The 71764-nt window shown below is 44.5% G+C and overlaps 2 protein-coding genes and 1 pseudogene across 3 annotated transcripts; 2 read left to right on the top strand and 1 right to left on the bottom strand.

Annotated features, from left to right (window-relative positions):
* Nucleotides 1-4815: 4815 nt before the first annotated feature.
* Nucleotides 4816-5757, top strand: LOC112816226 (olfactory receptor 1D2-like; annotated as a pseudogene).
* An 18444-nt stretch (nt 5758-24201) lies between these two features.
* Nucleotides 24202-41777, top strand: ZNF354A (zinc finger protein 354A). Of its 2 annotated transcripts, XM_025862656.2 has the most exons (5): nt 24202-24407; nt 25464-25549; nt 29737-29863; nt 30605-30700; nt 39630-41777. In XM_025862656.2, exons 2-5 carry the CDS (start codon nt 25517-25519, stop codon nt 41186-41188), a joined length of 1815 nt encoding a protein of 604 aa, XP_025718441.1. In that variant the 5' UTR covers nt 24202-24407; nt 25464-25516; the 3' UTR covers nt 41189-41777. The 2 variants fall into 2 exon arrangements, with proteins under 2 accessions (XP_025718441.1, XP_025718440.1); XM_025862655.2 differs by lacking the exon at nt 24202-24407 and having other exon boundaries at nt 25011-25549.
* Nucleotides 41778-49000: 7223 nt separating this feature from the next.
* LOC112816235 (large ribosomal subunit protein mL45) lies at nt 49001-50319 on the bottom strand. Its single transcript, XM_025862657.2, has one exon. The coding sequence runs from the start codon at nt 50312-50314 to the stop codon at nt 49394-49396; it is 921 nt and encodes a 306-aa protein (XP_025718442.1). The 5' UTR covers nt 50315-50319; the 3' UTR covers nt 49001-49393.
* Nucleotides 50320-71764: the final 21445 nt, after the last annotated feature.

The raw sequence follows: 71764 nt of genomic DNA, 5'->3' as shown, positions 1-71764 counted from the left end.
ACATGACATGAGGCCAGGGTTGATTTTATATGGTATTCCAACCATTTACACATGGTAAGCTGTGCTCTCTCCCCAACTAGGGTGAAAGCAGCGTGAACACAGGCCTACCCCATCCCTCTTCCCTCTCCTGTAGAATTGAAACAGTTCCTATCATACAGCAGGTGTCCAATAAATATGGACTAGATAAATCCTATAACCAGAGAAGGAATGTTGGCAATTAGACCAAGAACATCATTTTACAACTGGTACAGGTAAGGCTGGAGACATGTGGGACACAAGAGTTCCAGGCTCTGCTCCAATATGGACCCTGGTACCTTCCTCAGCACAGTCCCAGATATAATCATGATGACTGCCAAGATCATCCCTGGCATCCAACCATTCCACCACCCCAAAGACAACATGGAGATTATGAACCCTAATCCCCAAACGCTCAGAAGCAGCATGACACAGGCTACTTCCCAAACTCTGTTTTCTGGCATTTTCCACCCCATCACATCATGGATAGTTCTCCAACATCTCATGCCATTCTAACCAATCGCCCAAATATATATTCAGAATAATCAGAGGATAAGATGGGTCTGCTCCAGATTAGGACTTAGATCTGTCAACTCTCTCTCAGTCCTTTGATGAAGGCAAAATAGGGCAGAGAGTACTGAGGAAGGACATGGCCAGCCCTCTTCAGGGAATGTGCGTCTATGGACGCTCACATTCCAGCTGGGGCTTGAGCTAACCTGGAAGATTCCCAAAAGGAAAATCTCTTACATCCCTGACCTACAATATGAATGCAATCCCCTTTCTTTCCACTTGAGCCCCTGGGGTAGGTGATTTGTTTGTGATCTGCAGAACATGGACAAATTCCCTGTGGATTGCCTATAATCAGGAGCTTCGTGCATTCACTTTGGTGGGGAACATAAAATCCCTACACATCTATAGAAGGGACAGTGTTCCAGCCCAGAGGATAAGAGAACAGACTGTGCTTCTCCAGACCCCAGGTATTGTCCCCACACCCCAGAGCAGTGAGATCTGAGTAGGTTGCTACCCATAAATCCATAAGCATACTTCCCAACCTTGCTTATCTTTAGCTCTAATCATCCATGGGGTAATCGCACTTACCATCTGACCCACCTACCCTATAGGGCTGCAGAAAGGCAAGTCAGGTCATGTATAGGGAAAGTCTTTATACATTTGAATCAACATAACTTTTTTTTAAGATTTCATTTATTTATTTATTTGAGAGAGAGAGAGCAGAGGGAGGAGCAGAGGAAGAGAAACAAGCAGACTCCCCACTGAGTGCGGAGCCCAACACGGGGCTCTATCCCACAGCTCTGAGATCATGACTTGAGCTGAAATCAAGAGTGGGATACTTAACCAACTGAGTCACCCAGGCACCCCTGAATCAACATAACTCTTTTAAATATTGTCGAATCATGGCCTGAGAATGCTATCAATTAACCCCCTTAGAAACTACAAAGTGCAAAATTTAGTCACACCAGTAACTCATACAGTGGATCTATGTCCAACTTGCTCAAGCAACTGTGGGTCCCAGGTTCCCAAACCAGGACCTCACCTTCTGCACAATGGCATGATTGTTTGCTTCAAACAACACCCCACAGTCCCACAAATAAGACCTTGAGATCACCCTAAATTCCTAATTTATAGACATTTTTAACCAAAGTGTTCAAAGAGAAGCAGGCTGCTCTGGGAAGGAGCGGGTGCCCACCACCGAGGGAGAGCACATGGTGGGAGCACTGTCACTTCCAGAGGTGCTCCAAGCAAGTTTCTCCTGTAGGTAGGAGGCTGCATCAGTCCATTCCACCTGCCACAGCCCTGCCACCCTTGCTCTGCTCCAGGTGGGGCAGTCATGAAATCTGCCACCAGCCCCGGAGGAGAGAAGTAAAGGCCAGAGCTGCAATCTATGGAAGGAATTAAGATCAGCACAGGCAGCCAGGTGAGACCAGGGGAAGCTGGAATGGAGAAGAAGCTCAGACACAGACACCCTGGATGTGAGGTTAGCAGATTCACATGGGGTGTCACATGACCTTTTATCTAACGGCTCCTCTAAGTGCAGGGAGGACCTGGCTTCCGGGTTTCCTTCTGTCAGCATTCTGCAGGACATCTGATACGGTCCTGAGGAGAGGGTGTAGCAGCTTGATTGAGAACTGCCGCCCGCTGACATCCACGTGACACAGAAGGACTGTGCCAGGGACTTTCAGTCACCTTCTCCCTTGTCCACACAGGCCATCCCCATTGTACAGAGGAGGAAAAGGAGAACAAGCAATTAAATCCACTTCAAGACGAAAGGTGAGCCAGAGCATCAGTGTCACCTGTCTTGCCCGGTGAGCAGCAGAGAATTCTAGAGAATGGGACATGGACCTGCATGGTGCAAAGTCCTACACAAACATAATGGATTTTTGATGTTTCCACTTAAGGCTCCTGAAGCAAACACCAGGCAATGTGGAATTTTAAAGAAAATATTGAAAAGGCTGTCTTTATTGTCTTACGTTTCCCAGTGTTCTCCCCCACAGACCGGGGGAAAACATTTTCCTTTTTCCCTTCTGCCTCACCATGAGTTTCCAACACATCTCAGTTCTACTCCCCATTGGCTTTAAACATATCAATTTGAGTTTAGTAAGTGCTTTCTGGTTGGCAGTAATGTTCCTAGAATATAGGGTCTGTTCCCTTCCCTGGTGGCCCCACAAGGACAAGATGAGTGCTCCACACACACCTGACTGATGATGGCGTGAGCAGATGGATGAAAGTCTCCCCATTTCATCCATTTCGGCCATTTTGTTTTACTTCAAGTTATATGAAAGTAACTGCAGATGTCCCTTAAGAATTCAGACTTCCATGGTACAGATCAAATCCCACCATACAAAGCATGATTACAACACAAATTCCCTATAGAACATGATGGGACCAAAGAACTACCTGGTGATCCATTCGTTGCCAGAAATTTCTATTATACAAAAATTCAGCTACAGCCTTAATATTGTTCATAATGAGGCAAAAATTAGTCTTGAGAAATCATATCTAGGGGCGCCTGGGTGGCTCAGTCGTTAAGCATCTGCCTTCGGCTCAGGTCATGATCCCAGGGTCCTGGGATGGAGCCCCGCATCGGGTTCCCTGCTCCGCGGGAAGCCTGCTTCTCCCTCTCCCACTCCGCCTGCTTGTGTTCCCTCTCTCGCTGTGTCTCTCTCTGTCAAATAAGTAAATAAAATCTTAAAAAAAAAGAAATCATATCTAATATTAAGGTTTTGGCAAAGAAATCATTCAAAGCCAATGGATAAATAGATTACTCTGACTTATCTACTACATGAAGTGTGAAGTAGAGGACCAGGAGGAATGGGAGGGAGGGAAGGAGAGAGGGAGAAGCAGGCTCCCTGCTGAGCAGAGAGCCCGACACGGGGCTCGATCCCAGGGCCCTGAGATCATGACCTGAGCTGAAGGCAGATGCTTAACCGACTGAGCCACCCAGGCGCCCTGTAATCCTTGATTTTTAAAATGTCAGCAAATAGGAAATATCTTGTAGAACATTAAGGGTCTAAACCAAGTAAATACACCAGCAGGCAGTGTCTGGATTGTTCCTCTGGTCTAGAGTAGTCACATGTCCTGGATCACATAGACCAAATTCATAATTCCTCCTCATTCATATATTCGAGGAAATTCCTGTTGGCACAGAACCTTTGGCTTGCCTATGACTGCACCCTGCCTGCCTTCCACTCCGCTCTTAGATACACCTGCAGGGGCACCTGGGTGGCTCAGTCAGTTAAGCCTCTGCCTTTGGCTCAGGTCATGATCCCAGAGTCCTGAGATTCAGTTCTGCGTTGGGCTCCCTGCTCAGTGGGGAAGTCTGCTTCTCCCTCTTGTGCACGCACTCTCTCTTAAATAAATAAAGCTTTAAAAAAAAGAAAAGAAAGAAACACCCGCTATTTTCTTTGCTTAAATGCATTCATTAATCACAACAAAACATTTCTCATTAGCCTGGTGTCCACATATTTTCTACGGGTCGATTTTGGTGTGCAATACATTTGTGAAAGTTCATTCTTCTATTTGATGGCTTTGTTGAGCACTGACCATGTGCTGCGGATTGTTCCGGGCACTGGGCACACGACAAGGAACGGCGTGGACACAACCCTGTTCTCAGGAGGGCATGGCCTCATGGGGAAAACCCACCATAAACTAGTTAACAAATGACGTAACCTCCCACAGAGTTTCAAAGGTGACAAATCAGCCATGAGAAGGTCCGGGTGCAGAGAAATGCTAGGACAAGAAGAGCCTGTGCAAAGGCCCTGTTCTGAGGCAGGAAGGGCATGCAGTCAGATAAGTAGGCAGGAACCAGGGCAGGAAGTCCTTTCTAGAGAGGACATGCTGGCTGGGTTGAGGTCAAAGATTCAGTGACACTACCCTGAGTACGCAGCACCAGAGGGACGGGGCAGGTCCTCTGTGATGGGATGGGGGAGGCATAGGCTCTGGATTCAAAGTGGGTTCAAAGTCTCCTTTGCCACTTCCTACCCATGTGGTCCTGAGCAAGCTACATACTCTGAGTCTCAGCTATTTCATCTGGAAAGCGGGAATCATAAGAGTACCTATTTTGCGGGGATTAAGAGAGATCGTGCACGTAAACTCCTTAGCACAGTGGGACATAATAAACACTTGATAAAAAGCAGCAATTACTATGGGTACAAGATTCTGGTCATGTATCCGATCACAAATGACCTTTGATCTGATTTTTCACATACAGCAAGACCAGGCTCTGCTGGGATTTTGTCCTCCCCCTTGTGTGTGCAGCCTGTCATCTCCCTGAGCCACGGTGGGATGTCCAGGGGGAAGGAGAACGGGACAGAAGTCACCGAGTTCCTCCTGCTTGGCATCACCAGTGACCCGGAGCAGCGGCGAGTGGTTTTCTGGCCCCTCCTGTGTATGTACCTGGTCACTGTGGCCGGGAACACACTCATCATCCTCGTCATCGGCTCCGATCCCCGCCTGCACACCCCCATGTACTTCTTCCTTACCAAACTCTCCTTTGTTGACATCTGCTTCACCACCAACCTGATCCCCAAGCTGTTGGTCAGCCACGTAGCAGGAATGTGGACTATCTCTTACCCCCACTGCCTGACCCAAATGTACTTCCTCATCTCCTTTGCCAACCTGGACACCTTTTTGCTGGCGGCCATGGCACTGGACCGTTACGTGGCCATCTGCCACCCCCTGCAGTACCACACCATCATCACCCGCCAGCTCTGTAGGGGACTGACCACATTCACATGGACGTGCTCAGGCCTCATCTCTCTGGTCCACACATTCCTCATGAACAGACTGACGTTCTGCTCCTCCGCCCGGGAGAGCGCACACTTCTACTGCGACGCCTACCTGCTGATGAAGATTGCCTGCTGAAACACATGGGTCAATCAGCCTGTGTTCCTGGGCGCCGTGGTCCTGTCTGTGGCCCCCTGTGTGCTCATTGTGGTCTCCTACATCTGCATAGCTGCAGCTGTCCCTCCAGATCCCCTCCACCCCAGGAAGGCACAAGGCATTTTCCACGTGCAGCTCCCACCTGTCTGGGGTCACCCTGTTCTATGGAACTGTCCTGGGGGTATACATACGACCCCCAACTCCTTCTCAGCCTAGGACACAGTAGCAACCATCATGTACATAGTGGTGACCCCCATGCTAAACCCCTTCATCTACAACCTGAGGAACCAGGAAATGAAGAAGGCTGTAAGAAGACTCTTCAGCAGGGGCTCCAAATCCTCTTAGCAGTGGTGAGTGCCGGGCTGATACCTGGAGAGGTCCAGGATGTCAGGAAATGGAAGACAATTCTGCCATCGCCTCAACAACACCCACTTCCGCACACTGACAGGTTATTTTCTGAGAAGAAGCCTGAAATTAGAGAAATTTTTAATGTATTCTATCTCTGAGAAACTCGGGCTCCTTCTAGCTGTCTCCTCTAATGATAGGGTGGGGCTATCAACCCCACGCTTCTAAGGTGGCTGCTGGGGCTCCATCCATCTCTTCCTGTCCCCGGCAGGCAGGATGAAAATAGCAGGGCCAAAAGACTTGCCACTTGCAAGGGCTCTCTCAGAAGCCCCAACAGCTGCTTCTTGTTCATTTCTCAAAGGTGTCCCCCTAAGTGCAAGGCAGGCTGGGAAATGTAGCTACTATTTTTTGCTGCTGCTATTGTTTTGGTTAGGCTTAGACATGCCACCATCTTATATGAACCCAAGAGCAAGCAGTATGTAGCTTGCTCAGGACCACATGGGTAGGAAGTGGCAAAGGAGACTTTGAACCCACTTTGAATCCAGAGCCTGTGCCTCCCCCATCCCACTACAGAGGACCCACGCCGTCCCTCTGGTGCTGGGTACTGAGGGCAGTACTCTTAGAAAGGAAGAGAGGATGAATAATGAACAGACAACAGGCAGGTGTGCAATGATACTCAAGACTTATTTTGCCACATTTTATAGATATGAAGCCACATAGTTATTTTAGGAAAATGAACGTGTGTTTTATACATTGATCCCCTCTGGATGGGGACTGTGTGTCAGGAGAAACACCTGATATGCTCCCACACTGCTGAGGCTATGACATTAGCAGAAGGATCCCAAAATTCTCCTGCACGTCAGAGGTCCCCCTGTGGGGAGCACAGCAGTATGAGTGAAAGCAAAAGGAGAGTTCATGGCATTCAGTTATTGTGAAACTTTAATTTTTCCCAAGGAGATGGTTTGTATTTCATCTTGAATGCTTTTTGCACTGTGGAAAATTAATATTGGAAGTGTAAAAATTTATAAAAGGAAACTTCATTTAAAATGGAGGGGGGGTGCATCTGGGTGGCTCAGTCGGTTAAGCAGCTGACTCTAAATCTCAGCTCAGGTCTTGATCTCAGGATTATGGGTTCAAGCCCCAGGCTGGGCTGCACACTGGGCACCGAGCCTACTTAAAAGAAAAGGGGCGGGGGGGGGGGGGGAGTCAGGAGGCCAGCAGGGGGAGCTCTCACACCCTACACTCCTGGTCAATTGCAGCCCCTAGTACTTTAGCTACCACTTTCCCACCAGTAGGAGGAAGAAAGGTTTTCCTCCTCCCCCAGCAACAGCCCAGCCAATGAGAGACTGTCACAGCCCAGCCAATGAGAAACGACCATACTTCCAACTCCCAATTTAACCCAATGGACTTTGTGTTTACAACAGCCCCTTCCAACGCCCCCTTTGCTCTATAAAACAGCATTCTTCCCCTTTGTTCCCCAGACTTGCCTATGGTTTTGCTGTAACTTGCGTGTCCCAGGTTGCAATTCTCTACTCTGTTAAACCCATTTTTGTTGGGAAAATAACCAGTTTTATTTTTTAAAGTTAACAGGAGAAAGTTCATATTGTTCAGACTTTGCACAATATTATATTGATATAGATGTGTGTGGTAAAATAAAGCATGAAATATTTTAAATAAATCAGACAATAAAGCTTTAGAATCCAGTATCAACAGATGGGTTTTTTTTAAAGATTTTTAAGATTTTACTTATTTCTTTATTTGAGAGAGAGAGAGACATTGAAAGAGAGAGACAGTGGGTCCACGGAGAGGATCAAGCAGACTCCGTGCTGAGCAGGGAGCCATACGCTGCTGGATCCCACCACCCAGAGATAATGACCTGAGCTGAAATTGACAGTCTGCCACTTAACAGGCTGAGCCACCCGGGTGCCCCCACAACAGATAGGTTTTATTAAAAGGCCAAAGCCTAGAACATGTTTCTAGGCTCAACGTACAAATTATTGAGTGACCTGACTGCGTGAGACTTTTTTTTTTAAAGATTTTATTCATTTGAGAGAGAGTGAGAGAGAGAGAGAGCACATGAGAAGGGGGAGGGTCAGAGGGAGAAGCAGACTCCTTGCCGAGCAGGGAGCCCAATGCAGGACTCAAACCCGGGACTCCAGGATCATGACCTGAGCCGAAGGCAGTCTCTTAACCAACTGAACCACCCAGGTGCCCCATGCATGAGACTTTTTTACAGAAAAATTAATAGAATAAAAGCCTACCACAGAAGTGAAAAGATGAATGACAAGAAAGAACATGTTCAAGTTCCATGACAGAAGATTATCACACCTACACACACATGCATGCACACACATACACACACAAGAAATAAAAATGGCAGAGGACAGCAACAGTAATAATAAAATATGGTCTTCTTCCATAGTCTTGGCCTCTGTTGAGAAGGCTGATCCATACTAATCTCCTTATCAAAAATGGCCACACCTAGTGTTCTCACCCAAACAGGCTTTCTCGTTTGTTTCAATATGGATGGGCCAAGAGTCCTCCAAACCTTCAAATTCCCTCCCTTTTTGCTTAACAATGACATCTTTACACGATACAACTATTCTGCTTACAAGGCAAAATACACTAATCCCTTCTCCAGAAAATGAGGTAAACTCCTCCGGTAGTGTTTTCTCTTGACATCCCACAGTTTAAATACTATGATTTAAAATTAATAAATAATGACACAAAGTCAATACATCTTATGTTACATGATAAGAGAATAAGGCAATTAAGAGAACACAGATATTTCCTTAAAATACGTGTATATATACAAACCTATTCGTAACAAAATAAGAAGGAAATACTCATGAGGAGTATAGAGGTTGTGCTTACTAGAAAGATTCCCTTTCACCACTATCCTTCAGGGACGTCCCAGAGAGAGGCTGTAGTCTGCAGCCGTCCACTTACAGGTGGTGGCAGCCAATTGCACAGAATCATCTGTAAAGTGGGCCAGAATGTGAAAATTGACTGATGTAGGAAAGACTTAGGGTTCGAAGCCAATGGCCAAGAAAGAATTCCTGAGATGTCTTTGGTGGGACAGGACCTGTGGGCAGAAGGAGCTGCACTGGGGTCATGAGGAGTGGGCCATTATATACTTTCAAGTTGGGAGAGGGTTAGAGATAGCACAAGTCCCTCTAAGGAATTTTGGAAGCAAGGTTTCCAGGATCTTGCTAGCTATTGTTGGGAAAAGGCCATTTATTACCATCTAATAAAACCTTAGTTATGAGACCCTTCAGATATATGGGTCTCATATATCTGAGGGGCCATATGCTTGGGGGATGACTGCCAACACGGATTATTGCCAACACGTATCTTGGGGGTTTAGAGATAAAGGAAATTTCTAATTTTTATATGTTAAAGTAGACTCACGGGGTGCTGGGGGTTGGGCTCAGATTGCCTTTTGCCCTTAGCAAAGTATTAACATCAAGGCAGTTGAGTCCCTAGAGGAAATGTCACTCTGCCTGTTTCAAGGACTTGTAGATAGTAAGGAAATTTAATAATTTCTCTTCTGCCTTTGTTTCCCACATCATTTACTACATTACAAAGATGACAATCTAATTAGCAGAAGGAAGAAGAGGAGGGTGCCTGGGTGGCTCAATTGTTAAGCATCTGCCTTCAGCTCAGGTCATGATCCCAGGGTCCTCAGATCGAGCCCCCACATCCCTGCTCGGCGGGAAGCCTGCTTCTCCCTCTCCCTCTGCTTGTGTTCCCTCTCTCGCTGTGTCTTTCTCTGTCAAATAAATAAAATCTTAAAAAAAAAAAAAAGGAAGACAAGATTAACAGAGATTCTTATCAAAATTGGCAATCAAAATTTAAGTAAAAAGTGTTTATTTTTATCTCATAACAAAATTCTGAATGGACTGAAAACCACAGAGTGAGAAATAAAACCAAAGAAGTCCTAGAACACAATATAAGTGAAGATCTTCAGGGAAGGCCATTTTAAGCATGTCACCAAATCTGAAAGCATGAAAGAAAGGATTTGATCTAATGACATAAACAGTTAAAAATGAAATGTTTACAAAATGTTACAAACTGAAATTCTGTCCGCATCAAAAGATAATCCCGGAGCGCCTGGAGGGCTCAGTAGGACTCTTGATTTCAGCTCAGGTCATGACCTCAGGGTCGTGAGGTTGAGCCCCACATCTGCTTGTCCCTCTCCCTCTGCTCCTCCCTCCATTTGTTCTCTCTCTCTCTTTAAAATAAATAAATTTTTTAAAAAAGGCTCTAAAAATAATAATTCCATTGCCCCCTTAGCCCAGCCCCTAGTAACCATAATTCTACTTTGTCTCTATACATTTGATTATTCTAGGAAACTCATATAAGGGGGAATGATACCATATTTGTCCTTTTGTGTCTGGCTTATTTCACAAAGCATGACATCTTCGGGTTCATCCACATTATGGCATGTATCAAAATTCCATTGTTTTCAAGGCAGAATCATATCCCATTGTACGTATATTCCACATCTTGTTTATCCATTCATCGGTCTTTGGACGTCTGAATTGTCTCCACCTTTTGGCTATTGTGAATAATGCTGCTCTGAAGTCCGGTATCGTTTCTAGTCCCTACTTTCAATTCTTTGGGGGTACATACCAAGAAGTGAAATTGCTGGACCATCCAATAATTCTGCTTAATTTTTTGAGGAACCCCCAAACTTTTCCACAGTAGCTGCACCATTTTACATTCCCACCAGCAGTGCACACAGGCTCCAGTTTCTCCCCATACTGGCTAACACTTATATCTCTGCCATTGGATTTTGTCAGTGGCCAGTGGTGGGACCTGGTCTGTTTGGGAGTCCGGAAGCCAGGTGCTCTTGCACTCCTGCGCTCTGGTTACAGTAGTATCTCACTGTGGGTTTGGGTTTTTTGGGGTTTTTCATCTGTTTGTTTTTGCCCAAAAGAATTTCATATATTTTTCCTTTTAAGATAAAATGATGAATACAGCTTACAACATCTGACCAAGTTCAGACTATAAAAGGAGGTAGTTCTGGTCATCCTTCAGTGCGAATGGGAGCACTTAATGGGAAATCCCTAGAAACTGGTTTGGCATCAAGCTAAAACCGATGCCAAATTAATTGATGTGTATATTCAATATTCATTTAACGAATGTTAACTGAGCACTGACTATGTGCCAGGCACTGTGCTGGACACTGAACCTACTTTCTTTTTCCTTCTCTGATAATTTTATTTATTGCCCAAAATTCTCAACAATGAATTTAAAATGGAAAGCATTGATGACTAAGAGGTGACTGCAAAAAGAATCAGACTTTTTTTTTCTTTCTGGAGTAGAATTCGGTGATTCATCACCTACGTACAACACCCAGTGCTCATCTCACCGTAGTTTCTTTTTTTTTTAAGATTTTATTTATTTATTTGACAGAGAGACAGTGAGAGAGGGAACACAAGCAGGGAGAGTGGGAGAGAGAGAAGCAGGCTTCCCGAGGAACAGGGATCCCGACGTGGAGCTCGATCCTGGGACCTGGGATCATGACCTGAGCTGAAGGCAGATGCTTAACGACTGAGCCACCCAGGCACCCCCTCACTATAGTTTTGATTCAAATTTCCCTAATGATTGGTGGTATTGATCATCTTTTCATGTGCTCATTAGCCATTTGTACACCTTCTCCAGAGAAGTCCTCTGCAATTTTTGAAGTGGGATGTTTGTTGTTGTTGGGTTGTAGAGTTTTTATATATTTTGGATATTAAATCCCTTATCAGATATGTCATTTTAAATATTTTCTCCCATTCTGTGGGTTGTCTTTTTGTTCTCTCGACAGTATCCTTGGAAGCACAAAAGTTTAATTTTGAATAAGTCCAATTTATTTTTTTCCCTTCCCTGCCTGTGCTTTGGTATATCTAGGAAATCACTTCCAAATCCAAAGTTGTGAAGTTTTCCTCTATATTTCACTCTAATAACTTTATAATTTTAGCTCTTATGTTTAGGTCTTTGATCCATTTTGAGTTAACTTTTAGATATGGTGTGAGGTAAGGGTCCCACCTCATTCTTTTACAGGTGGATATCTAGTGTCTCAGCACCTTCTGATGAAAATATTATCTTTTCTCCATTGATCTTGACACTGCTATGGAAAATCATTTGACCATATATGTGAGGGTTTATGTCTGGACTCTATTTCATTGTACAATACCACTGTCTTTATGACACTAAAACACTGTTTTGATTACTGTAGCTTCGCAGTTAGTTTTTAAATCAGGAAGTATGAGCTTGCCAAATGTGTTCTTTTTGAAGACATTTTGGCTATTTGAGGTCCCTTGATATGAATTTTAGGATAGACTCTTCTATTTCTGGAAAAAAAAAAAAAGCAGCCATTGGATGTTGATTGAATTGCACTGAATCTGTGGATCACTTGTGTAGTATTGATATCTTAACTATATTAAGTCTTCTGTCCACACACGAGATGCCTTTACATTTATTTATATCTTGTCTAGTTACCTTCACCAATGTTTTATATTTTCCCATGTACAAATCTTCCACCTCCCTGGATAAGTTTGTTTCTAAGTATTTTATTTTTTTGATGATACTTTGAGTTTTTTATTTTGTTTTTGGATTGTTCATTGTTAGTAAATAGAAACTCAATTGATCTTTATATGTTGATTTTTTATCCTGCAACATTGCTGAATTTTTATTAGTTCTAATAGCTTTGGTGGAATCCTCAGGGCTTTCTATATAGAAGATTGTCTCATCCATAAACAAAGAAAATTTTACTTCTTCCTTTCCAATTTGGATGTTATTTCTTTTTCTTGCTTAATTGCTCTGGCTAGGACTTCCAGTACTATATTGAATAAAAGTGGCAAAAAATGGGCATCTTTGTCTTGTTCCTGATCATAGGAGAAAAGCTTTCAGTTTTTCACCATTGAGCATGATATTATTTGTGTTTTTTTCACAGATGTCATTTCATTAATCACATTTTCTTCTATTCCTACTTTGTTCACTCTTTTTTCCCTATCATGAAAGGGTGTTGAATTTTGTCAAATGCATTTTCTTTATCAACTGTGATAGTCATGTGGTTTATTACATTGGTTGATTATCATATGATGAACCATCCTGAAATGAATACTGCTTGGCTATGGTATCTAATCCTTTCAATATGCTGCTGAATTTGGTCTCTTATTTTATTGAGGTTTTGCACCTATTCTTATAAGGAATATTGGTCTGTAGTTTTCTTATACTGTTTTTGGTTTTGCTGTCAGAGCAGTGCTAGCCTTACAAAGTGAGCTTGGAAGTACTTCATCCTTTTCATTTTTTTAAAAGGCTTTGAGAAGGATTGGTGTTCATTTCTTTTTAATTGTTGGTTATATTCTCTGGTGAGGCCACTTGGTCAGGGTTTTACTTTCTTAGAAAGTTTTGGTTACAGGGGCGCCTGGGTGGCTCAGTCAGTTAAGCGGCTGCCTTCGGCTCAGGTTATGATCCTGGGGTCCTGGGATCGAGCCCCATGTCTGGCTCCCTGCTCAGCGGAGAGCCTGCTTCTCCCTCTCCCTCTGCCTGCCACTCTGTGTACTTGTGCCCTCTCTCTCTCTCTCTGTCAAATGAATAAGTAAAATCTTAAAAAAAAAAGTTTTGGTTACTGATTTTATCTCCTTATTACAAGTCTGTTAAGATTGATTCTTTTATGATTCAGTCTTGGTAGGTGTTATCTTTCCAGGGATTAGCCATGTTCATTAGGTTATCTAATTTATTGGTGAACAATTATTTACAGTCTTGTATTATAATCCTTATTAGTAAAATCAGTAGTAATGTCCCCTTTTTTTAACTTTTCTCCTCCATTTTCATTTCTGATTTTAGTATTTGAGTCTCCTTTCTTTCTTTCTTAGTCAACCTAACTAAAGATTGTTCAATTGTATTGCTCTTTTCAAAGAATAAATTTTTGACTACATTGATTTTCTCTATTGTTTGTCTACTCTCTATTTTATTTATGTCCAATCTCATCTTCATTATTTCTTTTCTTCTGCTAGCTTTGGGTTTAAATTGTTCTGCTTTCCTTAAAGTATAAGGTTGTTGTTTTAAGGTCTTTCTTCTTCCATTTTCTTCTTTTTTTTTTCATTTTTATTTTTAAAATTTTATAAATTTTTTTAGAGAGCAAGCTTGCAAGTGGGAGTGGGGGGTGGGGGAGAGTGGAATGGAGAGAATCTTAAGCAGGATCCACACCCAGCACAGAGTCTCATGCAGGACTCGACCTCACAACCCTGAGATCATGACCTGAGCCAAAATCAATTCGGACACAACTGACTGAGCCACCCAGGTGCCCCTTTTCCTTCTTTTTTAAGGTAAGCGTTTATAGCTATCAATTTCCCTGTTAGTACAGCATTTCTTGTAGAGCAGATGTAGTTATAATAAACATCCCTAGCTTTTGTTTATCTGGGACTATCTTAATCTCTCCCTCATTTTTGAAGGACTGTTTTGCTGCACATAAAAATCTCAGCTGACAGGTTTTTTTTTTCTTTCAGCACTTTAAATATCTTCTGAACTCCAAAATTTCTATTGAGGAATTAGTTGATAATCCTATCACAAATCTCTTGTATTTGTTGAATCACCCCTTCTTTCTTGCTGCCTTTCAAAATTCTCTCTTCATCCTTGGCTTTCAATAGATTAATTATAGTGGGTCTCAATTCAGATCTTTTGTGAGTCTGTCCTACATGGAGTTTGCTGAGTTCCATGGATTTGCAAATTCGTGTCTTAAACCAAATTTGGGGAGTTTTCAGCCATTATTTCTTCAAATAATCTGCCTCTTTCTCTCTTTTCCTTCTGAGACTCCCATAATGAATATATTGACTCACTTGCTAGTAATCTCAAATGTTCTATCTTCACATTTGCCAATTCTTTCTTCTGTTTGCTGAAATCTGAAGTTGAAATCCTCTACAGCATGTTAAATTCAGTTACTTTCTTTTTAAGCTCCAGAATTTGTTTGGTTCCTTTTTATAATTGCTATCTTTTTGTTGATATTATCATTTTTTCCCTAGATCATTTTTCTTATTTCCTTTAGTTCTTTGTCCATATTTTCCTTTAGTTCTTTGAGCATATTTAAGACAATTTTCTAAAAAGTTTTTGCCTGCCTGATGTCTGTGTTTCTCCAAGAAGTTTCTGCAGCCTTAGGTACTGGTCAAGTTGTTATACCAAAATACCATAGACTGGGTGGCTTAAATAACAAACATGTATTTCTCAAGGTTGGGAAGTCCAAGTTCAATGTTCCAGCAAATTCAGTTACTGGTGAGGGCTCTCTCTGTGGCTTGCCAATACTACCTTCTTGCTATGTCCTCATATGATGGAGAGAAAGCTCTGATCTCTCTTCTCTTCTTGTAAGGATACCAGTCCCATCTTGGGAGTCCCACTTTCATGGCCTCATCTAAACTTAATTATTGCCCAAAGGCCCCACCTCCAACACCTTTATATTGGGGATTTGAATTCATATATGAATGGGGGGGGGACATATTCAGTCTCATAACACTGCCCATTCATTTTCTTCCTTGAATGGGCCATATTTTCTTGTTTCTTTCTATGTCTTGTGATTTTGTTGTTGTTGCTATTGAAAATTGGGCACTTGAAAAAAGTCCCATGGACATAGTTTCTGGATCTGCATGAAAAGAGCATGGAATTTGCCATTCCATCCTAACAACAAGTATAAAGCTGAACAGACAGAAAAATCCACAATTCTTCTAGATCTGTAAGACAGGTGAGAACATAAGGCAAACCATTACCCCCAAGACTGGATAAACCAGCAGGCGATTACAGAAAATAACTTATTGGAGCAGAGACTTGACAGAGTAATTGACAATTACTGCAGGTGTGAACAACTCTGAGAGTTAAAAACTCCAGGGGACCTCATCATAAGAGGGGTGCCAAAATTTTGTGAGATTTATTTTCAGGAGCTCAGTGAGGTTTCCTCCATAAATACTGGAGGAAAATCTCCTCATGTTTCCAGGAAGGAGAGAGGAAAAGGAGCCATCTTGAAATACAAGATAGCCTTCTGTTCTTAACAAGGCCTACCCTCAGAAGAAACTAGTTAACCAGAGCCTAAACTACTAGAGTATTATCAAAGCCTAACTGTTCTGGGAGAAGAGGAATAGTCAACTCTATTCAGCCCTACCCTTCCACATGGGAGAAGAAATACCCAATATAGCACACCCTCACCACCCAACCCACTGATGAACTTAGAAAAAAAAGATTTTAAAACACTAATAAAGTTCAGTCAGGAGGCACAGGCTTACTGTGGGCACCTCATCATAGAACTATAGAAAACTTCCTGCTACTCACACCTCACCACCACATTACTAAAGGCCTATTTACAGCAATTCCTTTTGCTCAGTTCATCATCTCCAGCTATCAGGTAAAAATATGATGCACACCAAAAGGCAGAAAGAAGAGACAGAGCAAGCATCAGAACCAGACGTGGCAGGGAAGTTGGAATTTTAAGACTGGAAATTTAAAATGACTATGATTAATATGCTAAGCATGCTAATGGATAAAGTAGACAGCATGAAAGAATGGATGGGCAATGTAAGGAGGGAGACAGAAATCCCAAGAAAGAACAACAACAACAAAAAATGCTAGAGATCAAAAACACTGTAACAGATATGAAGAGCGTTCTTGATGGACTTACTAGTAGACTGAACATGGCTGAGAAAAGAATCTCTGAACTTGAGAATATCTCAATAGAGACTTCCAAAACTGAAAAGCAAAGAAAAAAGACTGAAAAAACAATATCCAGGGACTGTGGGACAACTACATAAGGTGTAATATACAGGTAATGGGAATACCAGAAGGAGAAGAAAGGAACAGAAGATTTGAAACAATAATAACTGAGAATCTTCCCAAATTAAAGTCAGACACCAAATAACAGATCCCAGAAGTTCAGAGATCACCAAACAGGATGAATTCTAAAAATAATAAAATATTACACCTAGGTGTATCATTTTTAAATTACAGAAAATCAAAGCTAAGAAAATATTCTGAAAGAAGCCAGAGGGAAAGATACCTACCTATAGAGGAACAAAGATAAGAAGGCCACTACTATACCACCATTTATAAGGCCACCATACATCCAACATCTCTTCAGAAACCATGCAAGCAAGAAGAGAGTGGAGTGAAATATTTAATGTGTTGGGGAAAAAAAACACCACCAACCTAGAATTCTGTACCCTGCAAAATTATCCTTGAAAAGTGAAGGAGAAATAAAGATTTTATCAGACAAACAACAAATAAGGGAATTTGTTGCTAGTATACCTGCCTTGCAAGAAATGTTAAAAGAACGTCTTTAGAGAGAAGGAAAATAATATAGGTCAGAAACTCAGATCTTCATAAAGAAAGCAAGAGCATCAAAGGATTAAGCGAAGGTAAAATTAAAACTTTTATCTTTCTTATTTTTTTTAAGATTTTATTTATTTGACAGAGAGAGAGACAGCCAGAGAGAGAACACAAGCAGGGAGAGCAGGAGAGGGAGAAGCAGGCTTCCTGCAGATCAGGGAGCCCGATGTGGGTCTCAATCCCAGGACCATAGGATCATGACCTGAGCCAAAGGCAGATGCTTAACCATCTGAGCCACCCAGCCGCCCCTTTCTTATTTTTAACTGATCTAAGAGATAACAGTTTGTTCAAAATAATAACAACAATGTGTTTGATTATATATGCTTATGTATATCTCATAAATATATATACACATATACATATATATGCTTATGTAAAAGTGAAATGAAAAACAGCACTGACACATGGCACAAGAGGGCAGGATTAGGATTGTTTTGCTATTATAAGGTACTCACAAAACCCATGAAGTGGTATAGCATTACTTGAAAGTGGACTTATATTAGTTGTAAATGTATTGTGAACTCTAGGGCAACCACTAAAGAAAGTATGTGCAAAAAGAAATGTATGTGCTATGAAAGGAGAGTAAAAGGAATCATATGAAATGCTCCATTAAAACCTCAAAGGCAAAAAGAGAATGGAAAACAAATATAAGAACAAAGAACAAGGACAACAAATAGAAAACAGCAACAAATATGGTAATATTAGTTCAACTATATCAATAATCACTTTGAATATCAGTGTTTTAGATGCACCACTTGAAAGGCAGATTGTCAGATGGACCAAAAAATATGATTCAACTATAGGTTGTCTACAAGATATCTATTTTAAATATAAAGACATATATAGAATAAAAATAAATGGAGAAAATAGACTATGCTAACACTAATCAAAGAAACTTGGGATAACTATATGAATTTCAGAAAGAACAAGTATTAAAGCAAGGAAAGTTATCAGGGATAAAGAAGCAAATTATATAATGATAAAGGGGTCAATTCTCCAGGAAGACATAATAGTCTTTAATGTGTACATGTCTAAAAATGATTGATCAAATTGCACAAGGGAAAAACCAACAGAACTGTAAGGAGAAATAGAAGAATCAACTATTATAACTGGAAACTTCAACACCCCTCTATCAGGAATTGATAGATCCAACAGACAGAAAGCCAGTAAGGATATAATTGAACTCAATAACACCATCAATCAAGTAGATATAATGGACATCTATAGAATAGTTCATCCAACAACAAATACACATTCTTCTCAAGCTCATATGGAGTATTTATCAAGATAGACCACATTCTGGGTCATAAAACACATCTTAACAAATTTAAAATAATACCAGTCAAACAATAGTTGCTCTTCCAAGACTCACAATGGAATTAAACTGGAAATCAATTACAGAAAGATAGCTAGAAAATCTCAAAATTCTTGGAGATTAAACAATAAACTTCTAAATATCACATTGGTCAAAGAAATCTCAAGAGAAATTTTTAAATATTTTGAACTAAATGAAAATGAAAACACAACTTATCAAAATTTGTTGAGGGTAGTGAAAGTGGTGCTTAAAGGGAAATTATAGCCTTGAATACATACATAAGAAGAGAAGAAAGATCTAAGATCTAAATTACTAATCCAAGCTTTTACCTTAGCAAACCAGAAAATGAAGAGCAAATTAAGTCCAAAGTTAGCAGAAGAAAAGAATAAAAATTAGAGTAGACTGAAGTTGAAAACAAGAAATCAATAGCAAAAATCGACAACACCAATACCTGGTTCTTTGAAAAGATCAACAATATCAAAAAGCCTCCAGCCAGGCTAATTAAGAAAAAAAGATTGGATATGGATTTCTAACAAGGGACATGAAAGAGGGGACATCACTACAAAACTTGTATTTATACAATAAAATTATAATGAAGATTATAAACAACTCTATGCAAACTAGATTGATAACCTAGATGAAATCAACCAATTCCTTGAAAGTTACAATCAACTAAAACTCATGCAAGAAGAAACAATCTGAATAGGTCTGCATTTATTAAAGATATTGATCAATAATTAAGAAGCTTCCAGAATGGAAAGCACCAGGCCCAGATGAGTTCTACCACACACTGAAGGAAGAAATTGTACCAATTCACTATAATCTCTGTCAGAATATAGAAGCAGAGGGTATATTTCCAAATTCATTTTATGAAGCCACCATTACCACAATACCAAAATCCCACAAAGAAAATATAAGAAAACAAACTACAAACCAATATTTCTCATGAAGATAAATGCAAAATCCTCAACAAAATATAGCAAATCAAATCTAACAATGTATGAAAAGAATTATACACCACGACCAAGTGGGATTTATCCCAGATATGCAAGGCTAGTTCAACATCTGAAAATCAATTAATGTAACCATCATATCAACAATCTAAAGAAAAATCACACGAGCATATCAATAGATGCAGGAAATGCATTTGACAAAATCCAATACCCATAAATGATAAAAACTATCACCAAACTAGTAATAGAAGAAGACTTCCTCATTTTAATAAAGAGTATCAATAAATTCCCTATAATTCACTTAATGGTGAGAAACTCAAAGCTTTCCCAGGATCAAGACCAAGATGTCTCTTCTCACTACTACTTTTCAATATTGTCTTGGAAGTGATAGTTAATAAAAAAAGACAAGAAAAGGAAATAAGAGGCATACAGATTGGGAAGGAGTAAAACTGTCTTTGTTCACAGATGAGTGTTGATTCACAACCTCAGGAGTTCCCCAGGTGAAGTCTGAAACCCCTTACATGAAGGGCAAGGGGAGACAGAAGAGAGCAGACCACTACAGATTGGTAGGTGGCAGTTTTAAGAAGCAAGGTAACTTATGTAGTAGACATGTCTTGGGCAGCCATAAGACTAGCAGATCTCTGTATCCACCTGCTGGAATCTTAAAAGTTTACATATGGCCTTAACATAACGAGTCCAGAGGGTCTCAACAACACATTACTCTCTCAAGGCTAGGTACTGGAAATGGTTGCTAATATGGAAATAGCAGGCAGAATGTACATTCCAAGAGCAGGGGAAGGGGTAAGGAGCCTCCTATTGCCTGGGTCCAGCTCATGAGTAAACCAATGGCCATGTCCTCTCGATGACCTACTCCAGCAATGACATGATAATCTATATAGAAAACCCAAAAGAACTGACCAAGAAATTCCTAGAACTAATAAGCAATTGCAGCAAGGTTGAAGGATACATGGCTAATATACAAAACTCAAACAATTTCCTCTATACCAGCAATCAACAAGTGGCATTTGAGATTAAAAACACAATATCATTTATGTTAACACCCCCCAAAATGAAATATTTAGCTATAAATCTAATAAAATATGTACAAGATCTATATGAAGAAAACTATAAAACTCTGAACAAAATGAACAAAATCAAGGGAGAGCTAAATAAATGGAGAAATATTCCATGTTCGTGGGGAGGGAGACTCAATATTGTCAAAATATCAGCTCTTCCCAAATTAGTCTATAGATTCAATAAAATCCCAATCAAATTATTTTGTGGGTATTGACAAACTGATTCTAAAGTTTATATGGAGAAGTGAAAGACCCAGAATAGTCAACAAAATAATGAAGATGAACCAAGTTGGAGCAATGATGCTACCTAATTTCAAGACTTACTATAAAACTACAATGATCAAGATAATATGGTGTTGGTAAAAGAACACAAATAGATCAATGGAACAGAAGAGAGATCCCAGAAAGAGACCTGCATAAACAGAGCTAACTGATCTTTAACATGGAGGGAAGGCAAGACAATGGAGTGATGATAGTCTCTTCAGCAAATGGTGCTGGAACACTTGGGCATCCACATGCAAAAGGATGAATCTAGGCACAGACCTTACACCCTTCACAAAAGTCAACTCAAAATGGATTTCACAGAGTTAGGTGTAAAATACACAATGAGAAAAGTTTAAAAGATAACATAGGAGAAGGGTGCCTGGCTGGCTCAGTCGGTGGAGCATGTGACTCTTGATCTTAGGGTTGTGAGTTCAGGCCCCATGTTGGGGGTAGAGATTACTCAAAAAAAATAATAAAATCTTTCAACAAATAAATAGATAACATAGGAGAAAAGTAGATGACCTTGGGTACCATGATGACTTTTTAGATACAATATCAAAATCATGATTGATGAAAAATAATTGACAAGCTGGACTTGATTTAAAAACTTCTGCTCTGTGACACACACTGTCAAGAGAATGAGAAGACAAGCCACAGACTGGAACAAAATATTTGCAAAAGAATATATCTGAAAATATAAAATACCCCAAATAGTCGAAGAACTCTGAAAGCTCTATAGTAAGAAACAAAAGAACTGGATTAAAAACTGGGCCAAAGACCTTAATAGACACCTCACTAAGGAAGATCTGCAGATGGCAAAAAAACACATGCAAAGATCCTTCACATTATATGTCAAAGAAATACGCAAATTAAAACAACGAGATGCCTCGACATGCTATTAGAATGTCCAAAATCCAGAACGTTGACAGCAGCAAATGCTGGTTCTGAGCTATAGTTCTTTACTAATTAGGGGGCTTGCTTTCAGCCTAGGGGTCAGACAGAGGTAAAAACTTAAGATCGCTTTGTTCTTTTCTGAACATGCATCTTGGTTGGGGCTCATGTTACTTTTTCAGCTGCTTTTAAATGTACTGACTTCTCCAAGAGTCTTACCCCAAGCCTCTCCTGGGGGCCTCAGATGATCTGTCTTATCTGTATCCTTCATTTTTTGCCTCAGGTATCAGTGGGACTGTAGTCCACCTCCCATTTTCATGAGCAATGCTTGCTGCTTCTCCCTACTTGAGATCTGAGTGAGGCAAGACAGAGCCCAGTACTTCTGGCAGCCCTCCAACCAGGCTAGAATTTTACAAATAAAGGCTGCTCTGTTCTTTTCCTGATGGAGAGACGGAATTGGGAACTCCACTGCCTCCTCTCCAGACAAGACGTGCACTGGGGAAAGGGATGCCACAAAATTTCCCACAATTTCAAATGCGGTTTTTACTTTGAGTGTTTGGTTGCTGTAGATTTTTTTATTGTTTTCCAGAGCTTTTCTAAGCTTATTTCGGCTAGTTTCTAGAAGGCTTTTGGGTTGTTGTTGTTTTGTTTTGGTTTGGTTTGTTTTGTTGATGCTTCCAAAGAGGATTGAGGGCTTGGAGTTTTTACTGTCATTTTGCTGACCTCCTTCTACTTTGCCTGGAAATCACAGACCACTCAATATGGTGATCATAGAAAAGGAAATTATTTTTTAAAAAAGAAGCAAAATTGTCATTCATGTGTTATATATAAATATATTCAAAGATTTTATTTATTTATTTGAGAGAGAGACAGAGATAGCAACAGAGAGAGCGGGACATGAGGGGGGAGGAGGGGCAGAGGGAGAAGCTGACTCCCCGCAAAGCCAGGACCCTGGGGCAAAGGCTGATACTTAAACGACTGCCACCCAGCACCCCTCTTTGTTATATAAAAAGCCCAAAACAACAAATTCATTATTGTAATTTATAAGAGACTTTAGGCAGTCAGCTGTATATGAAACCCGTACTTTACAAATAAAATTTTTAAAAAGATACCATTTACAATAGCTTTAAAAAATGAAATATCTAAAATTAAACTCAAAAATATGCAATAATGCTATGGAGAAAATATGTGAAGAGTTATTAGACCTAAAGAAACATACACTTTTAGCTAGGGCACCATGGAGTTACTCAGATCAGAGGGCTGAAAGATATCTGCAGAGGGAAAATGGGTGAGGCACAAAAGCAGGGAAAGAATGTGTCTGTTTTGCAGAACAAGCAGCTCCCACCAAGGAGACACATGGCCAGGTGTTCCAACGGATACACCCTTGCATGAGCCAGTTTGGAGCTGAGGACCTGTGCAGAAACCCTGAGTTGCCCTTAAGTTTCCTTTAGCTCATTATAATACTGAGATCTCCTAATGGGCAGAGTTTTGGGCCATTTTTTTTAACATACAATGTATGCACTAGCATGTTGACAAGCTACTGACAAGCTAGGTATTTGCAGCTGAACCAAAGTGCCTAACAAAATATGTGTAAGTTCCCTAATGTAGCCAGCTCCCTGCCCCTGCCCCCTAACACCCTGAATAAAACCTTCCTGCACTAACCCCATGGGGAGACACTGCTTTGACAGTGTAATTACCTGCTGCAAGTAATAAAAACTTTTTGCTCCAACCCAGAGACTTGGGCTGGTTAATTGCCTGACACACCACAAAGGGGCCGACCCTTTGTGTCCGGTGACAATACCATGGTAATGGATTATGAGAATCAGTATTGTGAAGCTATCAATTTTCCCAAGGTAATTTGTAGATTCAATGAATCCAATCAAAGTCTCAGCATTTTTATTTACAAGTTGGCATAATGATGATTCTTCAATGCACTTGATTATAGCCAAAGTACTTGAACAAAAATTCATGGATACTTTATCTTAGCAAGACTTCGTTTCCTGCTATATTAACACGGGGGTGGGGTATCCGTGACCCTATTCCTTGCTACAAACTGCTTCCTTATCTAACCTAAATACTTCTGAACCTGCTTTCACTTTTTCCCATAACTTACCTTCTAAATTCTCTATGATTATATTCATGACTTATTGTCTGCTCTTTACCGCCCCCGACCGAAAAAAAAAAAAAGTTACGGAGAGCAACCAACTTTGTTTTTTTCACTGACATACTTCCAAACACTTACAATGGCGCTTGGAACACAGCAGGTGCTCGATACACTTTGACTAAATCACTGAAGGGGAGGTAGGTTTGTTCTTGGCGGTTGTCTACTTGCCTTGCTATCATCTATGCAGATGCACAGCTACAAGACACACCACCCTCAGCAAACCCCCATTTCCTTCCTGAGGAACCTGGAGCCACACGCCGGGTAGCCCAAGGGGTGTGACAGCGAGCCCGGAAGTGGGGGGGGGCACTTGACAGGCTCGCCCGGGCCCCGCCTCTCAGTCTCGCCGCGAGGAACTACAGTTCCCAGAATGCTTGGTTCTCGCGTGGACTACATTCACTAGAGGCGTTGCGGCCGTCCTCCCCAGCCTCACGTCCCGCCTCTCCGGACCTGCGCGGGACGCCGGTCGTTTGCTGCCGGAGCGGGAGGCTCAGGGACTTGAAGTCGGCCCAGGCATCGCCCGGGGAGGGGTCCCGACCCCAGGCTGCTGTCCGCCGGGGCAGTGCCGGAGCCTCCGCCTGCGGAGCACGGCCGGGGAGGCGCAGCCCCCGGAACCCCGGGGCCTGGGCGAGGTGAGCGGCGGAGGGTCGGCGGAATGCGGGACGGAGGGAGGACCGGGGCCTCGGGAGGATGCGGCGCCGGGGCGCGGGGCACAGGCCCGAGAGGCGCGAGCGGGGCCTTTGTGGGCGCGGGCGGGGGGCCGAGGGCCGGCACCCCCGATGTGCCCGCCTGCCCCGCACCGGCCATCCCGCGGACGCGCCCCTGACCGCGGCAGGTCGGGCACTTGTCCCCACTGGCCCAGGCCCCGGTCACCCTCCTGCTCCCTCCGGACCCGTGCCCAGCGCGCTACCTGCCAGGCCCTGCGGGCGTGTGATGTGCTACCTGCTGTCAGTGAACGTGAGGAACTGTTTCCGCCCCTCCCCGGCGCCGCTGCCCTCCCGGGCTGCAGGCGCACAGATGTGTTTTCTGCCAGAAGTGAGGTGCCGGCTTCCCCCGAACGGCAGAACCTGGACTGGAACCCAGGTTTTCGGCTTCTGTGCCTGCTTCTCTAGACGGCAGCCCTCTGGCCGCCATAGGAAAGCTGCTGTCATCCCTTTCCGAAGCACTTTTCTCTAGAAACCTGGAAGGAGATTCCTTGACAGGAGGGGGGAGGTTTCGGGGGGGGGCGGCAGCTTGGGGTGGAGAAAAGTTGTCCCCTGCGGGCAGTGAGGTTAGAGCAGGGGCTCTGGAGGCGCGCGGTACGGATCTCGGTGCACCGGGCCAAGTGGCTCCGGCTCTGCGCTCAGTTTCCCGATCTGTAACACTGGCGTGGACAATGGCAGCTGGGCGGCGGGACTGAACGATGTGGGCGGTGCCTGGCCCGGGGGGAGGTTCGGTGAGTTATTGCTGCTACTACTGCAGCTGGAGTCTGTCCTTTTTTTCTGAGCCGCACGGCGAAGAGTGGGGTCCCGGACCCCTGGGGGCTGGCCCTTGTCTCTGGGCCTGTCTAGCCCCAGCTCCTTCTGACTTGCCTCTCCCAGGGCTCGTGGCCTCATTCTCAGGCGGTGTAAGGATTTCAGAGCTGGTGATTCTCAGGGGTGGAAAGCACAAGGGGCTTCTCCCTCCTGGCTCCCTTCTTCCTCTTTCAGATCTGCCTTCTGGAGACTCCACCCATCCTCGCAGAAGAGCCCAGAAAGAAGATATGGCTATTGGACCCAGGGAAGCAAGGTCTCAAGTGAGTTCATTGCCATCTCAGGTCTTACAGATAGACAGAGAGATAGATCGATCGATTGGTTGGTTGGTTGATTTACTTACTCACTTACTTACCCACCCTTAAACTGAAGTTCTCTACTCAATACAATTTTCTCCAGGATTTGGAGCCCTAGCCCTTTTCTCCTTGAAGAGTTGATCCACCCAGGTGGAGGGTGGATTCTGTAAGGCGATGTTTACCTCCTCCCTGCCAATCCATGTCTAGTGTTTCTCTTTTCTTTTTCTGACAGACGCTTCTTTTTATTCATGAATCTCAGTTTAGTGTTTGGTTACTAACTTGTGGTAAGATGCCACATGGGGACGGAACAAAGAAACACGCACACTTGGCAGTTCCTTTCTGTCCCTGCTTCCTTGGCTCGCCCTGGTCTCCCTCCCCACCCTTGGCTTTTCCTTAGGATACCTTCCCTAGACTTCTCCAAGCCACCATTGTTAGGTTTTTCTCCCTCTTTACTTTGTGGATCATGTGCCTTGTTTCTGTACTCCCTTGAAAACTGTTCTTGACCTGCCATTTTCATCCTTCTGTTGTTGGAAATGGTCCAGGTGAGCCAGTGCATGAACAAGGAGTAGCCGTGTTGGAGGGGACACAGTTGGAGAGATCTCTGGACTGCAAGGGCAGAGAGAAGACTCCCCAGGAAGGAGCAGGGAGGGTTTTGTGGGATATCAGGAGTGGAGAGGCAGGGTCTCCAGTGGATAAGAAGCGGGGCTTGAAGCCAGACTGCCGGGCTTGAACCCATCTCCTTGGTTGTGTGTGGGCCTTGGACGAATGGCTCCATCTCTCTACACCCGTTTCCTCACCTGGACAATGGGAATAACAGGCATGCTAACCTCATGGGGTAGGTGAAAGGGTCAGGTGAGTTAGCGCATGGAAAGTGTTTAGCTCAGGGCTGGGCACTAGCAGATGCCCAACATGGGGTGGTTGTGGGAGCCGGATGACGTTACTGTAGTAATAATACCACTCATGCCGACAGATGGGAATGGCTGTACCGTGCTGCTAGGACTTGTCCTTTCATTGCTCGTCTTCATCTGACAGTAACAGTTAATGCTGCTGGGGGTCGGCCTGAGGGCTTGCCCTTTGTTCTCTCTCTCACGCTAGCGCAGCAGTGATCATCCCCATGTTACACATGAGCAAACTGAGGCTCAGAGACGTCCAGTAACCTGAATTCCAACCCCAGTGTGTCTGGCTTCTGGGTCCAGGCTCGTCACTGCGCAGCCATTCCCCTGGTGCCTCTTTCAGAACCTGGGGCAGCCCCAGCCCCCGTGTTCCCAGAGCTCTTCTCTGCTGTGATGTTGTCTTTGGGCCCATGAAACACCGTGGTGGTTGATCTTCGGGCTGGGGTCGGCCAGTGCATATCTGGGCTGCTTTTTTCTAAAGCTTTCCTCTTCCATTCCCACAGAGCCAGACTGCTCTCGTGCCCAGAATCTTCTCCATCCCTGCAGAGGAGCTAATGCGTGTGGCATTCTCCCTAACCTCACCTGCTCCCATATGTCCGTACTGTATGGGCTTGTGTGTAAAGCTCAGTGACAGGCGTTTAAGACCAGAGAGAGAATATACCGAGTGCTGGGTTAACAGAAAACTTTAATTATTGTCCTGCCTCTGCCACTGATAAAGTATGTGACCCGGGGTCTTGACTGCTCTGGACCTTCTCATCTTCATCTCTGAAATGAAGATTTAGGGGCGCCTGGGTGGCTCAGTCTGTTAAGCGTCCGCCTTCGGCTCAGGTCATGATCTCAGGGTCCTGGGATCCAGCCCCGAGTCGGGCTCTCTGCTCAGTGAAGAGTTTGCTTCTCCCTCTCCCTGCTGCTCCCCCTGCTTGTACTTTCTCTCTCTGTCAAATAAATAAATAAAATCTTAAAAAAATAAAATGAGGATTGAGCTGGGAGATGGTGTATGGTCATGTCCAGCTACACATTTTTCTCCCATTGATCAAATTATTTCATACGTTTATCTTGTCTGCCAGTTGAATTGTAAGTTCTTTTGAGGGCTAAGATTATTTCTTGCATTACCCCTATGTGCCAATAAATTACCTCATTATACATGTATTGCCTGCTCATGTTTAAAATATCAGAGCATTAAAAATGTATATACATAAAGAAGAAAGTGAAATTGCTCTTACCCATTATCTAGAGATGGTCACTGTCACCCCTTTGGTGTATGTCCATCAGACTTATAGTCTGTTCACCTTTGTTTTTTGTTTATGTGTGTATTTATATGTACATATGTACACATTTATTTTACCATTTGTACACACCAATTTTACCATTTACCAAATGTAAATGTACCATTTACATTTTTCTTGCGTGATAAAATATGCATGAAGTAACATTTACCACTTTAACCATTTTTGGGTATATAACTCAGTGGCATTAAGTACATTCACATCGTTGTGCAACTATCACCACTACCCGTCTCCATTGTATAGATTATCTCATTTATTTTTTAATGCCATGAGGTAGACATTGAGAGGCAGTTTTGCAGAGTGGTTACAAATGGAACCTTGGACCTCCTCTAGACTGAAATTCTACCTCTACCCCTGACCAGCTGTGACACTGTGATTTATAATATGAAATATGTATTTGGTCTTCACCCCTGTTCCTAAGCCATAGGAAATTATAAGGGTTTTGGAACCTAAGTGATTAGTAATATTTGGGTTTTGTTCTTGAAAAAACTTTAGATCAATAAAGGTGAAATTGGTGTGTGTTGTTATTCATAACGAGCCATTTCAACCAAGCCAGAGTTGATATGAATGAGGTGACTTTTGGAAAGCCCCTAACCATCCGAGCTGGTTGGCAGGAGAACCAACCTTGATTAGAGGGGTTGGACCTTTCAGGCCCTCCCCCGACAACCCAGGGGCCAGTCATGCCTACGTAATGGTCAGTGATTTAATCCATTGTGCCTATGTAATGAAACCCCCACAAAAACCCAAGAGGACAGGGTTCAGAGAGCTTCTGGGTTGGCGAACACTTGTAGATGGGGAAAGTGATGCATCCAGAGAGGGCATAGAAAGCTTCACAGCCCTTCTCACATGCCCTGCCCTGTGCATCGCTTCCCTCTGGCTATCCCTGAATTCTATCCTTCTATCATTAACCAGTAATCTAGTTAGTAAATGCTTTCCTGCATTGTGGCACTTTTCCTGCATTTGCCCCTTTAGCAAGTTAATTAAACCCGAGGAAGGGAGTTGTAGAAACCTCCAGTTCATAGCCAGTTGGTTGGAAGCATAGTTAACGGTCTGGACTTGTAATTGGCATCTGAAGCTGGGGCAGTCTTGTGGGACTGAGCCCTTAACCTGTGGGATCTGACTGTGTCTCTAGGTCAGTGGCATGAGCATTGAGGGAAATTGTAGGACCGCCTAGCTGGTGTCACACAACTGCTTGGTGTGTGGAAAACCCACATGTCTGGGGTCAGAAATAAAGTAGTGTGGACAGGAGACACACAGGTCCTCCTATATATGAGGTTTCCTATATACTAGCTGTTTGACTTGGACAAATTTCTCTTTGCTTTTTCTTGTGTAAAATGGGGGCAGTAATGTACCTATTTTATAGGATTCTTGTAAAGATATGTATTTACAGTAATGGTTAATATAAATCTCTAGGAACAGTAGTTGGTCCGAAGAAAGCATTCAATAAATGATAGCTATTTTAATTTCCATTATCATTGTCTTGTGGCTTCAGTAAGCACAGAGATAGTGCCATAAGCTAGTTAACCTAGCCTGCCTGCATCAGTGATTATTTGGGTTGTTTACATTTTTTTGCGATCACTAACACCATGATAAATATCTTGGTTGTGCATTTTTGTGTACTATTTATTATGATACAAATACAGTAACTGATAAGTTAAAGGATCTGCACGTTTTAAAGCTTTAAATATGTATTGTCAAATCGTCATCAGGAAGATTTTTCTAATTAACACACCTACCAATGGTCTTACTTCCTCCCCACATCTCCTTATGGTAGTTAACACAGGGCCTGGTGAATACTTCACGCTGCTCAGTATGTATTTGTCACTGGCCTATGGTTCATTAAACAAATGACCTGAAATCTGCAGACACCAGAATGACGTCAGAAGCCTTTCACGGCCACCCGCGTACTCAACCCGCTACCTTCGTTCTGTGTGGTGGGAGGTCCTGGGTGAGCTGGGATGGCTTGTCGTTACAGGTGTCGGTGACCTTCCAGGACGTGGCTGTGCTTTTCACGAGGGATGAGTGGAGGGAGCTGGGTCCTTCTCAGAGAAACGTGTACCAGGAAGTGATGCTGGAGAACTACAGCAACCTGGTCTCACTGGGTAAGGGAATTTTCCCTGTAGATGAAAAAGTCAGACGTTAGCATAAGTCAGCACCTGCTTCCCTGCATAAAAGCCGTGGGTCATCAGGAACTTTTAGCTGAATTTTGCCTTAGGATTGTACACATTGTAAATAAATAAGTGTTTAAAACTTCTTTCTCCCTATAGGCATGGATTTGTCCCATGCATGGGACAGTTAACATACTTGCATGTTAGAAATTCCCTCATAGCTCAGGCAACATTTTCCTGCTGACTTTGCTCAGCTCACAGCAGAGAGCATCCCTCAACCGTCTTCATTAACCTGCCACCAGCCTTTCCCAATTCTCCCTTCCTGCCTGATGAAGTTGTATAATCCGCCTTTGAAAGGGAGTCAGAGAGCGCTTTCTCATGTTAAACAGGGCACTTGGTACACAGTCTCTCCGGATGGGTACCCCTTTACAAATATTTAGTCTTTACATTAACGTATTCCCTCTCCTGTAGAAAGCCATGGATACTCTAGTAATCAAAGCTGCATGTTTATCATATTTCTGTAACCTACAACAACCAATTGCGTAGCCACGCCCTACAGGTCCCTTGCTTTTCCCCTCACAAAGGCCCTCACATCGCGGGGGCACGGCTCGAGCACCCCACCGCTCGAGCACCCCACCGAAGCTCATTGTGTCGTCCCCTGGGTTTTCCACTCAGATCCGTGATGCCTCTTTGAGTCAAAGCAAAACCAAGTCTTTTCTTTTTGTCTCTGAGCAGGACTCCTGTTTTCCAAACCAAAAGTGATCTCCCTGTTGCAGCAAGGAGAAGATCCCTGGAGGGTAGAGAAAGAAAGTCCTGGAGGCCCCTCTCTAGGTGAGTGGGTGGGACCGAGGGGCCGGGAATGGGCTCGGGCAGCAGTCTGGGTGGTAAGTGGACGGTGCGGCCTGGAGGGGTGGTTCGGGAAAGTTTCCCCTGGGCCTCTGTCCTCGAGAAGTGGTGGAGAGGGGACGCTCGGGCCCCAGACGCAAGCTTCCTCTTAGTCTCTGGTAGTCACTTCCCAATGAATCTCTCAGGAGCTCTTAGTCGTTCCTGTTTTCAGAGGAGGGCTGCACATCGGGGATTCGGTCAGCAAACAGCGTACTTAAGGAATGGCAGGGAATCATTCTGATGGAGGCTCAGGGTATGTGAGAGAAGGAGCCGAGGAAGGAAACGGTGCCAGAAAGCTAGCCGGGCCGCGGTACAACGGGCTTTGACAAGACCCGGACATGGGACCGCCCCATGGAAATAAAGGAGTTTCAGCAGATACTGGAGTTCTTGGTATTTTAGGAAAGTTGACTTAACTGTGAAACAATGGAAAGGTCCTCCGATAAAGGCGTGGCGGGAGAAGCTGGGCGAGTCCCCTCTCCGGCACCGAGCGCCACCGTCAGAAACGAGGGCAGCTGGTGTGGACAGGGCTGGGGTGGGCGGGGGGGGCATCGTGCTGATGTGTCACCGTTGCTGCTGAAGGGAACGGACGTGGCTGTGTGTGTGTCTGATGTGTGTGGAAGTGCAGGTGGAAAGGCTAGGGGACACACCTGAGCTGGTGCCAGGACCTCCACTGGGAATGGCATCGCGAAGGGGCGGGATGAAAGAGGGCTTTAGTTACATTAATCTTAGCATCTCATGGAGAATAGATTCATGAAGTCCTTGTGTAATTTGAGTTGAATACGCATGGTCACTTTGGGAGCATTGTGGGGATAGATTTAAAGTGAGGGAAAACCCGATGTGGAACCTTCCCGGAGACACTTGCAATAAGGTAGGTGAGACGTTTCCAGGGTCTGGACAAAGGCACGGGCGGTGGGGTCCAGGAGGGAAGAAGAGAGGCCCCTTTGTGAAGGGTGAAGGCCGAGTTCTCTGTGGGATGGGTCTCACTGGAGATGTGAGTGGAATGTTTGGGGAGAGATGCTGGTGGACGGTTGTATGAGGTCTGTGGGACCTCGGAAGGGAGGTCAGGGAGCCGTCGGTACAGTGGTGGCATCTGACGCCTCGAGCTGACCAGGCGAGGACAGAATACCAGGAAACCTCACCATTTACGAGGTGGGTTAGGAAAGAAGACTCTGGCTGAGCCTGAGAAGTCATCAGAGGAGAGAAATGGGAGAGGCGGCTGACAGCGAAGTTGGGGACGGAGAGCTGCTGAAAGGGGGAGGATCCGGGTTCAAACCCCCACCCCCTGCTTTCCTGTCCTGTGATGGACGGTGCGTGAGCTCCATGCTGAGAGAGAGGTGTTAAGGACGCCTCTTAGAGTTTTGATTCAGAACTAGTGCCGTTTCTAGAGACAAGGGGTTGGTTATACAGGTTGGAGGGAACGATCGTGAATTCAGTTTTAGGCATGTTGAATTTGAGTCGTTGAGACATCTAAGTTGCTATTTTGAGTGGGCTCTTGTATCACTGGGTGTGGAGAGAAGTCTTGCCTCGCATATGTGTTTGGAATCGAAATGGGCCCATGGAAAGAGTGCAGAGCAAAGAAAATTGGGGTCCCAGGACTAAACCCTGATGGACCACCCCAGGACTGAAGATCACGCAGGCGAACACGAGTGCACAGAGGAGATTGAGGCTGGTGGGAAGGGAGAGGAATGTGGAGCAAAGTGAGGGGTCACCAGAGCCTAGGAAGAGGGCTGCTCAAGGCAAACAAGGGGTCACTGTGAGCCGCCGCTGACAGGTTGGTTAGGTGGGAACTGCCCAGCATTTTGTCTCAGCCACCTGGAGGTCATGGCTGCTTTAGCGCAGGTGGCTGATGACAGAAGCCAGGAGGGGTGCGAGGGGGTGATGAGCGGGAGGAAGGGAACAGGTGTGAGATAGTGCACAGGAGCAGCTGTGGAGAAGGAGGAGCTCTTGTACGCATGCACAAACAGTTCTATATATCCTCGCATTTTGCTTTGTCCACTCTGATCACACGGCGCACGTTATTTTGCCCGTCACCTGGTATCTGTTGAAACTCTGCATCGTCCCCCGTAGAGGGCTTCCTCTCTCTGGGGAGGAGCTCGGAGTGACTTCGGTTGTATTCAGCTTTGGATCATGTTAGCCCAGCAGGCCTGGTTCTGGCTAGGATTTTATAAATGTTATGATTGCTGATTCGCGTGATGGATATTGATTTAAAGCTGTACCTTTATCACGTCTCCATGTAAAGTCCTGAGAATCGCAGTTTGAGTTAACAGAGGAATCTGGCTGAATAAACTGTGGCACGTTCACACAGACTCCTTTGAGGAAGACCTCTGTAAATTCCGCTACGGGGTGATCTCCACAACATATTCATAGGTGAGGAAACGTGTACCTTTAGCTCAGGAAGGAGGAAATACCAAACAACAAAAGTGGTGGGGGGCGGGAGGGATGGGGTGGCTGGGTGATAGACAGTGGGGAGGGTATGTGCTATGGTGAGCGCTGTGAACTGTGCAAGACTGTTGAATCACAGATCGGTACTTCTGAAACAAATAATGCAACATATGTTAAGAAAAAAGAAAAAGAAGATAGCAGGAGGGGAAGAATGAAGGGGAGTAAGTCAGAGGGGGAGATGAACCATGAGAGACAATGGGCTCTGAAAAACAAACTGAGGGTTCTAGAGGGGAGGGGGTGGGGGGATGGGTTAGCCTGGTGATGGGTATTAAAGAGGGCACGTTCTGCGTGGAGCACTGGGTGTTATGCACAAACAATGAATCATGGAACACTACATCAAAAACTAATGATGTAATGTATGGTGATGAACATAATAAAATTAAAAAAAAATGACAAAAGTGTCTATTTGATTAGGTTTTTAAAAAGGAGAGAAAACCCTCTTCTGCTTCATCACCAAAAAACAAAAAAAGGGGAGTAAAAGTAGATCAGTAAAAATGGTTACCAATGAAGGCAGAAAAGAAGCAAAAACAGGATGAAGAGAACATGGATAGATCTAGAATTGTTTAAAGGTGCCTTGTTTTCATAATTTTGACTTTGGAACTATAAAAATGTTTTTTATAAAAGTATAAAACCAGAAATGAAATGAAAATGTCCATAAGTATCGCAAGCAAAATTAAACAAATGACCCTAATTGCCTTTCAGGTTGGGGGTTGAGTCACATACAAAGGCATTTGAAATAATTCTTATCATCACAGCAGTTTGAATAAACTTCCTGAGCGATTTCTATCTGTGATATTTTGATTTATAATAGTATGTAATTGGTCTTCATCCATTTCTGGCACAGAGCTCCTAGTTGAAATAGCGTTAGTGATTGTGGAAGCTGCCTGGGAGGTTCACTGTGCAATTCACTCTACTTTTTTGTATATGTTGACCATTTTCCATAATAAAAAGCTTTAAAAGTTAGCATTAGCAACAAAATTTCTAAAACAGCATTTCTCTTTCTCACCAACACAGACATTACAGAGGAAGTTTATAACTATGCTACCCCGTCATGGTGTTAGGTATAATTCCTGGCACGTAGCTTCCTGAGTCCTCAGACTTTGTAGAAATTCTCTGAGAAATGCATAGGACATTTTATAGGACATTGTATATGACTTTGAATCTGACCAACTATAGGATAAGGTGGGGACGGATACGTTAGGAACGAAGTCCAGAAAGCTGGCCCGGGTTCAAAGACACTGATGCTGCTTCAGCCCTCACACTGTCTGGCTAATCCTTTAAAATCCTATCTTAGAGGTTTCTTCCAAAAAACTCTAACCACCACCTGTACCCCTTCCCCGTTTGCACCCTCCACTGAGGGTAGTTTGGATGGTGGTCTAAGCTAACATGCATGTCCATTTCTACCTTGTCATTTTGTTGTAAAAATCATCACATTGCGATGTGATGACCTGTTCCTTCTTTGTCTCTAATGCCAAGCTGGGAACTCCTTGAAGACATGAACTGTTTCTTTTCATTACCGGACCTGGAAGGTCTGATGGATCACCAGTGCGTAGGATAGAGCCTGGCATATATAGGTGCTTTTTAAGTATTTGATGAATGAATTAAATAAGGAGCAGTTGGTGCTTTTTGAAGGAATAAGAGGAGTTACATGTAGTAAGAGGGATAAATCCAGTGGGAAATAATCCCGGATACATGAGAAATTGGAGTCAAAGGATCAAACTGAAGATCAGTAGCAATGTCACTATGGAGTAAGGAGATCCTGAATTTGGATGTCTTAATGACAGTTGTTAGCGACATCTTAGAGAAGAGGTTGAAGAGAATTTGTTGGCTGACCAGACTTGGAATGAAGAGGAGGGAAGAATCTGAGATGAAACGATTTATGGCAAAGTCACTGAAAAGCTTATGGTGGAATTCTGTGCTGGGAAACAGAAAAAAGGTTTGAAAAGGAATGCGCTGGGTTCAGATTTGGACAGCCTAAATTTGAAAAGATACTCAAATGGCAAGTCTAGGAAGCAGTTGGAAATAGTTGTTTAAAGTGTTCTGAGAGGAGTCAGGATAGTCCCTTACGCAGGAGGTGTGGGAGTGGGGAGAGAAGGCCAGAGAGAGACTTCCAGAGTGTCCTGTGAGCCTAGGGAGGAGTCGAGAACTGATGCTAGGCGCCGGTCAGGGTCACAGTCAGAGCAAGGTCTGTCTGGCCTCCAGACTTCTGACTCCGTCCTAGCCTTGTTGGTGAGGTAGCTCAGGCCCAGGCTGGACTCTAGAACAGAACAAAAGTCACACTGCACGTCAGGAGACAGATCTGTGGGGCTGTGAACACACTAAGCAGATCATAAGGAACAGTTAGGATTTCCACAGTCGGGTCTCGTGTCCACTGCGGTGGGAAACCCGAATTCAGGGCTAAGGCATGGGCACTCCAAGTAGCGTTGAGGAGAGTTTCCCAGTGTGGATATGGACCCTCGCAGTGTGATCACTTCCATTAAAACAGAGAAATTCCCGGTGTCCCATTTCTTTGTTCAGCTCTACACAAGACTTTTCAAGAGCGTCTCCGTATGGATGTTTCCATCTTGTCATCTCCCCCGTCTCCTCTGTGTGCTCCATGGTGGCTCTCTTCCTCACTATTCCCCAAACAGCACGGCCACTAAATCCCAGTCAGTCTCCACTTGGGCACAGGCAGGGTTAAGTTTCTGGTCCTCAGCTTGTTTCCAGAGTTGCGCGCTCACCCTTCCCTGCAGTACTTTCTTCCCTTGGCTTCTGGAGCACTGTGTTCTGATTTTCCTCCCTTTCTTGACCTCCAATGTGGCCATGCCTAAGTGAGTGTTCAGTGCTTCAGCTTTAAATAAAATGTACCTCCTGAGGACTCCCAGATACCTCACTGTAGCTCCGACCTCATCCCTGATTTCCGGAGTACATACAACTGACTATCTCAGTGTCCTCCTTGAAGGTCTAGATGTAAAGGCACCTCAGCCGCGACAAACACATCAGAAACCGAACATACCCCCAGACTTGCCCCTTTTCTGCCCTTCTGTTCTCAGTGGCTTGTGCAACATTCATCATTTTCAGGCCGGAAACCTAGGAGTGATCTCTTAACTGCTTTATTCCTGCTCATTGCCCCACACACTGTCCGCCAGCAAGCTGGGTCGTGTTACCACCTCCTTAATAGGACATCCGGCTGCATGGTCTGTGCCACCACCCCCTTGCTCAGCCGGATAACTCCAGCAGCCTCCTGAGTGCTTTCTCCCCTCCGTGTGTCCACTTGGGCCTCACCAGATCGTTGTCTACACAGTGGCCAACCTGAGTGAGCATGTCCTTTCTCTCTGGCTTCCCATCATGCTTAGAATAAAATTCCAGGGGCGCCTGGGGGGCTCAGTCAGTTGAGCATCCGACTCTTGATTTCAGCTCAGGTCGTGGGATTGAGCCCTGCCTCTCTCCCTCTGCACCACCCCCGCCCCCAGCTTGCATGCATGCTCTCTCTCTCAAATAAATCTTTTTTTTAAAAAAAAGAACAGAATTCCAAACTCCTCACCACGAGGCCTTACCTGATTTGCCCCTTCCTGGTGCTCCAGTCTTACTTAGCGTCGTCCCTCTTACTGACAACACTGTACCCACACAGCCTCTTTGCAGTTCCTCAGAAGTCACCCCACTTCTGTGTTTGCTGTTTCCTCTGCCTGGGAAGCTCTTTCTTCACATATCCATACAGCTTTCATTTACTTACTATTTGTCCCTTCATCCCCTCTTCCCCAGCGTGCGTGCGCACGCACACACACATACATACACACACACCCCCCAAAGTGTAAGCTCCTGAAAGGTCGGAACTCTGTGTCAGTCATGGCATTATCTATATTCCCTAGAATGTTAGCTAGTCCGTAATAGGCACTTACTAAATATTTGTGAATGGAAAGGACATCTCCACCATATGCAAAACTAAGGAGCACCTGGGTGGCTCCATGGGTTAAGCATCCCAACTCTTGATCTCAGGGTCGTGAGTTCAAGCCCCACGTTGGGTTTCTTGTTGGGCATGGAGCCTCCTTAAAAAAAAAAAAATGGGAGTGCCCCAGAAACTGCATGGAGTTTTACATACCTGGCAAGAAGCCAGGGAAGGGAGAGGAGAACAGAGATGGACAGAGGTAAGATCATGAAACACCTGGTTCACTGCATTAAGTACACTGGCCCTTATATATGAATTATTGAAGATAAATTTGGGGGATCTTAAGGAAGTTTGCAGCATACTAAGATGTGGATTTTAAGATTGCTCAGGTTGCAGTGTAGAGACTAAATTAGTAGAGAGCAAGACTTGAGGCCAGGAGAGTAGTTAGGAGACTATGGTACGAACAGTGAAGCATGAGAAACAAAATACCACGTAGGCATCTGACCCAGTGCTCAGGGCTTTACTTTTAAGTTAGCAAGACTTCGTTGGGGAAGGAACAAGGAAGGTGTTGGGCAGAAAGTAAAACACTCCTTTCGCTTACAGTAAGTAGTAAAGGCATTGGGGAACCTGGGTGGCTCAGTCGGTTAAGCATCTGCCTTCGGCTCAGGTCATGATTCTAGGATCCTGGGATCGAGCCCCGTGTCAGGCTCCCTACTCAGTGGGGATCCTGCCTCTCCCTCTCCTTCTACCCGTCCCTCAGCTCATGCTCTTGCTTGTGCATGCTCTCTCTCTCTCAAATGAATAAATTAAAAAAAATAAACTTAAAAAAAATAAATAGTAAAGATACGAGTGCATGTAAAATGAGCCAAGGAGGGTGTAACAGAGTGGAGGGGAAAATTCCAAATTTTAAAGAGGGGACAGAAAACGTTATGCAGGAAGGAGACCGAGAAGTAAAGCTGGTAGAAGAGAAAAGCAGAATGCATTATGATCACCAAGCAGAGAGAAGTCGTACACGGGTGAGAAAGGGAACGTCAGATAGGAATCTCAGCCACAGTGAGGTGCAGAGGAACCCTTTAAATGGTTCTCTGCAGCCCAGGAGGAAATGCCATGCACAGCCATTCCCTGGCAAAATTTAATAGTTTATGAATTGGGTCCTCCCCCAGTTTTAATGTTTATTGAGTTCAACTCTGTTGCTTGTTTTTTTTTTTAAAGATTTTATTTATTTTGACAGAGAGAGACACAGCGAGAGAGGGAACACAAGCAGGGGGAGTGGGAGAGGGAGAAGCAGGCTTCCTGCTGATCAGAGAGCCTGTTGTGGGGCTCGGTCCCAGGACCCTGGGATCACGACCTGAGCCGAGGGCAGACGCTTAACGACTGAGCCGCCCAGGTGCCCCTCAGTTCTGTTCTTTACCACTCTATCATGCTAGCCCTTTTTTACCTTTTTATATTTGTGCCCATCTTGTTTATCTTTGACTCTTTTCCACACTGTCTGCATAGCCTCTTTTGCTTGATGCATGAGCAAGGCTGCCTTTCTGGCTTGCACCTTTCAGCTTCATGCCTACCTGCAGGACCTCTAGATTAACACCATAACTCGTTCCTGTTTGAACTGGCCCTGAATGTAACCACCCATATGATGATCTCCCATCCCTCATGTAATGTCCTGTCCTGTAAGGCAACCTCAAGTGTTTGAATCATGTGTATTTGTGTGTGTTTGCATGTGTGTGTGTGTGCATGTGTATGAAATAAGGAATTGAGACTATTTGACATTGTTCAAATTAGGAATATATAAGTAATTAAGGAAAATTAACAACATTTCATGTATAATTCAGGTGTCATCAGGAGGATCTGTAAACAGGGCAAGCTCATCTGCTTGCAGAGAATACTTCTGGTAGAAAAGGAAAGTCTAATATATTAATTTAGATGTAGGTATATGTGTAATTATATATATACAAAGGTATAGAATATATATTTTAAATACTGTGGTAAGTGCTATAGTAAGGGGAATGGACTGTAGAAACAGATTAGGAAGATTACACACAATGAAGAGAAATGTCATGAAAATAATTTCAGAGTCCAGGATGGCTTTGGACTGATCCCAGGCTGCCTTTCCCAATTCGTGCTCCTCTGGTTGCTCTTAACACTCACCTTCTTTATATAAGTTTGTTTCATTCTTTTCTCCACCATAGTACTTCAGTTCACATTGATTCTTTTTCTCTATTGCTTGAATCTTTTATGTTTTCCTCTTATAGTTGGCCAGATAAAGACCCTATTTAAATAACACCAATACTTGGGATGCCTGGGTGGCTCAGTAGGTTAAGCGTCTGCCTGCGGCTCAGGTCATGGTCCCAGCGTCCTGGGATCGAGCCCCGCATTGGGCTCCCTGCTCAGTGGGAAGCCTGCTTCTCCCTCTCCCACTCCCCCTGCTTGTGTTCCCTCTCCCGCTGTGTCTCTCTCTGTCAAATAAATAAATAAATAAATACCATCAATACTTATTTTTTTCTCTACATTTAGTCTCAGTAGCCAAAAACCATATTACATGAAACATCTTTAGTATTTTTCCCCCTGCAGGATGGAAGAGCAGTCACAAAACCACGAAGTCAACTCAGACGCAGGATTGTTCTTTTCAGGAGTTGATGATGAGAAGATCCAGAAGAAATGGACCCTGGGACTTTAAATCAGAAAAACTCTGCATTTATGAAGACAGATTAGAGAAAAAGCAGGAGAAAAAAGAAAGTATTCAGGCAGTTTCAGTTACCCACAAAAAAATCCTCATTGTAGAAAGAAGCCATAAAAATAATGAATTTGGCCAAAACTTTAGCCCAAAGTCGGTCCTTGTTAGGCAACAGATGGTTCCCAGAGAAAAAACACCACCAAAATGTGAAATACAAGGAAACAGCTTCAAACAGAATCCATATTTGCTTAATCAACCAAAAATCAACACTGCAGAGAAACGCTATAAATGTAGCATATGTGAAAAAACCTTCATTAACACTTCATCCCTTCGCAAACATGAGAAAAACCATAGCGGAGAGAAATTATTTAAATGTAAAGAATGTTCAAAAGCCTTCAACCAAAGTTCAGCTCTCATTCAGCATCAGATAACTCATACTGGAGAGAAGCCCTACGTATGTAAGGAATGTGGGAAAGCCTTCACTCTGAGTACATCCCTTTACAAACACCTAAGAACCCACACTGTGGAGAAATCCTATAGGTGTAAAGAATGTGGTAAATCCTTCAGCAGAAGGTCTGGCCTTTTTATACATCAAAAAATCCACGCTGGAGAAAATCCCCATAGATACAACCCAGGTAGGAAGGCATCCAGCACATCCCTTCCTGGGTGTCAGAGAATTCATCTCCGAAAGAAGTCCTATTTATGTAATGAATGTGGCAACACCTTTAAGTCTAGCTCATCCCTTCGTTATCATCAGAGGATTCACACGGGAGAGAAACCTTTCAAGTGCAGTGAATGTGGGAGAGCCTTCAGTCAGAGTGCGTCTCTTATCCAGCACGAAAGAATTCACACCGGAGAAAAGCCCTATCGATGTAACGAGTGTGGAAAAGGTTTTACTTCTATTTCACGACTTAATAGACACCGGATAATTCATACCGGTGAGAAGTTTTATAACTGTAATGAATGTGGCAAAGCCTTAAGTTCTCACTCGACGCTTATAATTCATGAAAGAATTCACACTGGAGAGAAACCATGTAAATGTAAAGTGTGTGGGAAAGCCTTCCGACAGAGTTCAGCTCTCATTCAACATCAAAGGATGCACACTGGAGAAAGACCCTATAAATGCAACGAGTGTGGGAAAACATTCAGGTGTAACTCATCCCTTAGTAATCATCAGAGAATTCACACAGGAGAGAAACCATATCGGTGTGAGGAATGTGGGATATCTTTCGGCCAAAGTTCAGCTCTTATTCAGCATCGGAGGATTCATACAGGAGAGAAGCCCTTTAAATGTAACACATGTGGGAAGACTTTCAGGCAGAGCTCATCACGTATTGCCCATCAGAGAATTCATACTGGAGAGAAACCGTATGAATGTACTACATGTGGGAAACTTTTCAATCACAGGTCATCTCTTACTAATCATTACAAAATTCATATTGAAGAGAACCCCTAGGAAGTAGATTTGCATGTGTGAAAGCCTTAAACCAAAGCTCATCAGAATACCCGAGAGTGATACAACAGAAGTAATGGATAGGAAAAACCTTTCTGTGATGTAGGCCTTATCAGGTACCAGATTCCAAGGATAAGCCTTGACTATGTAATAGATAATGAGGAAAGTAGGAAGTGTTCATGCCTGCCAGGCACTTTTGAAAATAACCTGAAATGAAGAATTCACAATTGGAGACACTGACTTTGGGCATTTGTAAAATAATTCTCTTTCTAGAGCAGTGTACACGAGATACCGTATGTGGTTGTCACAAACATCTGGGTGAGGGGAGGTGTGCACTGGATTTCTGATTAAAAAGAAACTTATAAATTGGTAATACTTTTTTTTTTTTACAACTAACATTTAATAGCATATAAAAGATGTGATTGAATTCTACACTTTTGGAGAAAAGGACCAAATAGAAGATTAAAAACAGTAACAAAAAAAGAGCTGTGAACTACCTCTCCGTTTCTGGGGTTTATCCTTTTCCTGCCCTGATGTCAAACTCTGTGCATGGATTTCATTTAAAAATAGAAATAAAAGTCTGTTGTCTTCATCCTGTGTTCTTCTAGTAATTGCAATCGATTGGGAATTTTCTAACCAATTGCTAATGCTGTTCTCGATTTTTATTTGTTTAGTTTATTTAGCTGTGAGGTCATTTATGAAGAAAGTATACCAGCTGTATACTGTGAGCTGTCATCCTAGGCACATTAACTGGGAAAAATAAGCAATTCTTTTAAGTTTAAAGCTATTAAATATCTAAATTCACAATGGAAGGAGCTAGCAAAAGAAATTTAATGAACCTAATAGCTGTGCCAAAATATTGAAAGGTACATTGATTATTTTATGACCTAGGAAGTAGGTTTTCCCTTACTTGGTGTTCTCCTGTATCACACAACTTCAGGAAAATAAAAGGAATTATAAACTAATTTTTTTTAACCCTAGCTCTAGGGCAGGTACTACACTGCATACTGGGAGCCTTATGAAGAAAGACACAGCCCTTAGAGATGCCATGAATTTGGGGAAAGGGGACAGAGTTGAGGAACTATCAGTGAGGAAGCCGATTAATCTATCACAGTATGTAAGTGGTTTTAACGAGCAAATAGGTAAGTTAACGATAGTATGTTGAATTGCAAGAATGTTAGGGATTTGTGCAGGATGAGGAAAGGAGATCAGGGCTAACCAAGAAAGAAAACCTGGAGACAAAGCTTTCCAGAGGCAGGGTGGCTAAGCCAGGTTTTGGAAGAATAGGAACTCTCCAGAGGGTGAAATGACCATTCTAAAGCAGAGACTGCATGCTTAAAGTTACAGGTGGATAACAGTCATGGCACCTTTGTGAAAACGCAAATACGGAACTAATGAGCAGGAGACACTCATTAGAGTGTGGAGTCGAACACAGACGCTGACAACTCATGGCTTATTTGCTATGTGAAGAAGTTAGAATTTTATCCAAAATTGGTGAAAATTGTTCTGGCAACAATGTGTAGAAGATGGATTTAGGGGGTTGAAGAAAGCTGTACAGGTGGACGCCTAGAAATCTGGGCTATTGTAATTCAAGTGATACATGAATGAGGGACCAGACTCCCACAGGACAGATGGATAGAGAATAGGAGACAGGTAATGCATTGAGTAAATAAGACATGGTGTTCACAAGCAAATAGATGAGGTTGGTGAGTGACAAGAGACTAAGATGGCCCAAGTAGGGTTGCCAGATATGCTGTCTATGTAGGACATTACTCGTATTTAACGATTTTGTCCTGCATCCTGGATTGACTTTGGCAGGTTGCCCTTAGTGTAATCAGTTGTGGGGGCTTTTTTTTCCTCCCGATAATGAAAATTCAGCAGTTAGAGTTCTTTTTCTGCTTCAGTAATTGGCACTTAAGTTACTTAAATGGCAATGCTAGCTGAAACCCGTACCTCCACAAATAAAGATCTGAACAATACTTTAAGTCTCCTGTGTTTTTGGCTGGGGGAAGACCACACGGGGGGACTGTGAATGGCAAGTCTTGTTTTCCATCTTAAAAGAAGGCTAAGACTTCTTTTGGACAAAGTCTCAAGTTGTAAACAAATAATCACTGTTAATTAGAGATAACTTCGGGTGAGTACGTGTGCTCTGAAAATCAGCACCAGCAGCCATGCTTCTGAAAGTGCGCAAGTTAATGATAGACCCCAGTCTCTGAAAGTCAACCAACTAGTAGACCATCTCATGCCTCTAGACAGTCGATTGGCAAATGTCTCACTCCAGTGACCACAGAAAGTATGCCTGTCAAGAACAGCCTCTTCCAGTGATCACACGAACTCATTTGCAAGTCTTGTCGATCTATAAACACCTACTTTTGAAAATCCACCAATCCCTAGACCAAGCTTTCCAAAACCTTGTAGGAGATCAACTCTGGCTTTCTTCAGGGAGGATGTTCCTTGCAAATACAGCTTTCTCTTGCAGGCATGCAAGAAGTTTTCCTTTTCTGCATTACATATCAAATTCAATTTGTTGCTAGTTTGCAACCATTTCAACAGCTCAACCCCTATTTACTGTTACCACGTCAGCCACATGAGTGACAAATGTGCTGATGAGGCCATGAGATTATCCTATTCAATATTTTCCAATTTTTGTGATGATTGCTACTATCTGTGTTTTGTGTTTTTGAATCCTAAATGCAAGTGTAAATTTCATTAACCCTCAGAACATTGGGTATCTATTAAATCAGGAAATGTCCTTTTGAAACTTACAGGTTTAAGGGTCTGACTCTTGATTTCAGCTCAGGTCATGATTTCAGGGTCGTGAGATGGAGCCCCACATCAGGCTCCACGCTAAGGCTGCTTAAGATCCTCTCTCTCCCTCTGCCCTTCCCCTCCACACACACTACTGCTCATGCTGTTTCTCACTCTCTAAACAAAATAATTTTAAAAAATGAAACTTTCATAGTATGAAACTGTTCATTCAGTATCAAAATTAGTGGGAAGTCATAAACCAGCATATACTAAAAGCTAAACATAAGAGATGTATGATTACCTCAACTATAAAGGGATAAAGTAACAAATATTCTGATGAAATTCAGATAAAAATAATCATAGAGGTTGTAATAATTATCAACACTGTGTATCATTAATCTTTTTAGCACAAATGACTGATTACATATACCAGGAGTTTTTTCTGATTCTAAAATTGCAAATGAATTTTCAAGTGTCAGCATAAAATACTGCAATAATGAAAATGTAATTGCTCTATTTACTATTTCAGAGATTATTAAAGATCTAAAGATGCTTCATCTTGTTACAACATAGCCCAAGATGCAAGTAATCACAATGCAGGAAAAAAGTTCCTTTGCTTGTGCAATGTTTTGTGAAAAAGGCTTGCTTAGAAGGTATTGCAAGTAAAATCCCTTCCAGGTGAGACTTCAGAAATACAAATTTTTTTTTAAAGATTTTATTTATTTAGTTGACAGACAGCGAGAGGGAACACAAGCAGGGGGAGTGGGAGAGGGAGAAGCAGGCTCCCCGCCGAGCAGGGAGCCCGATGCAGGGCTCTATCCCAGGACCCTGAGATCATGACCTGAGTGGAAGGCAGACGCTTAACCAACTGAGCCACCCAGGCACCCCAGAAATATAAAATTTTTGCAGAAACTCAGTAAGTTATGAGGAAAAGTGTACTGGTTTTGGTAGTGATAATACAAATGCAAATTTTGGTGGATGTGCAAAAGTGCAATTTATTCAAAGTTACAACAAAGTATAGTGGATTCTATGGAAGACATTGGTGGTTCTGCCCATACTCTGCATTTCTGCATAGTGCTGCAGACAACATTTGATATCCTTGCTACTGACACTGAAATAATTATCACGAAAATGTTGCAACGTTTGAGCAGTTACAGGATTTTTGTGATTTTGTTTGCATTCAATAATCTTCAGTTACTTAGCATTCAGAAACTTGTTTGGACTTCTGGTTTCAGCTATGACATGTAAACAGCTTAAAATCATCACTTCTAACAAGAAAAAGCTGAAAATCACAAGCTGAAAATCAATGACTTATCTTCCTGAGAACTGAGGTTATTGGGCAAATTGCAAAACTGATCTCGAGAGACAAACATACCCAGAAAGACAGCCCAGTTCTGCTTACCTGGAGCAGAAGCTGCTGGAGCCATAAACATATATGAACATTTAAATGATAGTTTTGGTGAATTGTTGGAAGTTGAGTGTGGGCTAGCCTGAGTGAGAGGTCCCCCACATCTCCAATGCCATTAGCTCCAGAAACCCATTTGGATTTACATGGTGGTGACCCAAGAAATATCCCTTTAAGGCTCTGGCAGGGGAAGGGTCACCATTGTGAAATATACCTAGAAAAAAACCTACTCTCCTGGGGAAAAGAGTTTACCAGAGTCTTATGCTGGCTGGGGTAAGAACATTCCTCCCTCTAACCTTTCTGTCTCACAAAGGAGGAGAAAACAGTCAACAGGGGTCAGGGCTTCAAGGAAATAGATTGGAAACGCTGCAACCAGGGGAGGGAGAACAGGGCATGGAGGCAAAAAATCATACCACTGGAGAAACACTTGGGTCACTCCCGGCTCTAGAGGCCGACCTACTAAAACTGAGACTTAAAACTGAGATTTAAATGGAAGATTATAGAGTCCCTTACCCACCCACCCATGGCTTGCCACCACATCAACAGGGTTTTGGTATAATAACAGTGTATTGCAGTAGAGAGAGCTACAAGAGAGACTCTCCTTGAGGTGGAGTATTTGGGGAGGCCAAAGTCAAGAGTAGAGACAAAAACAAGGATACTAGCAGAATTTGAAGCCTCTGGCACCTATGGTTGCCCAACTCCTAGCCAAGTTAACATAAATCTAGCAGTGTATTAAAAAGGAAAATATACCATGACCAAGTGAGATTGATCCCAGAAATCAAAAGTATGTACAACTTACGAAAAATAGACGACACTGCATTAGTATAATGAAGGCAAAAAACACACACAGATATATACACATAAAGTCATCTTGATGCAGAAGAAGCATTTCACAACACCCTTTCATGATTAAATACACTGAATGAGGAACAGAAGGTGATATCCTTAACATAATAAAGTGCACTTATGGAAAAGCCCGTAGCTAACATCATAGTCAACAGGAAAAGACTGAAAGCTTTCCCCCTCAGATTAGGAACACGACAAGGATGCCTGCTTTTGCCACTTCTATTCACCACTGCACTGGAAGTTGCAGCAAGAACAATTAGGAAGAGAAAAACAAAAGGCATCCAAATTAGGAAGAACTAAAAATCTCTATTTGCAGATGACATGACTTTATATGTAGAAAATCCTAAGTAATCCACACAAAAAGAATATATTAGAACTGATAAATGAGTTCAGCAATATTTCAGGATGCAAGATCAACATGCAAAGAGCAGTTTTATTTCCAGAGGCTCCTAATGAAAAATCTGAAAAGTAAATTAAAGCAATTTCATGTATAATAGCATCAAAAAGAATAAAATACTTAGGAATAAGTTTAACCAAGGAAGTCTAAGACTTGTACAATGAATTGTACATACTTAGACAATATTGCTGAACTACAAAATATTGCTGAAAGAAATTGAAGAAGACATAAGACCTAAATAAATGGAAAGACATCTGATACTCATAGATTGGAAGACATAGTGTGGTTAAAATGGCAATACTCCCAAAAACGATCTAGAAATCTAATGCAATCACTGTCAAATTTCCAATGGCTTTCTTGCGGGTATGGAAAAACAGAGTCTAAAATTCATATGCAATTATGAGAGATCCTACATAGTGGAAACAAATTTGAAGAAAAATTTGGAGGACTCACACTTCCCAACTTTAAAACTTACTGCAAAGCTACATTAATCAAAACAGTATGGTATTGGCATAATAACAAATAGATTAATGGAATCAAATTGAGAGCCCAGAAATTAACTATGACAATTGATTTTCTGACAAGGGTAAAAAGACCATCCAGTGGGAAAGTATAGGCTCTCCAGTGAATGGTGCTGAGACAACAGGATGTCCACATGCAAAAGGATGACTCTAGATCCCTACCTTACACCACACACAAAAATTAACTTCAAGTGAATCAAAACGTAAATGTAAATGCTAAAACTACAAAATTCTTAGAAACAGGTGAAAATCTGCTTGACCTTGAATTAGATAACAGTTTGCTAGGTAGGACACAAAATACAACAAAGGAAAAAATAGGTAAATAGGGCTTCACCAAAATTTAAAACTTGTGTATCAAAAGACACTATTAAGGGCATCTGGCTGGCTCAGTCGGTAGAGCACGCGACTTGATCTGGGGGTTATGAGTTCAAGCCCCACGCTGGGTGTAGAGATCACTTAAAAAAAAAAAAAAAAGCACTATCAAGAGAGTGGGAAGACAACACACAGAACAGAACAAGATATTTGCAAAGCATGTGTCTTCTAAGGAGCCTAGTGTCTGACAGAATAGAGAGCCCAGAAATAATCCCATGCTTATGTGGTTAATCTATAACAAAGGAGACAAGAATATACAATGGGGAAAAAGACAGTCTCTTCAATAAATGGTGCTGGGAAAACTGGACAGTTACTTGCAAAAGAAGGACTGGACCACTTTCTAACACCATACACAAAAATAAATGCAAAATGGATTACAGACCTAAATATGAGAACGGAAACCATAGAAATCCTTGAACATAGACAGTAATTTCTTTGACATTGGCCTTAGCAAATTTTTCTAGATAGGTCTCCTCAGGCAAGGGAAACAAAAGAAAGAATAAGCTATTGGAACTATAGCAAAATAAAAGCCTTTTGCATAGTGAAATAAACCATCATCAAAACAAAAAGGCCATCTCTTAGTGGGAAGAGACATTTGTCAATGATATATCCAATAATAGGGTTAATATCCAAAATATATAAAGAACTTCCACAACTCAACACCAAAAAACAACAACAAAATCTGATTTTTAAATGAGCAGAGGAACCGAATAGACTTTTTCCACGGGAGACACCCAGATGGCCATCTGACACGTGGAAAGATGCTCAACATCACTCATCATCAGGGAAATACAAATCAAAACTACGATGCGGTATTGCTTCACACCAGTCAGAATGACTCGCATCCAAAAGGCAAGAAATAACACATGTTGGCAGAGATGTGGAGAAAAAGGAACCCTTATGCAGAGTTGATGGGAATGCAAATTGTTGCAAACATTGTGGAAAACAGTACAGAGTTTCCTCAAAAAATTAATAGAAATACCATACAATCCAGTAATTCTTTTTTTAAAAGATTTTATTTATTAGAGGGAGAGAGCGAAGAGCACGAGTGTGGGGCAGAGGCAGAGGGAGAAGCAGGCTCCCCACTGAGCAGGGAGCCGGATGCGGGGCTCGATCCCAGGACCCTCAGATCACGACCTGAGCTGAAGGCAGACACTTAACCAACTGAGCCACCCAGGCGCCCCTAATCTAGTAATTCTACTACTGAGTATTTACCCAAAGAAAATGAAAATACTAATTCGAAAAGATACGTGCACCCTTGTGTTTGCTGCAGGATTATTTACAAGAGCCAAGTTGAATCCATTGACTCAAGAATCCATTGACTCAAGCCAAGTTGAATCCATTGACTACAAGAGCCAAGTTGAATCCATTGACTCGACCAAGAGGGGTCAAATTTTGAAGAAGGGAACTTCTGAAAGGAAAAAGGAGGCAAAAAAAAAAAAATTGAAAAGACATCGCTAAAGTACTAAAAGTGAATAATTGTCCTAGGATCCTATACTCTTTGGAGTAATATATATATTTTTTTTTTGTTTGTCCAACACCCTGGCAGTGTTTTATTTCAAACTCTAATCCCTGCATTGTAATTAAAAAGAAAATTCTGCCAGTTTGCTCCTGATGGTCTCTGCCGCAGAAAAAACAGGTATCCAAAACATACTTTCCATTGAGACTCAGAACCTAGACATACAATTTAAAAAGAAAGAAGTGGGTTCATGTATGTGCATATCAGCTACCCACCCACCTGGGACCAGCCACCAGCCATGGTTGCCGAGGAGATGGCTGGAAACACCTGAGCAGGAGAGGAAAGGACAAAGGTAGATCTTTCTACAGCATGATGGAGAGATGATGGACTTCACAGCTCCCAGACTCCACAGAGTCCAGCCACCTCATCACATGTTTCAACCCAGGAGTCATTTTTGCCATCAGGATAGCTGAGGCTTATAGGCCTCTCCCTGTGGCTCTTCATAGTCTTCCCAGGGTTTCAGCTGGGGCCCAGGGATCATCACCGTCTTAAGGATGGTCTGCTTAGGGGGTGCCCATGGGGGAATGATCTTGCCATGCATTCTCCAGCTCCCGTAGGGATTTACCAGGTGCTTTTCAAACACAACATACTCCAGGACATCCCTGGGCACATCTTCCTGTCCGTACATCAGCCGGCCAAACCGGTCATAGATGGCCAGAGTCTGCCGGGTGTGCATGCGGACAGTGACCTGGCCGTATATGTTGCCCTGGTTCAGGAGACTCGAACAGCGAACCTGAACCACCTGTGGTGGCTCTAAAGATTCTATGAAGCTCCAGCGGACGGTCTTATAGGTGATGTCCCAGACCATGTCCGGAAAACAGTTTTCAGTTACCAAGGTATGAAGCCGGTCATGGTCTGAGTTGTTCAGACAAAGATGAGCTTCAATAAAAATATCCTTAGCTTTTTCAGGGAAGTCCTTTATTTTAAAATTCGGATCATGTTCTCTTATCTTCCGGATTGACAACTGTGATGCCACCTTCTTCTTCAATCGCTCACTTCTCTGTGCCAATCCTTCCTTTGCAAGAGATGACAAGCGAGCATCACCTTCTGGAGGAACGTAGGTGTCAAAGATACCAGCTGTACAGGCCAGGTGTAGGGGACGCTCCAAACGTTCTGGAGGAATGACCAGACCTGCTTTCCGGGCAAATTCTATAAACTCTTTTTCTGATTTGTATTTGGGTTTGTAAGTAGGAGGTGTGAAACGTTTCTTAGTTCTCACTGGAACTACAACTGTGGACTGAGTCACCAGGACTGGCTGACGAGACCACCATCCTAGAGCTTTGGATAAACAAAACAAACCCCGCGGCACGGGGGCTGCCATTTTGGTCCCGCCTGGAGTAATATATTTTAAATTAAAATAGTAAAGAACGTATCTATGACAGGTGAGTACAAAGAAAATAGAATGAGAAGACCTATTTGGTTAATCCAAAAGAAAACACTTAAAAACAAAAGTAACATAAGGGAGGAGTGGGGGAAAAAAAGGGATTAGTATGAAGCCAGATATAAACCCCACAAACCACCCAAATAGTGCTTTAGTTATGCTTCTCTAGTGGGGAGTGTAACAGCACTTCAACTGGTCCTAAGGGTCAACTTGCTTCAAGTTAGCACACTCCCTACTTGTTGACCTAAGTCCCTTGATCCCTAGCAGAGAGACCACTGGCCTTGAGGAGTAAAGGACCAGAACTTTCCCAGGCCACAGAGGCTGGCAAGTCTGTTTGAAGTCCCCTCGGCTCTTTGATTAGCCTCGCAATTTTTTTAGCAAAATGTTTTTCTTTTTTGAGGTCACACAGATGATTTTACTAACCTCCGTTTGTTCATTAGTAGGCCTCCTCCTCCTGTGCAGAAGGAACAGGGTACTCTTACATACCAGGAAACAAGAACCAGAACCCAGAGCACAACCCCCCCCACCCCACCCCCCCAACACCAGCACTGGGATAACATTTGTAGTTAGCACCATCGTGTCTGCACATAATCAAGAAATGTTGCAGACCACTGCACTCCCTTTACTCGTTACCCTAAACCACTTTAAAAACCCCTGCACCAGGCAGAAACCTCGGAGTTGGCTTTTGGACAAGAGTCTGCCTTCTCCCCCGTCTGTTGGCCTCCTGGATGAAGCTCAGGTTCCTTTCCGGTCAAAACTCATCTCTTGAGTAACGATCGATCTTTTGACAGGGAGCCCAACTTGGAACTTGGGTTCGGTAACAGGAGGAGGAAGGTACATGTTACCCTGCTGATGGAGGGCAGCGAGTCTGTGGGCTCAGCCAAAAGGCGGCAATCAAAGTTGAAAAAAGTCTCAGCAGGATGGATTTCCCCACACTGTGTAGACTGAATATGGCAGGGATATGTGGGGCCCAAGCAAATGCCACCAAAAGGGACCCAAAAGGCTTGCCTGCAGGTAGGGAGGGAGCTGCTCTTGTCCCTCCCTGGAGGCTCCCTCCTCTGTGTCTGACCTCAGCTGCTTTAAGGACTGAGCCAAATACTCTACTGGGGAGGGAAAGGCATGACTCACATGTCTAGTGATCCAGGCAGGCTGCATCTGAGGACCCAGACGTGGTCCTGCAGCACCAGCCCACAGGGCCCTTTGGCTTCTTGCAGGACAGAAATCAAACTCCAGCCCAGAGGAAGCGAGAGCACTGTTTATGGGAGGTATAGAGAGGGTGCAGGGACGGACAGAAGGGTCCAGGAGACTCAGAAAGGCAAGGACAGAGTGTCTCCTCTCTGCCTGGGGTCTGGGCTCTCTACTGAGGATGGTGGTCTCTCCGTCATCCAGGAACCAGTGAGAACAAGGACAGGGTCCGGGTGTCCATCACAAAGTCACTTCTTCCCTGAAGCCAAGGGGGTCTGGCATCAAAATGTCCAGCGCCAGTGCTCTGAAATGCGCACATGATGGCCTCACCCAGTCGTTCTTGCCCCCGCACTCCTTAAATGTTATCTATTGTGCTGGCAGGCTCCAAAGACATCATTAACTCCCTGTCTCTTACAAGGGGCACATACATTAAGGCACGTGTAAGGTGAGGGTACAGGTCCTGGCAAGAAGAGAAGCAGGAAAAGGAAGAAACACCCCAGCGTTTTTCCTCATGGGGTCCCTTCAGTTTCCCTGTCTCCCTAGCTCTGCTGCACACAGATGCCCGAGTCAGCATCCTCCCTGGTCCCGAGTGGGAGGGATGCCAAGTGCGGGGCTGGCCAAGGCTCCCGGAAGCAGAGGTAGCATCAGGGTGGAATGGGATAGCACAGGGAAAAATGGGGAGGGGCCACAGGCCCACAGAAGAGGAGGTAGCTCTGAGCCTGATTGAACAACCAAAGCGGGGGAGAAGCCACCCCCGATTCATGCTGTCCCCCCCCCAGGGCCACCTCCCTTACCCCCTGTACTTCCTGGTTTACCTGAACTCTCTTGAACTCCTGACCAGCATGTGTTAAACCCCCTGGTCTCTGTTCCCATAAAGAAATTCAACTGGGAGAGTTTGAGCACTATTTGTAGTTTGCGGAGGGGGGGGGGTGGTTAAAGTAAACTCTGAGCCAATTCAATCCCGTGGTTCCAGCTGCCCTGCCAAGTGCATGGTCAAACGTGTGGGTCACGGCTTGCTCTGCGAATGTAAATGATTAAAGAAAGGAAAACGATAGATCAATACTTCTCACGGACATGTAAACAGCCTCCCCAAAATACTAGCATTCAAATCCACCACTCTATCAAAGGATAACATAGCATAACCACAAGCAAGGAATTCCAGAAATACAAAGGTAGTTTATCAGGTGGGGGGGGGATGGTAGTTTATAACAGAAATAGGAAATCTTGGGCCACCTGGGTGGTTCAGTGGGTTAAGTGTCTGCCTTCAACTCAGGTCATGATCCCAGGGTCCTGGGCCGGAGCTCCCAGCTCCTCCGCCGGAGGCAGGTCTGCTTCTCCCTCTGCTACTCCCCCTGCTTGTGCTCTCTATCAAATAAATAAATCTTAAAAAAAAAAAAGAAAATCTTGATAAAATAATTTACTAATATTCAACACCCATTCATGATTAATTTTCTATTTTTAAAATATTTTATGTATTTGAGAGAGAGAGACAGAGTGGTCCACACAAGCGAGGGTCGGGGGGCAGAGGGAGAGGGAGAAGCAGACCCCCTTGAGCCTCCTGAGCAGGAACCCCACGTGGGGCTCCATCCCAGGACCCTGAGATCATGACCTGAGCTGAAGGCAGGCGCTTAACCCACTGAGCCACCCAGGCGCCCCCATGATTAATTTTCAAATACCTCTCAGATAACTATGACTGCAAGAAAACAATCTTAGACTCATCTACACAAAGGCGACAGCAGGTGTTACTCCCATGTGAACTGCTGAAAGCTTCTCAGCCCTTGGGGGGGCGGGCCTGGCCAGGGCACGGGGATGTCAGTATGGCACCCGCTGGGGTCACCAGACTGGGGTCCTCGGACCCAATGACTAGAAACGGGACTGTACCCAAAATTTAAAGGCACAGGCAAGACATAATTGAGCCAACGGGTGCAGCTGAAGGGAGACACAGTCCCGACAAAGGTGTCAGACCGGCTCCCCAACAGTGGTCAGGGAACATTTTACAGGGGCTGAGGCGGGAACGGGGTGACGGCCAAGCATGCGGGGGAGGGGCGCGCAGGCGCAGTTGACTGAACTTGCGGCTTCCTACATGGTAGATTTCAGGTGCATGTTAAATCTCCACGGCTGGGCGGGTTTTTTAGCCTTAAAATGAGGGAGAAAGTTGGTGAAAGGTCCGATTTGGCGGCCAGTGGTGTCTGGGACTCGTTTGAACCGGTCTAGGATTGCTTCTTGGCTAGCGGCTTTGCTCTGCAAGAAAAGTGATCCCAGCCAGCAGGGAGTGTCCCAGGTGCATAGGGGCTTGTTCCCAAGGTCCCTGCCTGGCTCGCTGGAACCTGACAAAGGACAGAACAGAATGGTGCCCGGGATTTGGCTTTGAGGCGTGAGGGTGGGGCTGCAGGAGTGTGGAGCCTTGGGGCCAGGCTTTCCTGAGACTGTGGCCTCTGCAAGGTGAGGAGAGAGAGAGGCCAGGGATGGCTTACTATTCCCGAAAATTCCAGCTGCCTCGGCTCCCTGCTGGAAGAGATGCCCTCAAAGGGCCTAGGGGTGGGGGCAGCCTCCTTGATGACTGAGCAGAGGATTCCTAGGCGGCTTGTCCCCAAGCCCCCAGGAGGAAACCTGGAGATCCCCACAAATACCCCCAAGAAGGCTCTAATGGGGTTCTGTTCCAGCTGATGTGTCTAGGACTCCCAACATCTGGGGAATCGAGGGGATTCCTCCTGGAGCCAGTAGGTAAGAAGGAGCCAGAGGCAACAGGGCCCAACCACCGCTCCTCAGACATGTTCTAGAAAGCATTCCTCTAGGTAGCCCTAAAGCAACGGTTCTCAACTGGGGAATTTTGCACCCCAGGAAACACTTAGCAATGTCCAGAGGTGTATCTGGTTGTCACAACTGAGGGGGAGCTACTGGAGAGATGTGGGGTGCTGGTAAGCATTCTAACACTGACGAGACAGCCCTCCACAGCAAAGAAGTATCTGGCCCAAATATCAGTAGTGCCGAGACAGAAAACTGCCCTAAAGGAAGGAGCTTTAGAAAGCCGGACCCTGAGCCAGGAATCTGGGAGCAGGCCCCACCCATCTGTGCCCCGTGCAGAAGAGCAGACAGCTGCCCATCCGGGCTGCCCCCTTCTGAGAGAAACACATCTTCTTTCCTACCTACTGTTTGCTACTTGCTCCCCACAGGATGTGCCCAGGACAGCGGCTCTAAGGGTCTTTGCTCCTGGTCTCATCCAGAGTGTGACCTGACCCCCTGGCTAAGACAAGACCAGGGCAGTGATTGGACAGAGGGTCTGTGATAACCTAAGTCATCTCCATGTGTCAACCCTGTCCCCCTGCCCCCAACCCCAGCCCTTTCACTGGACCTCCCTTTTCCTAAGTGCCGGCTCCAAACCCGGCCCATCCATGCTCCCCCCAGAGGCTGCAGTGGGCACTCCCACTGCAGAGCTACATGGGGGCACGCAGGCCCCAGGATGGGTGCTCTGGACTGTGAGTCCTCTGCGGTCGCCTCCAAACTCGTTTCCTGCATGTCCACAGTCAGGCCTCTCTTCCCAGTAGCAGTGGCTGAACCCCAGGACCGTGAACCAGTCACAGAACCATCACACTGTTTTGACCTTGGTCCCAAGTCCACCTGAAAGAAAATGAGGGTCATGCTTCTCCATCCCAATGACTTGCTCTCCCTTCCACAAATCCAGTAAATACATAATCATAAAAAAAAAATATCAAAACCAGGTAGATGTCCCTTACACTCTCCAGTAGTATTCATTTATTTCTGGTTTAGTTACAAGCAATAGAAGCAGGGGCATCTCGTTATCACAAGAATCGAGAGGACCACACTGACGGTCCCAGAGGCCTGCCATGAAGCAGCAGGAAGAGGTGAACGACCAGGAAAGAAGAAGGGGACAGGGCCACGCCAGGCTGCATTCCAGAGGTCCCTGATCTAGCAGGCTCCACTGCAGGGGGTGGCCTCCCATCCTGGGCACTGGTTGACCGCTGCACTAGGAGGGGAAGGTTTCTCCCGCAAAAGGTCTTGGGTTCCCTCTAGCACAGGGATACCCACTTCCTGTGGGAGGAAGTAGTTAAAAACAAAATCTCCTGCCACCCCCGAACAATCCCTCCACAAACGTAGAAAGAAAACAGGTTTTTAAAAAATTGATTAAGCTTTAAACAAGATTGTGGTAGCCACAAGACAATCCACTAGCAAGATTACAGAGACAGACAGAAACTCATAACCCAGGGCATCACATACGCAAGATAAACCACAACCAGCCCTGGAGAAGACTTGACCACGCCGTTCATTACACCGAGCTCACCCTAAATTCACCTGGCAAGTGGGATTGCTACTGGCTTCCTCGTTGCCTTTACCCAAAGGAAACATTTCTAATATTTTATTACGAGAGGTAGGTTTGTTATTCAGAGCCTTGCACCTGCCCAATTTCATTCCTACCCTCCTGGGAGACTGGAGTAAGGGGCTCCACCGTCCTCCATGATTGCATTTCACAGAGATGGCTCTCCGGTGCTCGAGAAATCATTCTTGATCTTTGGAAAGCTAGCAAGGGGGTTATCCAGCTTTTTAAGTTCCCTCCCAGCCCACAGGGCAGCTCCGGGGAGGAGAGGCCGATGGCCCCATGGACCTGGGGCTCTATCTTTGCCCAGGGTCCCAGTGACAGGAAGGTGAACAAGTCCCCTTCTGAAGGCAAATCCCCACCACCCTGCCTCAGCACTATTAATGACCAGTACTGGACCTCACCGTCCTATTAAAATTGAGCTGAAGTTTCTTTTTTAGATTTTTTTATTATTATTATTCATTTGAGACAGAGAGATACAGAGAGAAAGAGAGCATGAGCAGGGGGGAGGTGGAAGGAGAGGGAGAAGCAGGCTCCCAGCTGAGACAGGAGCCAGACATCAGGCTCGATCCCAGGACCCTGGGATCATGACCTGAGCCAAAGCCAGACGCTTAGCCATCTGAGCCACCCAGGTGCCCCAGAACTGAAGTTTCTTAATATCTGTGTAGTATATGTGTATACGGGGTCACTCTGTCATATCTTTCTCCTCTTTCTTAGAAGTTTATGAATTTTTTTTCTTCCAGTGTAGATCCCAACTTAGTCTAGTCTTTCTCTTGAAAAACTTATTACACACAATTCACGCTCCTTTTACTAATAAGATTCGTCAAAATAATGAGGATTGCTGTCCTTTGATGAATACTGCCTTTCGTGGAGAATGGAAGCTTTTTAGAACCGAGGTGGCTTACTGGTCGCTAGAGGGCGCCCTTGAAAGGTCACATTTCCAAAAATAAACATTGGCAGGGGGTGGACTTGTGGGTCAAAGCCCTGGCAGAAGGACTCTGCCGGGACCCGGGGGGGGGGGGGGGGAATCCACCCCCCAGATTAGTCAGAGACAGGCGCAGGCCCAACCACCCCTCCTCCCTCCTCCACCCTCCACCATCTTATGCAATTGGAGGCCTTGCTGCCTGAACCCGACGAAGCTCTAGGTTCTCACCTTCTGGGCACAGAAAAACAGCAGTAGCCCAGACCCCCTATGGCCCATATATCCCTCTTTTGTCTGACAAAGGGTGTCGTGTAATGTGGCTGTAGGCTGGACACACCCCAACCCAGCCACCCAGAGGCCTCCAGAGACAGCTTGCTGCCCTCAGATTTCAGGAAGCATCCGAGAAGACAGGACTGAACAGGATGCTGCTCTGACCCAGGTTCTGACCTGGAAGACCTAGACGTCAGGGCCACCTTGTCCCCCTTTCCCCCGAGAGCTGCAGGAGGAGCCGTCTGCCACCAGGGGACAGCATAGATACCACAGGGCTTGGAGGGTCTATAATGGGGGAGCAGGGCGGGGCTCCCTGTTAGCACACAGGTGGTCACTGTGTGTCAGAGCCCCTGTCCCCAGCCCCCATCTCACCTACACGCAGCCTCTCAACACACATTTGGGTTAAAATGGCCTCAAACATTCCAGCGATCATTGTGTTCTCTCTCTGCTCCGATCTCTTTCCCCCTGACAGGTCTCTCCTAAAATTTTCTTTAGGTCATCGAGGAATCTGAGGTGATGCTCTACCTCTGGAAACCCTTCCAGTCACTTCCATGGCAACTCAGCAACTGTCCTGGGCTCACCCAGGCACTCACAGTTCTGATGCATGAAGACCTTCCTCCAGGAAAACCTAGTATGTTCATTCATTTCAAGGACTTCTGTCTATGAGATACTAACACAGAGTTCCGCTTTCTAATGTTCAGCTGAAAAGCTCCGATTTACCCAGAAAGTATTTTTAATTGCATTATATTTCACTGACAACGTTGTTTTACCCTGAAGTATAGAAACAATTTCCCACATACTGATGATTTTTCTGCAAGCTTTGAAGCTGAGCCCAGCCTTTCATCACATGGCCCCTAGAAGACATTTGAAGAGCAGATTATCAAATCCACACACCCCTCTAGAGTCCATCTCTAGGTTCTAGGTCAGGCTTAGGTCCTCCGCCCCAAGTGGTGGGACTTTCATAAAGCTTTCAAGTTCCTCGAGGAGTAAAAAAAAAACAAACCTGGGGGCGCCTGGGTGGCTCAGTCGGTTAAGCGTCTGCCTTCAGCTCAGGTCATGATCCCAGGATCCTGGGATCGAGTCCTGCATCAGGCTCCTTGCTCAGCGGGGAACCTGCTTCTCCTTCTCCCTCTACTGCTCCCCCTGCTTGTGTGCACATGCTTGCTCACACTCTCTCTCAAATTAGGTTTAAAAAAAAAAAGAAACAACTCTAAATTATGAGATGCACTTCCTTTTTTACAAGACTCCTCTTGACCTATAAGGGGAAAAGTCAGGGGCCAGGGTGGGGAGTCTTGCCCCCCTGTTTATGGAGAGGCCCCACAGAGAATCCTGGGCTATTAATAGAAGGTCCACAGTTCTTCAGGGTTTTCTCTATTTTCCAGGTCCTGGTTGTTAAGGCAGTGACTTCAAGCCCAGCCCGGCCCATTGTGTCCAGAGAATTCTGAACCAGGTCAGCCCATAAGTTCCCTCAACCCGTCAGAAAGAGGTCCTACCCTTTTTGGCATGTTCCCTGCTTCTCTCTCCTGTTTGCTCCTCAGTAACTGGGGGACCCAGCAGTGACCTCAAGGGACACTGTCATGGCCTTAAAGTGGACATGGCCTCTTCATTAAGGCAAATTTCCCAGGGAGACTTGACACCCTCCTGAAATCTGTTCTCTATCCTCTCTCTCTATTCCCTCCCCCCCCACCAACTGCCTCCACACAGTGGGCATCACAGTACGTGTTCACCCCCACAATCAACTCACCTCCAGCCTCTTGAGAGAACCTACTTCACCTTCTTAGGACACCATTAGGTAGAAATCATAGATTCTCCCCCACATTTTTCTTATTTGCCCAAATTCCCTTATCTCAGGATGCCTGATCCTTCTTAATTTTCCTTCTGTCACTCAGAAGACTCCATTTTACCTTTGGAAATAAAATCCTTCTCCGTCACTGTCTTGCCACATCAGAAATGACCACTCGCTCACGGTCATGTGTGTTTCTGACCTGGGAAGACAGTCCTTCACACAGCAGCCCCCACTATCTCCTCACGCCTCGCCTGTAACTGCTTTTCCTCCTCATATTCTAGCTCCCCAAGAAGGTGCCCTTCATGTTTCAGAAGTTCACCCTAAAAACGTCATAGTTGAGTGTTCTTTTTTTTTTTTTACAATGAAATCTTGAAAAAATTTCCCCTGAATTAGAAAATTTTTCCTAAGTCTTAGAACTCAATACCTGTTTCCTCCTCTGTAGGAAGACAGGCAGCCCTAAAAATGGCAACATAGCTTCCTTGAAATCCACATGCTCCTCTGGAATAAATCTCAAATCTCAGGAAGTCTTTCCTAGATCAGGCCTGAGTCTTCTGCCCCAAAGAACCTCTGAGAGCATTCTTTTTCCTCAAAGAAACGCAAAGCACCCACCCATCCGACCCTTTTTAAGATGAGCTTCTCGGCCCCATTGCGCATCGTGCATTAGAAGCACTTGAGGCTTTCCTAGAGTCTCTGCCCCCCTGGAGCCCTGGGATGTGGGAAGGACCATGGACTCAGGGGCAGCTCATGGCAAAGGGCACGATGTTCCTCTAGGGGGAAGCAGATCTCAGCCCAGGCTGCAGGTGAAACTCCCCCAGACAGCTCTACACAAACACCAAGGCCTGGGACCCCGCCCAGGATAATTAACTTTTAACCACAGGGATCGACCTTTGAAATGCCTTCCAGTTGATTTCCACTGCAGAATCAGGCCTAGGCACCTGAATACAACTGAATTCACTTGCAGGCAAAGATCCATGAGTTTGCTGAATTTGTAGACCAGGGGCTGAGCTAGTCTTGACTAGGAAATTCCACTAAACAGAGTGGTAGTCAAGGACAGAAAAACAAAGAAGTTACGTGTGACTGGAGCATTGATATTAGGAGGACATTCATGCTTGACCTGAAGTTGTCAGGTGGAAAAGGAATGAAGAAGATTCTGAGAAGTCACAGAACCCGTGGGCTGTACATGGAGACAAATCTAAGCAGGATCCCCTGTGAGATGTCATGCCGGCTGTTCATGGAAACCCCCTCAGTGCCTGGGCTATGTTCATTCCCACGTCGGAAAACAAAACAGTTAACGGCACACATAGTTGGAAGATAGGATGCCAATCATTTCTGCTGGAGAGGAGCCGTGAGTGTGGTGATCAAAAGAATCTAGGAGTCGTTTCTGCATTTCTGCTCTGGAAACAGCCTGGAAGGTCCCCATTGGCCCAAAGGGAGGGGTCCTGAATAGGGGTTCTGTCGAGGGGAGGATACTCTGAGTGGGGTCCTGCTGAGCATGGAGGCCAAGGGGAGCCTGAAGTTTGGATTTCCTGCTGCATAACAAGGGCGCTAAGCTGGAGAAGGAAATTTGGTCATTAGTAGCATCTGGGCAAGGGATGGGGGTAACATGGTCAGGGTTGTGTCTAACATGGTCCCTTAGGCAGTCAGGGTGGGGTGGACAGGCCAGGAATGAGAAGCTCAGCGTCTCAGGGGATTCCCCGGTCATCTGGGCATCAGGAAAGGGAGGCCTGAAGTCTGTCTACGGAAATGAAGGGAATGTGATGTTCTGTTTTTTGTTGATTGATTTTTTTTTTTTATGTACTTACATAGAACCCCGAGATCAAGAGTCACACGCTCTTCTGACTGAGTCAGCCAGGCGCCCCAGGACTGTGATGTTTTCAGGATTCCTCCTAAACTAGTAGACCCTGAGCCTGAGTTGACTTAAGTTGACTTAAGAAGTTAGCACTCCTTGTAAAGCCTCCTCCCCTCCTCAGACACCATCCTGAGATAGATGCCATAAATCTGAAGGACCAGGGAGAAATGGGGTGGATGGTTGCCAAGACTTGAGTTTTCTTCTGAGTGGGGTCCACAGTCCTGACGGGCAGCTGAGCTCCTGAAGTCAAAAGACAATCCAAGGATCATCATTCCTGTGTGTTTGTGGGACGATGGCTGGATTCTTTGTCTTTCATTTCCATAAGCGTTTTTACAGCCATTAAAATAGGAGCCCTGCATGTTTCTCTGACCTTTACAAATTCTAAACTCATTCAGTCCTCAAAGCCTGTGTCATGGAAGGCGGTAACTACACTCGTCTGGCAGAGCTGGGCGGTAGCTACTTCTCGGAGCTGGGACCAGACACCCAGCACTGTGGTTACCGGGCGCATGATGCTGTGGATGCTGCTCCTGAAGTATTTCCTGGGACAGTCCTTCAGAATTCCTGATTTTTTTTAAGAGAGAGAGTGTGGGGGGGAGGGGGAGAGAATCTCAAGCAGGCTCTGCACTGAGCGTGGAGCCCAACATGGTGAGATCATGACCTGAGCCAAAATCAAGAGTCGGATGCTTAACCAACTGAACCACCCAGGCACCCCTCAAAATTCCTGATTTTTTTTTAAATATGGATGAATCTTTTTCTTTTAAAGATTTTATTTATTTATTTGACAGAGAGCGAGTGCAACCAGGGGGAGTGGCAGGCAGAGGGAGAGGGAGAAGCAAGCTCCCCGCTGAGCATGGAGCCCAATGTGGGACTCGATCTCAGGACCCTGGGATCATGACTTGAGCCTAAGGCAGATGCTTAATGACTGAGCCACCCAGGCACCCCTCAAAATTCCTGATTTTAATGGGACTGTGTGTCTGCTTTGATTTTTCATCTGACTCTCTCATTTTGCACCTCCAAAGTTCCATATAGGTCCTGTTGATGTTCTTTAGTTACTTCCCGTGCTCATGTTCTCCCCATGTGTTTGACCACAGCTAGGCTATTCATAACAGTTGTTTCCAAGTCCTTGTCTATTAATTTCACCCTCTCTAACATTTCAGAGCGATTTTCCTGCTTGTAGTGAATATCATGACTGGTAATTTTATTATTTCTCTTTTTTCTTCTTTAAACAGCAATTGGTAAATTTTTCTCTTTTTTAAGATTTTATTTTATTTGAGAAAGAGATTTACAATATCCTTTAAGATTTCATTTATTTATTTGACAGAGAGAGAGAACAAGTAGGCAGAGTGGCAGGCAGAGGGAGAGGGAGAAGCAGGCTCCCTGATGAGCAGAGAGCCCAGCCACTCAGGATTCGATCCCAGGACCCCAGGATCATGACCTGAGCCAAAGGCAGATGCCCAACCTACTGAGCCACCCAGGCCTCCCAGCATTTGGTTATTTTATTTTATTTTATTTTATTTTATTTTATTTTATTTTATTTTTTTAAAGATTTATTTATTTGACAGAGAGAAACACAGCAGGAGAGGGAACACAAGCAGGGGGAGTGGGAGAGGGAGAAGCAGGCTCCCCACTGAGCAAGGAGCCCGATGTGGGGCTCGATCCCAGGACCCTGGGATCATGACCTGACCCGAAGGCAGTTGCTTAACCATCTGAGCCACCCAGGCGCCCAGGTATTAGATCCCTTTAAATAATTTTCTGTCCCTTTAAATAATACTGTCTTTGTTCTGTGGTGCAGTTAAGTACCATGAATCAGATTGACTTGACAATTTCTGAAAGGGTTTGTATTTTTCTTTGCTTCAGAAGGTGCAAGCTCTGATTTCTAGCAAAGGGCAAGAGGAAGAGAAACGGATGGAAAATCCATAGAAGGAAGCCCATAAAGATGAGGCTCCTGAGATTAAGAGGGAATTTAAAACACTTCTGGGGGCCAGTGTTTACCATGAGCTCCTCAGAAGTCACGCCCAAGACAGGAGTTAGCTGGTCCCACTGGGCCACATGGTCCATGTGATGGGCCCAGAGAAGCAATTCTCGCACAGATATCCCTCCCGCCCCAACCACAGCAAGGCAGCTTGTCCCCCCTCGGAGGCCCAGTCCACGCTGACCAAGGTGACGTGGTCATCAGCAAGCTCATTCAGCCTCTCTGCCTCGGAAAACATCACGATGGAGGGTCAAAAGGTGGTAGAAAAAAAGAAACCTCCAAAGTTGGACGTGAACATATTTGAAAGGCATTGCAGATTATGTGCCCTCTGTGACCAGGACACCAGGACAAGGAACAGGACAGATGTCAGGAAAGGGAGCTAGCCAGACCCAGGCCGAGAGCTGGACCAAGAGATGAAGAAGGGGTGGCACAGCTCCTTGGAGAAGCACAAAGTGGACGATGAGCCCACGGACATGGACAGAGGGCCTGGGTCCTGCCAAGGAGTTGATCGCGTGTATCAGAGAGGAGTTTGCTGCATTGCTGGCTGGAAAGGTGCTGGTTTCTCTGAAGAAGCCAGAGGACAACACTAGGCTGGGAGATTTCTTTTGCATTTCCAACAGTGACGCAGCATGCGAACCAGACAGGGAGGGTGAACGGCTGTGGGCGGTTTTGAGGAGGTGGATTATAGCAGCTGGACCAGGGCACAGGAAGGGCCCTGGAGGCTGCTTGGACCTTGATAGCAGGGGGAATAGGGTGAGTATATGTACACCCGGGAGGCTCTCCGCCTGACGTCATGATGTCTGGAGGGTGGAGAACCAGGCACTTCAAAGAAACCAGAGCTTTCATTGCCAGTGGAGGAAGATGAAGGCGATTATTGAGAGGAGGACAATAGTGGAAGCCAATGGAGTTGAAGTCAAAAGACCAAAATGCTCATCTCCAGTTCCAACTCCAAGAAGAATCTCCACAAGGATGTGTTCCTACGGCTTTCTCTGCGGTACCCAGAAGGCCGCTAGGGTTGTCTTGTGAATGCATATACCAATTTTGTCCCATTGAAGCTGGTTATCCTGCCAATGGAGCAGTGGTCCTAAAGAACTCTTGCCCTGGGCTTTCTTAGAGAGGGCATGGCACCTGGGCATGGCTAGGTCATAGGCAAAGATTCAGGGAGAGGGTGGGTGATGTCCTCATGAGTTCTCCACATGCCTTTCTCTCTCTCAGGTCCTCCCAGTGCAGATGCAGCTGACCTCCCACCTCATCAGTATCAGATCCAGGCCTGGACCACCACCCACCTTCCATCTGGGGAGATGCTTTGGGACCCCCACCCGTGTGATCTACCCAGAGAATCCTTAGAAACCATAACAGGAGGCCTCAAACATGAACCTTCCATGGTCAAGTCCATACCCATTTCCTACCTTTCATGCTTGCAGAGTCCCCAGCGGCACTGATGGACTCCCCTCTGATTATGACCCAGATTTTGAACTTTAAGAAAACTTGAACCTGGACCCCAATTCCACCTGAGAGATAAGAGACATCCTGACTTCTTTCCTTCCCCTAAACCAATAAAATAAAAATAAAATGTGAAATGGAACGAAATGATCCTCTAGTTCTGCCTTGTGACCAGGGCTTGAAAGGGACACTAAAATAGAGCAAGGGGCAGGGAGGGTGCTCAGCTTCCTCAGGAACCTGGAACCTGTCTTCCTACTCATCACCCCTCCCCTTTCCTTCCTGCACTGAGGCTCCTTGACCATCCCGTGGCATCCTTCATAACCTGAACCAGATCCAGGACTTATAAACAATTCGAAACTTGACCTCGATTCCCTTTGAGGGACAAAGGACTATCACAGTCCATGTACTCATGACTCTTCCTCTTCCTCAAACTCTCGTGAAATTGAAAATTGAAAGTGCGTTAGACAAACCTCCTCTCTTTCTACCTGGGGGCCGGGATTGGAGGGATCCCAGAATAATAGAGACAAAAGCCAAGGGACAGCTTGGAACTCAGCTGGGTGACTGGGATATGTCTCTCTCTTCACTCTCCTCTCCCCAACATTCCTTCTGCACATGAGGGACACTTATAGATAAAGGAGTCTGTTAGTTACTTACAGGCAGCCATGGGTTCGATGCACCTTACTGAGATCGGAGTGGCCCAGTCTGGCTCAGCTGCCCTTCTCCCTGGGACTCATTCTCCAGGCTGGCTGGGGATTCTGTGCGGTGAAGCGGATGCCCACGGGCTCCAAGGCCCTGAATATACTCAGTCCTCCGAGGCGCTGCTCCATGAGGTGGACAGAAGAAGCAGATGCCCCAGGCATTCCAAGGGATCTTGGCACTTTCCCCTTTGGGTTCCCATCTGTAGGCTGGGAGGCATCCTGGGCTAGGGTCTCACGACCTAAACACTCACCCACTAGCTCCCTGTTCCCCATCTGTCACAGGACTCCAGGGACAAGTACATACCATATGACAGCGTGGAGCATGCCAAGAGTACGAACGTCATGGTGCTAAGTTCCCTTGATGACCCAGAGTAAAGGTTACCTCTCACTCCACCGTCCCCTGGAAACCAGTGTGGATGGCAAGGTATCCTGGGGCGCAGACCTGGCCCAGGAATACCTGTTGCCTGTGAGTAGCTGCATCTGGGGCTCTGCATCAGAACAAAGGCTCCGGAGTTGTATCATGCTTCCCTGGTGTTTGTGAACCTCTATGAAAAGGCTGATCATCAGATTGCTCATGATTTCCCATCATCTCAGAGAACAGAACAAAGAGCAATTTACCACTTAGAGCAGAACGTCTCAACCTTGAATGCCCCTGAGAAACAGCTGGGCCCATAGACTACAGGGTGGTTAGACTCACCTGGGACCCAATCAAGCCTGATGGGCAAGAGTTGGCCAAATCTGTTTAAAAAGTCTGAAGGATTTCAGTCCAGGTCATGATCTCATGGGGCTCCCCCCACATCGGGTTCCCTGCTCGGCGGGGGTCTGCTTGAGGATTTGCTCCCTCTGCCCCTCCCCCTCACTCACTCACGCATGTGCATGCACTCTCTCTCTCTCAAAATAAATAATTAAAATCTTTAAAAAAAATTTTTTTTAAAGTTTAGAAAGTCTCCAGGAGATTCTCCTGTATTACCATATTGTGTCAAAAAGCTAATAAAGTCTCTGCTTCTCTGAATGTTGTAAGCTAATCTTGGGTGGAGCCCACTGAAAATCCCTTCTTGGTAACTCCGAGGCCGTGGTTCTCAAATCTGCTTTTCTATGAGAACCACCTGCAAAAACTTTTTTAACAAACAACCTAGATCCGGGGCTCCTGGGTGGCTCAGTCGTTAAACATTTGCCTTCAGCTCAGGTCACAGTCCCAGGGTCCTGGGATCGAGCCCTACATTGGGCTCCCTGCTTGGCGGGAAGACTGCTTCTCCCTCCCCCCACTCCCCCTGCTTGTGTTCCTTCTCTCACTGTCTCTCTGTCAAATAAATAAAATCTTAAAAAAAAAAAAAAAAAAACACCTAGATTCCACCGCAGGCTAATAATCACTCCCAGGGCTGAAAGGTAGAATTCTAGCTTCGGCAATTTTGACAAGCCCTCCAGGGGACTTCATTCAGTGAGAAGCATGGTTCTCATGATGCATTCCGTGCATTCGCTGTGCACACAAGACCCTGGTGTCAGCAAGTTTGCAGAGAAATGAGAGAGGAGGCACCATATATTTGCACAGTTCTCGAAGAGGTCGAGGGCAGAACACCTTGGGTGATCTGTGAGGGTCTCAGAGTCAGCAAAGACCTCCCATGGAGGCTGTGCATTGCTCCTCAGACCTGAGAGCTGATACCAGTTAGGTAGCTGGGAGTATGGGTGAAGGGAAAAGAGGCATTCAGGCAAAGGGGGTAGAACCATGGGCCGTGAGCCAAAGGTACTGCCCACCATATTGGACATGGGTGAAGGTTAGCATGGCTGCAGCATGCGTACTGAGCAGAACCCTGATGAGATGTGAGGATGTTCAAGAAGGGCCCAAAGGAACTGGGATTACAGGCAGTAACCAGAGTAGTTTGGATTTTAGCCTTGGAGAAATGCAGGCAGAGACGGTTATACAACTGCTGTTGTCCGTCGAGGGGCCCTGATTGCCTGGAATATGCTAATGACTGGAAATGGAAGTAAGTCCATACATTCCCCAGACATTTAGTAAGTGAGATTTCAGGATGTTCTGTTTGAATGGAAGCTGCAACTGAGGGCCTTTGGACTTGGAATAGAACTAGCCATCGGCTGTCCAGGTCCCCAGCTTCCTGACTGAGCCTGCAGATTTGGGGACTTGCCACCCTCCATAATCACACAAGCCAGTTCTTCTTCCCCTTTTTTTTTTAAGATTTTATTTCTTTATTTGACAGAAAGAGAGACAGTGTGCACACAAGCAGTGGGAATAGCGGAGGGAGAGGGAGAAGCAGGTTCCCCGCTGAGCAGGGAGCCTGATGTGGGGCTTGATTCCAGGACCCTGGGATCATGACCTGAGCTGAAGGCAGATGCTTAACTGACTGAGGCACCCAGGTGCTCCCACGAGCCAGTTCTTATAAAAGTATGTTTTTATATAAATCATACACATACACACACACTCAGAGATCTATTGGTTCTGTTTCTCTGAAGAAGCCTAATACAATCACTTTATGCTCTTAATTTTTCCTTTACTGTCTTGAAAAAAGTAAGAATAGTATATTTATAGTTGCTGTTGAAGGCCCTCGTCTACCTATTCCATCATCTGTGTCTTTTCTAGAACTGTTTTTATTGATTAATTTTGATCTCCTTGTTGTGATTTATATTTCCTGCTTCTTTCCATGTTATATATATATACATATGTATTTAATTATATGCCAGTGTCAATTTTATGTTGTTTGTGCTGGAATTTGTTATATACCTTTAAAGATTTGAGCTCTTTTTGGGTGATGCACATAGGTGGCTTAGAAATCATTTGACCTTTCTAAGGCTGACTTTTAAGCTTCTATGCTATTCTGATTTATAATAAAAAATAATATAATCTTCATCCCTGTTTCTGGCTCAGAACTCCAAAAACCTAAGTGATAAGGTTTCCTAAGAGAGCCATAAAGGTGTCTTTTGTTATGTTAATGTAGTGACATTTGGAGTCCCACCTAAAGGTGCCTGCTAGTTGCCAGGAAACCAAGCCCGTAATTAGAGGGTTGGACCTCTTAGTCCCACCCCCTGACTCCTGGGGACGGGAGAGGGGCTAGAGGTTGAATCAATTGCCAATGGCCAATAATTTAATCAATCATGCCTACGTAATGGCACGTCCATAAAAACCCAAACATTTCAGAAAGCTTCCTGGTTAGTGAAAATGTGGAGATCTGGGGAGAGTGGTACATCCAGAGAAAGCATGGAAGCTCTTTGTCCTTTCCGGGGAGCATTGCCCAATGCATCTCTTCCATCTGGCTGTTCCTGAGTCACATCCTTTTATAATAAACTAGTGATCTAGGAAGTAAAATGTTTCTCTGAGTTCTGTGAGCCGCTCTAGCCCATTAATTGAACCCAAGGGAGGAGGGCACCTCTGATTTATAGCCGGTTGGTCAGAAATACAGGTAGCAACCTGAACTTGTAGCTGGCAGCTGAAGTCCAAGAAGGGGGTTGTGGGAACCTCTGACCTTAAGCCAGCCACTCAGAAGCCAGTCGCTCAGAAGTAACTTGGGCTTGGACTGGTGTCTGAAAGGGGACAAAGGGCCAGTCCTATAGGACTTGTGGAATCTGATTCTATCTCCAGGTAGGTAAGTGTCAGAACTGAATTGAATTGTAGAACAACCAGGCAAACCAGTTATGAGAACCTTGCAGTAGCCTAGGAGAGAGATAATGGTGAGTTAGACTAGATGATCAGCCATGGGAAGACATCCAGCAGGTGTGCTGATGGCACAGGTGGAGGACATGAAAGGAAGAGGCTGCTCCTTGAGCATCCAGGTGGACCATTGTGCCATTATGGATACTGGGAGACTGAGATTTAACACACATGGCAGGTGGAGTCCCAACAGTCTCTTGAAGGATGGGAGCACCCATTCTGACGTCACTGTTCTGAATCCCCTAAAGAAGGAGGACCAAGAGTTTGTGCTATGAAGTCTGGTGTCCCTTTGATAAGTCAGTTGTTTGTGGCCAGGATCCAACATTTTGTGCAAAAGAGGACTTCATCATCGGGGAGGTAGGGGGCTGAGGAGTGGTTTGAAGGGCCTTAGGTTGGCTCTATTCATGTTTTCAGGGAGAGCTGGTCTTGGGTACGTGTGCCCTGGAATGATGTCAGCTCAACAGGTCCTGCTTGGGCTAAGATATTATAAATGTGGTGTTTGCTGATTAGGAATTTGGAACCTGATTTAAAGGTATATTTTTCATCCATGTAGCAATGCAATTTCCAAATAAATTGCAATTTGAGATAACCCAAATGTCCATCAATAGGAATCTGGTTGAATTAACTATGGTACATCTACACAGAGCAATTCTCTTCTATGCAGCTTTAAAAAGGAATAAGAAAATCTCCATAAATTCCACAATGGAGTGATGGATCCATAGAATATATTATTTTATTGGGAAGAAGGTGTAGAACAGTGTGTATTGCAATTTCATCAGAGAAAGGAGATAGAATTATATATTATAATATATATAAAATATATACCAATTAAACATATATATATAATTCTGCATATTTCATAAAAGAAAATATAGAACCAACAAAAAGACAAAGCCCCAATAAAATAAAGCAGTTGTCTGTAAGACAATGGAAGAAAAATGATGGAGGGGAGAGGCATAGAATCTAGATATCTTCTAAGATACCTTGTCTTACAGTTTTGATGGTGGAATTATATAATTATAAAACTGGCAAGTAAAAATGAAAAAATCCCTGAAACCTGAGAGGACGAAGACACAAGTGGACTTCCTTGTATTTCTATGGAGCGGCCAGCTCCTCGTGCATGCTCCCAGGTCCAGCAGGGAGGAGGCTGGTAACCTGAGTGCTCTCAGAAAACAGGCCAGGGTCTTTCCCTCCTTCTGCAGCCAAAGGAGAAACCACAAACTTGAGTTTTGGCACCACTTTCTGGAAAACATAAGAGAGGCAGCCAGGTGAGAACAGAGAAGGCATAACAGCTTACGAATTAAGCCAAAAGAAGAAGCAGGAAGTGTGGAGCAGGTGTATCCAAGCAAGGTTGGAGAAAACCCCCCGTATAACAGGATCAACAAACAGTATGCCCCCATATCAAAGCCACTGGTAGAGGTTTGAAAAAGCAACTGCTACTTCATTTTTTAAAAAGATTTTATTTATTCATTTGAGAGAGAGAGAGAGACAGAGAGAGCACAAGCAGAAGGAGAGGGAGAAGCCGACTCTCCGCTGAGCTGGGAGCCGAATGTGGGGCTCAATTCCAGGACCTAGAGATCATGACCTGAGCCAAAGGCAGACGCTTAACCATCTGAGCCACCCAGGTGCCCCACGTCTGCTACTTCAAATGTGAAAACAGCAACACAAAACTACAAGGACTATGAGGTATCAAGGAAACCTGTCATCACCCAAAGATAACGGTAATCCTCCAATAACCAAGCTCAAAGTCACAGAGTTTTATGATCTAGCTGATAAGGAATTTGAAACAGCTGTTTTGAGAAAACTCAACAAGCTACGAGAAAACACAGAAAGACAATATCCCTGATGAATATAGATGCAAAAACTCTCAACAAAGTATTAGCAAACCAAATTCAACAACACGATAAAAGAATTATACACTTTGATCACATGGGATTTATGCCTGAGATGCAAGGATGGTTCAACATATGCAAATACACCACATTAAGAGAATGAAGATAAAAATCTTATGATCATTTCAATAGATTCAGAAAGGGCATTTGACAAAATGCAACATCATTTCATGCCGAAACTCTCAACAAATTGGGTGTAGAAGGACCATACCTCAGCATAATAAAAGGTCATATACAACAAACTCACAGGTAACATCATACTTGACAGAGAGTAAAATCTTTCCTCTAAGATTAGGAACAAGACAAGGATGCCCACTCTTACCATTCTAATTCAGTATAGTACTGGAAGTTCTAGCCACAGAAATCAGGCAAGACAAAGAAATAAAAGGCATCCAAATTGGAATGGAAGCAATAAAATAGTCTCCACTTGTAGATAACATGATCTTATATGTAGAAAATCCTAAAGACTCATCAGAAAAACTGTTCGGGGGGGCGCCTGGGTGGCTTATTCGTTAAGTGTCTGCCTTTGGCTCAGGTCATGATCCCAGGGTCCTGGAATTGAGCCCCACATCAGGCTCTCTGAGCAGGCTCTCTGCTTCTTCAGCCTGCTTCTCCCTCTCCCATTCCCCTTGCTTGTGGCCCCTCTCTCGCTCTCTCTGTTGAATAAATAAATAAAATATTTTTAAAAACTGTTGGAATTAATCAAAAAGAGTTAGTCAAGCTGCAAGATATAAAGTCAACATATAGACATCAGTTGTGTTTCTATGCACTAACAATGAAACACCTAAAAAAGAAATAAAAGAAACTACTATGTTTACAATAGCATCAAAAAGAATAAAATGCTTAGGAATAAATTTAGAAGTAAATGAGCTGTACAATGAAAACTATAAGACATTGGTGAAAGAAATTGAAGAAGACACAAACCAATGGAAAGATCTCCTGTGTCCAGGGATCAGAAGAATTGATATTGTTAAAATGTCCATATACCCAAAGACATCTATAGATTCAGTGCAATCCCTACCAAAATTCCAATGATAGTTTTCACAGAAATGGAAAAAACAATCTTAAAATTTGTGTGGAACCTGAAAAGACCCCAAATATCCAACGCAATCCTGAGAAAGAACAAAGCCAGAATGATATCACATGTCCTGATTTCAAACTATCCTGCAAAGCTATAGTAATTAAACCAGTATGGTACTGGCATGAAAACAGACACAGAGCCTAATGAAGCAGACTAGACAGCCCAGGAATAAACCCCTCATAGACAGTCTGCTAGTGTTTGACAAGGGAAGCATGAGCACTCAATGGAGAAAGAATAGTCTCCTCAGCAAATGATGTTGAGAAAACTGGATAGCCCCATGCAGAAAAATGTAATGCAGAAA

The sequence above is a fragment of the Callorhinus ursinus genome, unplaced genomic scaffold (assembly GCF_003265705.2).
Source record: "Callorhinus ursinus isolate GAN/ISIS: 27379988/994484 unplaced genomic scaffold, GSC_fseal_2.0 scaffold81, whole genome shotgun sequence".
Taxonomy (NCBI): domain Eukaryota; kingdom Metazoa; phylum Chordata; class Mammalia; order Carnivora; family Otariidae; genus Callorhinus; species Callorhinus ursinus.
Note: the sequence above shows the minus strand (reverse complement) of the source record. Positions and strands in the feature narration are given on the sequence as shown.

Bases quoted from the DNA above. Each gene is read 5' to 3' on its own strand.
- ZNF354A (XM_025862655.2), top strand. From the start codon at position 25,178: ATGTGGGCGGTGCCTGGCCCGGGGGGAGGTTCGGTGAGTTATTGCTGC. The intron at 25,550-29,736 runs GTGAGTTCATTG...TTGTCGTTACAG, and splicing joins CCAGGGAAGCAAGGTCTCAA to GTGTCGGTGACCTTCCAGGA. The intron at 29,864-30,604 runs GTAAGGGAATTT...GTCTCTGAGCAG, and splicing joins CAGCAACCTGGTCTCACTGG to GACTCCTGTTTTCCAAACCA.
- LOC112816235 (XM_025862657.2), bottom strand. From the start codon at position 50,314: ATGGCAGCCCCCGTGCCGCGGGGTTTGTTTTGTTTATCCAAAGCTCTA.